The 61053-nt window shown below is 39.3% G+C and overlaps 2 protein-coding genes across 2 annotated transcripts; one reads left to right on the plus strand and one right to left on the minus strand.

The window, feature by feature from the left end:
* Positions 1 to 9498: 9498 nt before the first annotated feature.
* LOC121769989 (ribosome quality control complex subunit 2-like) lies at positions 9499 to 11128 on the plus strand. Its single transcript, XM_042166775.1, has 3 exons — positions 9499 to 9671; positions 9752 to 10188; positions 10388 to 11128. Exons 1-3 carry the CDS (start codon positions 9614 to 9616, stop codon positions 10910 to 10912), a joined length of 1020 nt encoding a protein of 339 aa, XP_042022709.1. The 5' UTR covers positions 9499 to 9613; the 3' UTR covers positions 10913 to 11128.
* Positions 11129 to 13685: 2557 nt separating this feature from the next.
* Positions 13686 to 35315, minus strand: LOC121770940 (transformation/transcription domain-associated protein-like). Its single transcript, XM_042167716.1, has 35 exons — positions 34983 to 35315; positions 34119 to 34888; positions 33733 to 33858; positions 33570 to 33655; positions 32685 to 32793; positions 32399 to 32494; positions 32220 to 32282; positions 32074 to 32133; positions 31477 to 31545; positions 30578 to 30659; positions 30423 to 30475; positions 30244 to 30342; positions 28943 to 30175; positions 27584 to 28579; positions 27177 to 27512; positions 25904 to 26162; positions 25571 to 25793; positions 25104 to 25488; positions 24422 to 24571; positions 24098 to 24319; positions 22915 to 23136; positions 21851 to 22504; positions 20878 to 21138; positions 20440 to 20787; positions 19846 to 20258; positions 19339 to 19768; positions 17687 to 18985; positions 17227 to 17487; positions 16857 to 17147; positions 16318 to 16770; positions 15668 to 16099; positions 15142 to 15420; positions 14345 to 14896; positions 14054 to 14260; positions 13686 to 13968 (listed from the first exon to the last, which is right to left on the minus strand). Exons 1-35 carry the CDS (start codon positions 35038 to 35040, stop codon positions 13849 to 13851), a joined length of 11697 nt encoding a protein of 3898 aa, XP_042023650.1. The 5' UTR covers positions 35041 to 35315; the 3' UTR covers positions 13686 to 13848.
* Between the last annotated feature and the right edge of the window lie 25738 nt (positions 35316 to 61053).

Genomic DNA, 61053 nt, shown 5'->3' on the forward strand with positions numbered 1-61053 from the left:
TTTCGGATTTGGAAAGGCAGTGCAATATTACTTCTGTAGTGGCTGCTTGTAATATTCCAATATAATCTTGTATTAAATTGTGGATTCAATTTAATTAGTAAAAAGCTAATTGGGTGAGGCCATGTCCAAATTTTTCCTTAGATCCCCGACTGGGCCCAATATGTGACTTAATATAAATAGGAGAATAAATGAGACAGACAATAGACTTATTCTCATTAAAATTTTCGTCCCCTCCCTTTTGAGAGAGAGAGTTCGAAAATTGCTTCTTCCGTGAGTAGAGTTTTGTCTTTGTTATTCGAGTCCTAGTATTCTGGTGAGATTTGCCCACACAAATATCAATATACAGTCCGAGACATCAGACAAAAGATCTGAGGTTGAGTTCTGAAGATCTTCACGTGGAGAAGACGCAAGCCATCTTCGATTCTTTGGAGAATCAACAAGGTAAATTGGCTGACTTCGTAGTATGCATGTTTTAGGATTTATTTGTTCTAAAACATGATTTAAATTCAAGTTACGAGCATGATACATGTGATAATTGCGCGAATAGAATTTGTCTAAATAATCTGCTAAATAGATCAAACACATGTGATCGGATTTTATGCACGCTTCCGCTGCCAACCCCTTCATTGACAACTTAAAGATACATAATGCACTGCCTAAACCACATAATGTAAATATGTAATCTTGACTGAGTTGATTAACACATAATATACTGCATATAATGACAACTAGCAGCTACATAATGCACTACCTAAACCAAATAATGCACATACGTATCTTCCTATAACCACTTTTCCCACAACAATAAACGAACCGGGTACATAAGTCAAAATATGTAACAAATAATGCATCCAAGTACATCAATAATGTGGATTTTAGATTATCTAATGCGCACAAAACAGTCATGCAATTACCCTTCCAGCCATTACCCAGATATGAAGATGAATACACAATGGAAGCCTAATTGATGTCGAACAACTGAACCAATTATACACTCACTTCATACGCTCAATCAAATGACACAATTATACATGCAGTTATACCTGCAGCTTGTGTAGGTTGAGAGCGCGACGGACGACCTCGTTTAGTCATTGCGAATCTGTCATAACAAAAAGACATTAGATACCCGAATCCATCATTCTAAACCCAAAATTGATGTCTGCGCTTCGGATACAGAGAAAACCCTGACCGAACAAACTACTAATTTACGAATTTCAAAAATTGCAACGTAGTGGATGTTAAAATCTTTACTTTTCGTGTCTAAAAATTCATGAATTCGGATTCTAGTCTGCCTTTTTCACACATACCTTGTCGACTTGGTGAATACGACAGCACCGATGTTACCGGTTTGCGTTCGATGTTTGCACTGGTGGAGGGTGGGTGACGGGATCTAGGAAAGTGATGACAAATTTTTCGTCGGCTTCCGACGGAAAATAACTGCGGCGGCTAGGGTTTGTGTTTAATGGAAGAAGGGGAGTGGGAAAGGCGGAAGAGTGGAGAGGAAGTTAGAGAGTGTTGAATGAGAGAGAATGCGTCGATGGAAGGGTGGAATTCATCAGAATGCTTAAATTTCGTACCTTCCATAGTCTGGCGGTTCCAATTTTTGTGTTTTGACTAAATTACTCTTATAATGCACAAAATCAGCCTTATAATGCAACGCAGGTTATAAAAACAAACATCCATATGGACCGTTGATGAATCAGATTCAACGACCCATATTTAGAAGAATAAAGGATCTAAGGGATGAATAGGAGAATAATGCTCCCCTTATATAGACACGATTAGAATATAATATATGTAGTATTTATTTGCATGCTAAATACATTGAATTTTATAAATTCAATACTGACGAAACGTATAACTTATACAAATCTTTCTGCTTTTGAAGTCGATATGATCCATTCGTTCGTAGAACTATTTACTCGATCGCAGACATTTCTGGAATACCTCTAACAGAGGGACAAATAGTCAGTTCGAAGAACTTAATCTCAAACTCTTTCAGACGTGAATCTATCTGATTCACTCATTAATGGATTCACCCTCTGAAACAAGAACTTCTAGTCATAGAGGGATAATATCAACCCCTTGACATCCATCCAATACATCTGTTATGACAATAATCAACCCCTATATACATAATGGCTATACAAAAAGATTATATTTTTATTAACCCTCATCTTATAGTTATAGTCAAAATGTTTTCTTTCTTTTTCACAATCTGATAAAAAAATCTCTGTATGATTGTTGACCTAAAATAAAGAGAGTATTATTCGTTAGTGATATAGTATCCATGTATACTTAGTTAAAAATTAATGTCGGGAGCCATTGTTTTTGCCGGTCATGCATAATATGTTGTGCAATTAATTTGAAGTTGAAATAAACTGTATCAATCCTTAACATTAGCCTTAGAATTAAAGTTAGGGCTCCTACTTGATGGGGGTACAGTGCGTGCGCCACAGACAATAAAAGACTAAATTAAATGCATAACTTTTTTGTGTATGAGATTACGTTCACATGTAAATATTGTACAACACATCACTTCTTATTTCTTTGCAGCAAAAAAAAGGAGATTCCATCGCCTTGGCGACTCCCACACTCTGATTCGACATCATGTGAGGGGGTTCAATCAGAGTACGCAGTAGCCCGTTAAACGGAGGCCTTATTTATTTATATATTATTAGAAATTGAAAATTATTACTTCCTCTGTTCCTTGTAATAGAGGTGCTTCTTTTCGGCTCAAAGTTTAAAAATAGTTGTTAAGTGGATAGAGAATAAAGTAAGATAGATGAAAAGAGACCAAAATAGAAAAATGATTACTTTTTGCTAAAAATAGAAACGACTCAATTACTTAAAACTTTCCAAAATAATAAAATGACTCTATTAACATGGAACGTGGAGAGTAAAAGATTGTATTATAGTAATGAATTCGAGCCCATTTGTTTATCATAGATATTAACCATTCTATTATGTTAACTTTTTGTGTATGAGATTACGTCCACATGTAAATATTGTACAACACATCACTTCTTATTTCTTTGCAGCAAAAAAAGGAGATCTCCTTAGCGGCTCCCACACTCTGGCCCGATATCATGAGATGGAGTTCAATCAGAGTACGCAGTAGCCCGTTAATGGGATGTCTTACTTCCTTATATATTATTTCAAAATGAAAAATATTACTCCCTCCGTTCATTGTAATAGAGGTGCTTCTTTCCGGCACAAAGATTAAAAACAATGTGTTAAGTGGATAGTGAATGAAGTAAGATAGACGAAGAGATAATAAAATAGAAAAATTATTACTTTTTGCTAAAAATAGAAACGACTCAATTATTTAAAACTTCCCAAAATAGTAAAATGACTCTATTGACATGGAACACGGGAGTAAAAGATTGTATATAGTAATGAATTCGAGCCCAATTTTTTTTTCTTTTTTTTATCATAGATATTAACCATTCTATTATGTTAACTAAGGTTCGAGTTCTCTGTGGCGCGGCCCTGAATCGGGAAGAAGTGCTTAATGAGTGTCAAACATGTGTAATTGTTTAGGTTTTAATTTTAATTTTATTTTTAATTCTTAAACAAGCTCGATTAGGAGTGACGTGGAAAAATATCACGATATAGTGGATATGATTCTAGACGGTATTAAATATGTAGCATAATAATTTCTCTATATAACTTTTTACTCTCTTAACGGACAGTTATAGAAGTAATGAGGGGGACCACCAAAAAATTATTGTCCGAGTGAATTATTGTACAAAAACCTCAATTATTACTAAAAAAATATAGTAGTAAAATTATCGTCTAGAAATTCTATACTCGTCATTTAGAATATAAAGCTCATAAGTCATACCATAATAAATTCATATGTCTACCTTGTTTTTACTTGATATATAGTGTGTGTCATTGATAGACTAGTTTTTATCACTCTTTCGAAATTTTTTTGTATGCTTTATTGAAAAAAAAATCAACACTTATAGTATCTATTTTGTAAGAAATGGAGGCTTGGGTTTGATGAGTATGCAAAGAGGGCAAAACATGGAAAAAAGGAAAATTAGCAAAAAAATGGCATAAGTTGGAAGAATGGTGATAAAGTAACCTTTGGAGTTCAAGCCGCCAAGTTTGGGGGATTGTTATTTTAGTAGTAGGTATTTTGTGCATTTTTTCTTCTAAATGTTTGATAAGGCTCATTTCATATGTTTGATAAGGCTCATTTCTTGTAAATTCAGTGAACTAATAAGTGTTTGTAAGTTCAGGTGCGTGTAAAATCTGTCGGACCCATGAAGTGCATACAAATTACCCGAGGCTGAGAAAAATGAGGGAAATGAAGTGAAAAACGCCAGCAATCTACCATACCGAAGAAATGACAAAGACACTGGCAGAAAGCAAAAGTGGGGCATGGAGCAAATAAAAAAAAGATCAAAGGCATAAAGGACAAATCATGAAGGAGTGCCCTAGGGATTCGAAGCCTCAACTATATAAAGGGACAACTCATTTGAAGAAGAAAATTCTATCACCTTCCACTTTTCACCATCAAGTTTAGTCTCCTTAGTTTCATTTCTAGTTAGCTCACTTCACACGCACTTGGCACCGATGGGAAATTCTGGGCAGGCTTGGAGGTAGTTAGTTTATGTGGTGTAACACCGTCCTCACGGGGGCGAATCTCTCGCCGTGAACTTCTTTGCCGGAAGCTCGGCGACTGCTTTTGTGTTTGAACCTTATTTCCGTGGTTATGGCAGTTTCCATTTTCTATTTTACTTTAGTTTCTGATGTTTGATGTGGGTTTACTGATTTTTGATGCTTTTCGCAATTGACTGTTGAATTGGAGTTGAGATTGGTTGAATCTGAGTTGGTTAGTTGTGGAATTGTTTGAATCGGAGTGGATGGATATGGATCTGGGTGTTGTTGAGTTTGGATCGGTTGGATCTGGAGTGGATTGTGTTTTGGAGAGATGAATCTGATACGTACTTGTTGGATCTGCATGGCTATGTCTGTTGCTTTCGATTTACTCGACCTGGTAGCTTAGATCTGATAGTTTTATGCTTAATCGTAATGTCTGAAATCTGATCCATGTTTACTCTGCTTTTGATGCTCTGTTTTGTTCATGTTCATGTTTATTTGCTGAAGAAGATGAAGATCATTGGTAGTTAGACCCGGATCCGTTGTTTGTTTGCTTTTGCAGCTTTCTTTATCGTAGTAGCTAAATCGGGAATCTTCACCACTGCTTTCTCATGCTCTTTTGTCTAACCATTTTAGGAAGCCTTTTTACTTGACCAAGTAGTTTAATGAACCCTCTTAGTTAATTTTAAGTTATTGAATCATGAATGCGTTTGTGTGTCTCTGTTCTTAGGTCTAGTACTTGATGCTTTTAATTCTCTTGACCTAGTAGTTTAAAATTCTCGACCCACTTGTTGCGTGACAGCAACCAACCCTCCCAAAACCCTCCAAATGCGTGCTAACACATCTGTCCTCGTGGGATCGATCCTTTACTTCCCTATACTAGCCAATAGTGTAGTGGGTTGAGGTTTTGAAGCGGGAAAAGTGTGTGTCCAACGACCGAATTCTAAAGGTTCCACGATCTCCTAAACCCTGTGATCTAGCGAATCCTCTGGACCCTGTAGGATTGTGATACATCAATTACCACACTCCTTTTCTTCGCGACTTCAATGTTCAAGCATTTACTTCGGTTGTTGTTAAATTTTCAAAAACTTTTGTTGTTAAGCATAACTTTCGTGTTCTTGCTTGTCTTGTTCATTTAGTTTCTTACTTCACTTTATTTCAAGCTTGTTCAATGATCTTGAGTTAATTTGCAGCTTTAATTTAAGTTTGTGTTTCCATGACAAATAGGTATTTTGTTTGTTGATTTTGTGTTAGTGTCTTGGATGACTTGTACATATAATTCCTAGAACGCTCATTTCTTTACGGAAAAATAAATATAAATTTAAATTCCTAGTACATATATATACACGAGGTAGTGATAAGATGCAAACTCATATATTATACAAACTCCAAACTTTTTAACACAATGTCAACACAGTGTCAACACGATGTTAACCGTTGACACTGTGTTGATATTTTCTGTTGCTATTATTTTGTAATCTATTGACATTTTTTAACGGTCCAGATCATAATTTGAAGTTTGTACAATATTTAGAGTTTGCATTTGATTACATTCCTATATACATATGCCCATATGAACAAATCATCTAGAATTACTCTTAAATATGGTAGTAGTATTAATTGAGAGAGTATAGTAAAGATTATTTGGGAGAGGAGATGATAGATCAAGTGCTCCATTATTAACTACGATAAGTCATATTATTGCCAATTTAAGCTCAAATCTCACAATAAACATAAAAAAATGTGTATTTAAAAATGATACTCCTATTTGACTGTTCAAAAGTGGTATTCTTAGTTATGCAAATTATTGCACAACAAAGAGACAAGGACGTAAGGTCCTAAATAAATAGTAATTTGTTCAGGGAATCTAGATATGACACTGGGAATAATTCGAATATCAATGTTTTTCTTGTTGTTAGTGGCATAACCTAACCCGATTATGTGCGAATTTTTAGTTAATATCCTAAAATTATTTAATAACAAGTAGTACAATTTAGGAATTTAACCCAAGTTATGGGATATTACAGTTGGTGTATAAATTGCATTCCATAAGTTTTAGTTAAGGGTGAGTAAAAAAACCGGAAACCGAATATCCGAACCGAACCAAACCGAAATTTTAAAATTCGGTTCGGTTTTTTCGGTTTTTCGGTTCGGTTTTAAAAATAAAAAAAATTCGGTTTTTCTGTTCGGTTCGGTTCGGGCGAAGAAAAAACCAAAAAACCGAAAAACCGAATTATATATATATTCTATTAATTTAATATATTATATTATATATAATATATATATTCTTTTAATATATTCTACTATATAATATATATTATATGTATTATTAATTTTATATTATATATAAATATTCTATTAGTATATATAAAATAAAATAAAATACACATATATAAATATATATTTATATTATATTTATTTTTTTCAGGTTTTTCGGTTTTTTTTTTCAGGTTTTTCGGTTTTGTTCGGGTTTTTCAGTTTTTTAAGTTCGGTTTTCGGTTTTTTCGGTTTTTCGGGTTCGGTTCGATTTGGATTTTGAACTAAATTCGGTTTTTTGTTTTGGTTCGGTTTTGGTAAAAAACCGAACCGAAACCCGAATGCACACCCCTAGTTTTAGTCCCTCCGTTCCGCGGTAATAGAGTCATTTCTTTTCAACAAGGAGATTAAAAACAGATGTATAGTGCATAATAAAGTAGGAGAGGGAGAAAAGTAGAGAGAATAAAGTAAAAGTTAGAAAATATGTTATTTTTGTTAAGAGAAAAAATGACTCTACTATCATGACACAGAGGGAGTACCCTATTTCTTCCTTAAAACTTTCACATTTGTCATTTTAATATGTCCTTCTAGATATTATTCAATTTTTGTACATTATCTCATCACTAATACTCACTACAATAAATATGAGAATCAAATTTTACTCATCCACACATTTATCTAATTGTTTTAAAATTCGTCTCAAAAAATTAGGAGGATAATTCAAGGGATGAATGGAACAGATAGGTAGTTCTAATAATTGATAGTATTTCTCCCTCTCCTAAAATGCAGCTTCCAAAATTATCGAATTTTGGCAAATTTGATTGACCATAAAAGCCCACTGGACAGCTCGCACAAGTTTTCACATGATATTACAACAAAAAGGAAAACTGAAGTAGAGTTTAAGCCCAACATGAAGTTAATTTCCATCTAAGACAATGATTTTATTACTCATAAGAAAAATAAGTGAGAAAACAATAAATGTTGATCAATATGATATATTTTAATCATTTCTTATGTGTGTTCTAGGAACTTATAACAAGCTCCACCAAAAAATAAATAAATTTAGGAAAAATAACAAATAGCTATGCAAATAAAAAAGCACACACCATCACTAAAGTTATCTTTTCATATTACTGAATAACTGTTGACGTTGACTTGGCTACTTTTTTACTCCCTCCCTCCACTCCTCCACGAAATAGGAGTTATTTTTTTTATTTTGGTCCGTCCACATATAGTAGTCCCGGTTCATAATTACTATAAATGGTAAATAGGCTCCACATTCCACTTACTCAATCCACACACATTTCATTTAAAGCTAATATATACAAGTGAGACTCATATTCCACTAACTTTCTTCTACTCACTTTTCTTAACATTTCTTAAAACCAATGCCGGAATGAAATTTGACTCCTATTCGCGGAAGGAGAGAGTAATTAATAGGACTCTTTTTGATATTCTCTTTCACAATATAAACAAATTATTTCCAAAAGTAAGTACTAGCATCAATTTTTGTGGAAAAGTATTTGTTCATCAACCCATTAGAATGTTACTCCTATATCTGTATATCTCACCACTGTGATTGTCAATCCAAATATTAGAGGACTTTAGCTAGATACTGCAACCGATAATCAAATAAGAAATCCATTTCCCATCTTCACGCGAAAGTATAGTATTCTTTTCTGCAATGTCTATCTAAAAATATTTAGTGCTGACCTCATCATTTTAAATTGTAAATTTAAAATGAAATTTAAGCACATGCTTCATCCATCTCATTTAAGATGGACATCATGAGTGAGACAAACTAAAAAAGAAATGTGGATATCTTAAAAGAGACAAACTAAAAAAGAAATGTGGATATCTTAAAAGAGACGGATGAAGTATTAATGACTTCATCCATCTCATTTAAGATGGACATCATGAGTGAGACAAACTAAAAAAGAAATATGGATATCTTAAAAGAGACAAACTAAAAAAGAAATGTGGATATCTTAAAAGAGACGGATGAAGTATTAATAACTTCATCCATCTCATTTAAGATGGACATCATGAGTGAGACAAACTAAAAAAGAAATGTGGATATCTTAAAAGAGACGAATGAAGTATTAATGGCTTCATCCATCTCATTTAAAATGGACATCATGAGTGAGACAAACTAAAAAAGAAATGTGGATATCTTAAAAGAGACGGATGAAGTATTATCTTATAGTAATCATTTAGTCCATTATTAAAGTCTTAGTAGAGAAAAATGCAGGATTAAACACTAAATTTGTGAAGTAGGAAAGAGAAAAAAAAGTCGTTTGAATATTGTTGTGGAGAATGAAGGGTATCTCTTGGGGAAACCTACCAAAAAATTGAAGATGACTATATTTTTTTGGGTGAATCAAAATGGAAAATCATAAATTGATTGTAGATGATAGAAGTATCAATAAAAATATAAGCTCATATATATAAGCTCATATATATATATATATATATATATATATATATCAATATATTTGTATTAGCAAAATCATGATTGATTTGCTGAAAGCCCAGTGGGCCAACCCCAATAGCCTTTCAAATGACAACGGCTAGTTTTCGCCGCACTCTTAACGGTAAAATTTTCGGTTCCTTTAATTTCCTAATATTATTCGTAATCTCTTTATAAAACATCTCAGTCCCCACCTCACAAATCAACCGCCGGCAATCGCAAATTCTCCACTTTCCGGCGACCAAAATCAACAAATTCCGATCTCTTTCTTCAATGGAAACCCCATCATCCACTAGAAGAGTCACGAGATCGCAAACCCTGGCTTCATCGAGTACGTTTCAATTCCATTTCAAAACCCTAGAAATTCATCCCCAATTTTCTAATCTGAATCGCTTTTTTTCTCAATCGCAGGGAAAATTGAGGAATCGTCGATGCAGAAAAAGCAGCAGCAGCAGCAGCAAGATCGGTCTGCTTTAATTGATATAACCAACGATTCCCCCATTGTTGGGCTTGCAATGGGAAGTCTGAAAACCCCCTCTTCCGCATTCTCGAAGAAGAGAGTCTGCAGTCAAGGGCAGTTCATCCGAACCCCGGGCTCGGGTGAAGCCCTCTTGAGAGGCCAGGTGAAGACTCTTCTTCAGAAGGTTGAGGAGGAGGCAGAGCTCTCCAAGATCACCCTCGATAAACGCCCTTTTTTCAATCTTCAGGGGCTGATCAGCTCCCCGGTCGATCTTGTTGCACCGACCCCTGCAAACACACCTCAAATTCTCAATTATCAAATAGGGGATTGTGGTAGTGATGGTTTCCCTTCTGTCAATACTATTGCTGAGACATTTTTCATCCCACAGGTTGTTTGTTTGTTTGTTTTTTCATTGCCTCTTTTCTTGATTATGAAATTATTGGTTTTTATATTGGTTTTGTTGTATTGCTTGTGAGAGAAGATGATGAATGGTGTGATTGATAAGGTGTTTGTTTGTTTGTTTGTTTTCTTAATCATGGAATTATTGGTTTTGATATTGGTTTTGTTGTATTTATTTGTGAGAGAAGATGATGAATGGTGTGGTTGAGGAGGGGAAGCGAGACAGCATTGAGACGGAGGAGAGCGTGATCACGAGATCGTTGTTTCTTGATTTCTCAGAGAAGTCTGATTCATCTGATTGCTCATCTGTGGTGATTTACCAAGGAGTGTGCTTTGGGGGGAGGGAGAAAAAGGTCTCAACCGATAACGACGATGATGATGATGCCTCGATATGGTCTATTCAGGTGAATGCAAGCAGCACTAGAGATGAAGATGACGAAGAAGTAGAAGAAGACGAAGAAGAAGAAGAAGAAGAAGAAGAAGAAGAAGAAGAAGAAGAAGAAGAAGTTGTGCAAGGCTGCATCAAAGAGGAAGAGGAAGAGTACTGCTTAGTGGTGCATGATGATTGGATGATCGGTGATGTTTGTGAAGGAATGAGCAAGATTAGCGTTGGGCCGAAGTTCGAAGGGAAGCACATCCGGTTCATCTACAACAGTGATGGAGAGATTGAAGGAGAGGAAGAGGAAGTGTGTGAAACGTTTCCAAAGGAATAATGGGATTTGGGGAGTGTGTTTTCTTGGTTTCTCTGTTATGGATGTCTCTCTTTTGACACCATCTTTGGCTTTTTGGGGTTCTGTTATTCATTATTCACGTAATTTGTGATGAAATTTCTAGTTTGTGTTAATTGATGATGGTTTTGTTGTTATTTGAATCGGAATTCTGCAGTGCCTCAAATTTGATAGTTTAGTAATGAAATGTCTAAATCGTTACTTTTCTCTCTTTATTTCAAGATGGAATTAGACAACTTTTTTTCTCGGGCATACAAAAAATAACAAGAAAAAGTGTATTTTTCAAGTACTTTTAGGGGGTGTTCGGTTTGCAAGATTGTATACCGTGATTAAATTAGTAGTGTGTTTGGTTCATGCGAATTAGTCCCCCAACTCAATCCCTAAATGGATAATCATGGGATAATTAGTCATAGCTATCCCCCTATAACTAAAATAATCACACAACTCAATCCTGGATTATATCTTAGTATTATTTTATCTAGAAACCGAACGCCACTTTAGAGGAGGGGTGATAATATCATTCATAATATCATCAATAAGATAAAAAATTTACCGTTTAATAATAAAGAGTAGTGATAAATGTACATAATTTTGTACGTACATAATCAAACTTTTTTTAACATTTTATATTGAAAATTGACTTATAAACATTAATTGATTTAAAATGAATTTCATACTAATCATTTTGCAATATTTTGAAAGAAAATTAAAATTTTAAATTAAATATTTATATATTTAAGAAAAAAATAGTTTTTTTATTAAATATTGTATAATTAATTCAAATCGAGCTCGAAATCATGTTACGATTTGATTTAAATTTTTTAATAAATTCAATTTAATTTAAATTTTAAAGATATTATTTACATGTACAATTTATGTACATTTATCTTTTCTCAATAATAAATGAACGATTATTTTCCGAATTTTTTTTTCTCGATGACCTAAAAATATGGAAAATGTAATATTCCTGAGCCACAATCGATGTTGATTTCACATTGTTGATTCTTGAATATATCTCTCTGATTTTGTTTAGTGTTTTATAGTCTCTGATATGCTTTATTGGTGTGACTTTTTTTTAGAGTTTCTTATATTTTATGTGTTCGAGTCTTGTTGAATTTTTCTACTGTTTTTTTTCGCCCTGATTTGAAAGTGTTATATGCGTTGGAATAATTAATTTTTATAAATTATTTTTATTTTAGTCCGTCTCTTAAAATTAAAAATATTCTAAATTTTTTTTTGAACCATATGTTATTACACACATCAATTTATTTACAACTTATACAAGTAATCATCCTTTGTCTCTTTCTCTTTCTTACTCTTAGTTATATCTATTTTTTTCCCACTCTCTCTTTTTTTACAATTAAGTGATGCACTTAACGGTAAAATAAATTAAAATGCCACTTCCTCTGACCCATTAAAATTGAAACATTTTTCTCTTTAAATGGTCCCACTAAAAATGAAACATTTCCTAAAGTGAAAATAACACTATCTATACTCTTTCTCTTACTTTATTTTCTTTCTACTTACTCACAAACTAATACTCCCTCTGTCCCTGCAAATTTTTCATTATTTCCATTTTCGTCCATCCCTAAAATTTGCCACCTTTCACTTTTATAATTTTTGGTAATGGACCTCATATTTTATTAACCCATTGTCACTCGCATGTTATTATAAAACTAATAATAAAAGTATGACTCAAATGTCACTTACTTTATCAACTCACTTTCTGTTACATTTCTTAAAATCCATGCCGGGTCAAATGGTGACAAATTATTAGGAACGTGCAGAGTATTATATAAAATCTCATGCCTAAAAATAAATGTTTCATATTTATTTAACGGACAACATAAGTATTTCACTTTGGCTAATGGTTAGCACATACTATATACTATGCACTCTCTCTGTTTCATGTTAATTGAGGTATTTCTTTTTGGTACGGAGTTTAAGAATAGTGTGTTAAGTGGATAGTGAATAAAGTAAGAGAGATAATTATTTTTGTTAAAAATAGAAATGATTCAATTAACTTAGACTTATAAACATAGTAAAATGACTATATTAATATAAAACGGAGGGATTACTAGTTATTGCATATTCTTTGTTCACACGATTCCCAACACGTGGTTTGCACCAACTGTAAGTGGTTTTTTTACTCAGGATGCAACGCAATATGATAGTGCAACTCTAATAGGTAGAAAACTATTACATTTTTGGTGAAATAGATATGATGACCGCTATGCAGATTCTCTTTATGTATTAAATTTAGAGAAGGGGTCGTGTGAGCTTTAAATGTATTATTAAACACCAGTTTCAATAGTATTCACTCCATAGATTTCAAATGCATTCACATCCTTGCCCAACAAGAATATGATAGTTAATTTTGAGTTGTGTGGAAAGTAATTACGGCATTGCACATCTTATCAAATCTAGGTACTCCACTATCTTTTTTACCAAACAAAAGAAAAATATCACTCTGGATTTATCACGACTGCTCTGCACGTTTTTTGCCTTTTCCTTCTCCACAAACCATAAGGGCACTCACAAATGTTTTAAATTTTATGATATAATGAGAAAAATGAGTTAGAAAAAATTAGTAATATATTAGTTTTATAATAAAATGTGAATGAGAAATAAGATAATGGAATATGGGTTCACTACCAAAAATAGTAAAAAATAAAATGTGACAAATTTTATAGAACAACCAAGTTAAAGGCCGGAGGTAGCATAATATACCCAACAAATTGATTCTATAAGATCAATATTTCGACAGGACAAAAACCAAATCAGAATTAACATTAATTTAGAATAGTTACAGCCTAATATTCTTTCTGATCAGAAGTTGATATAGCTATTACAGAATGCACACTATCCACGAGATCAACAGATATACATACATAGTTTTAACCGAGCAGAGATCTATACATTTAGAACCAAGGGTGCCATGTTGGATCCATCATGCAAAGGTTTCTGGGTGTGAGAGCAGCCTCAACCAACTCTGCTATGCTTCGCTGCACTGACTGTGGTGGATCGACACCGTTTTCCTCCTATTCATAGTCACAACCACAAATTCTAATTCATGCACCCAATAAATGAAGTACTACTAGTGTTATAGGGCGTGGAAAGCCATACCTCTTCAGAGACGTATTGTGGGGCTATGCTGTTGATCCGGCCTATGACATGCTCCACATTTGTAGCGACTTTCTGCTTGAGGTCCACATTGTTTAAGCTGCCGCCTCCAACAGGAGCCATTGGCATGCCAGGTGGTCTTCTCCAAGACCAAGATATCAGTTCATCACGGAAGAACATTGCCAAATGATGCCAAAGGTGCTGGCTTTGCTGCAGGGTAGAATTTCGAGACATTCCTGTTACCAAGAGTTCAATAATAGGCTGAATATAGTTTGTTCACAAGTAGAAACTTACTTTAGGAGAAACAACAGCCTGTGCAGCTGCGCACATTGCAGAGACAATAAGGCCTTCCACACCAAAGTGAGAGAAGAATGCCTGCAGATTCCTTGTCAATCGGAAAGGCACAGGCTCATTGAACTCGATCATTCCATGTGCATCATATGCTGGATGAAAATCTGTCTGGAATATTTTTCCCGTGTTTTTCGCAAACAGAATCTTGTTTGGGGACCTTCCTCCAATTTGTAGCATGTAGGACATGAAGCTTGAGAGTGCTAATTGGACGGCAAATTGTTTCTTGAATGCCCAGGTATGATTTCCATTCAACAAAGTTTTATACATGTACTGAGAGAAAATGCTCTCGCTCACGATATTTTTGGTAATATCATTGTATGCTTGCAGACGAAGATCTACAACAGCTTCTGGCGATATTTGACCACATATGGCTTGGTTCAGTTGCTCTTTAAAGTAAGTAATTGGCAAGTCTGATTCTCGGTCATTTCTAGCACAATGATTCTCGTATACCTCAAGGAAGGTGCTGTTCATAAGATCATCTTCAACCATACGCACCTGTATAAGAGTTGAGTCAGAATAAGTAAAAAAGTCAATTTAGTCAAATAGCAAAAAGAAAAAAATATAGCTATTGAAACTTTTCTAGTTGTACTCCAGAAAGACATATAAAGCCATATTCATATGCTAAAATACGTTAAGAGCTAGTGATTTTTAGAGAAAGCAGTAACATAATATCTTATCCATTTCTGAGATTTCTGATACAACACAATCAAATGTATATACATTAGGAGCAGCTTCATTACCTGTGACCAAACGGGAATAATAATTGGAGTGTGTATGCAGATGTGGCGACGCCTGGACTCCTTATGCTTATCAAACATCCGATTCATTAAGCGGAAGAGTTGCAAGATTCTCTCATCGCTTCTAGCATTTGGAGTCAAAGATGTCTGAACTATAAAATGGCGCTGAGAGCCATCAGAACCTATCAGAGTTAAACGGCGGAAACTGCTACCATGCCTTCTAACAATAGGAATGTCAGGACCCACCCTATCTAGCTTCACTGTATGATCAGGTGCGACTTCCTGAAATCAAGCCAGGACGACTCATTAATATTTGATGAAGCATTAATTAAGAAGCTTAAAGATTCTCGGGAATGGGATTCGAAACCTTAGTACAGGATTGGGAACAAGTACTGAGGTACCTTTTCGTTCCCAATCTGTATGCAATTCTAAACCTTAAAAAGTGTGACAAATAATATAAATACAGTATATGTACTCTCTTATTTATATTTTCCAGTGGAAAAGACAGCTGCACATTATTGTCACATACCTGATCAGCAAAATATTGCCCCGGAACTTCCACATCAACAACGTAGAAATCCCGCAATACCCTGCTTTCGTCTTCCAACTTCAAAACAGCAGGAAACCGATCTTCAACATTGCTCTGCAAAATATTTTTCCAGTGCTTCAATCTTTCAGTTAGATCTGCAAGGGTAGCTGGGAATGTTGCAGTACTATCTGGATCTAGGTCGCGCTCAAAGTCCTGCTTGTATTCTCTCACGAATTCAACATGCTTGTTCACGGCATCTGCAGAAAAGCAAGCTCTGCAAACACCAGATAGCTCTTTTTTGAGAGATTGTGGAACTTCTGCAGTCGTGGCAGTTGGATATTTGTAACAGCGATGGAGCAAGGCATTAACTACAGCCAGAAGTCGCTCCTCAGGTAGAGTAACAAACCTAGACCCAATTTCAGTAAGTAGAATCTGCAAAGAAAATGAGCCACCATAATGTCAAAAACCATTTTACTAGAAGTGACGGAATCAACCAAGAAACATCAAATTGCAACATAAAATCACCAAATAGAAAATTAACACGTGCAATCCCTATCCTAGCATTACTATGAACTTGTAGAGAAACAGATTATGGATTACCAAAGAGATGAGAGAAATGGATACCAACTCAAGAAAAATCTCAAAAGTACCTCAAGTTCACTAGCAAGATTGTTGTGCTTGCTCCTAAGGGTCTCCATTATGTCTTTTGCAGCATCAAAAGCACTAGCAGCAGATGCAACCAATCCCATGGCACCATTTCGCCTCAATGCATTCTGTCCTTCATTGTTGGATGTGCTTTGATGCAGTGATTGGTCATTCCCAGAAGCCATGACACCTTCCGCAGTAGCTGACCTTTCACCCTCTTGCCCCTGAGAGCTATTTCCATCATGTGACCCAATACTTCCAGCAGGTTGGTTTTCAGAGACTATTGCACTTCCACCCTGAACTCTTGCACTTCCATCAGCCAATCCAATTGACCCTGTTGTACCAACACCAGAGACACTTTGCTGCATTCTTTGAGCCATTGCAATTCTACCATATTCAGATTTATTAGCAACATCTCGGCGTTCAAGCAAGTATGTGCGAAGCCAGTAATACAAAGCCTGCATGTGCAAAGGCAAAGGTATTCATACTAAAATCAACCATTAAAAATGATTTATGAGTCATGACCTGTATTATTGATATCTACCTGAGGATATATAGTTGCAACTTTAAGTAAAACAAGTTTGCAATGAGGAGCTTCACTTCTCTGAAGGGACAATAGTAATTGCGGAATCCAAGAAAGCCAAACCCAATGAGGTATCTGATCCAGGAACTTATCAAATGCTCTCCCCACAGGCTCATTAGGAGTATCAAAGCTGAGAAGATATAAAACACGGGCAAGGTGGCTTCTTGAATTTGGAATGCCGAATTTAATGGCCTGAAGAAAGCAGCTCACAGCATACTCCAGCCAGACCTCTTCGTGTGTTTCCCTGTAAGCCTGGAAATAAGAGCAAACTGCAAAGTTAGCACTTATTATCAGAAGCAGACATACTTCTTACCAAGTTTGACTCTCGTACCATATCACAATAATTTCCCCAACTAATCCACCCTTTAGGCAAGTTCTTGAAGAGGGAGATAGCGTTGGAATATGCAAGGTTGGCACCTTCACAGTCACTAAGCTTCAACAAAAAATCGCCTTTAAGGCGAAAAATCTCAGCCTTGTTCTTGACAGGAAAATATTCCAGATTAGTACTATTAATCAAATTAAGACCACTGGTTAGCTCTCCCTTCATTTCCAAGTATGCTTTAGCTTGTTCTCTAATTTTCACAAAAGCTTCCTGCATACAAAAGAACAAGAAATTCAGTACATAGTTAGAAAAATGGCACCAAATATGTTCCAAGTTCTAACTGCATTTTCTGCTACCCCCCCCCCCCCCAATACCCCCACATGGTAAAAATTGAAATATTTCAAAAGGAAGTTTCAGAGCGGGGTCAATAGTAGCACAGGCCTGGAAACTGAAATATGAAACTCTGTACCTGAACTTCCATCGTGGAGTGACCATACATTTTCTCTAGTATAGAAACACAAACGTCATATAAGCCATGCTTGCGAGAAATGTGAGCAAGCTTATTGACATTCCAAGCCTTGTCCCGGAAACCAAGATGATGCAGTTGTGAATTTGTATTGCCAAAATCTTTAAATGCTTCTATAACTGCATTGTACATCTCATTTCTCCATTGAAGCAAATCATACCAAACAGACATATTGTCCCATTCATTCGGGGTCCTCAATCTCCATGTCTCCAGAATATCCTTGAGATCTGCATATAAGCTACCATGAACACCACCAACAGAATTGCCAGAAAGTTTGTTGCCATTTGCAATATCTACTATAATTCTGGTTGATTCCTGGACTTCAACTAGTTGCTGAAACTGCTGTAAAAGAGGTATCCTAGCATGAACAGACATTTCAGGCAATTGCCACCATTGTTCCAAAGCTAGATCAACTCCTTTCCCCAATATGTTTTCTGCTTCTGGTACCCCATTGGTATTCTTCTCATGAAGCGTGAAATATGCCTGGATGATACGAAGTTTTGGAGTTTCTTCTAATTGTGCCTTAGGAATAATTTGTTCTTTTAAATAAACCCAATCTGGCTGTTTCCACAGACTATCAAGCAGTATCTCATAATTCTCAACAAGTTTTCCAAACTCAGAAAGAGCATCCCATTGACTAAGTTGAGTAGCACACTGTAGCCACTGCTCTTCCCAAAGGCACATCTCAGCTTTTGGTACAGTATTGTTGTATGTGCCTTGAGTTGCCTTCACCATAGCCTGATAGAAAAGACTTTGTGCCCTTTGCCAATAGCCATGCTGAACAAGTGATAGCCCAGCCCTAGTTTCTGCAGTGATTGAACGCTTCATCCACAAACCACATCTCATATCCTCCTCATTAAGTAGACGGTAAAGCTCAGCCAAAGATTCAGAACATTTTGTGTCATTCAAGAACAGCATTACGTGGCTTTCGAGCAGTCCCAGCGCAATATGCCATGCATTGTATGTCTTTCCTATGTACTTAATTAGTTCGCTGGGCATACGTGGTTGAGGGTGACTTAATTGAAGTCCTTCTAAAAGAGCTTGCACGACATTTGGTCGATGTGATTGCTGCTTTTTGTGATAATCTTTTGATAAGAGAGCTATCATAGGCTTAGCTAGTGCCACCTGCTCTTCCTTATGCAAGGTTACCCAAACAATGGGAAACACCAAAACCCACAAATGATATGCAACATTTGCATCTGTATGGGCCAGATCTCTAAGTGGGATGATAAGATCTGCCACCTATAGCAAAAATAACATTTAGTCACTTAGCTTCTGAAGGAAAGAAACCATGAAGACGTACATAAATGCCTAGAAGGACAGAAGTTTACACGGACATAGGAAAGAACAGTTAATAGCACATTAATGCCAAAATTTTTGGCAAGAGAATTCGAGTGGAAGTCTTGAGCCATAAAAACATAATAAGTTGAAATTGAATACTATGGAAGCCTGATGGTAAATGCAACCAGGGCGACTAAACATCACTACTATTATGTATCTTTACCTAATTCATGTTTCAGGCCATTGGTTTCTTTTGTGGCTTATATTTAAAAAATAAGCCAATATACAAATTAAATAAACATCAAAAACACTACCTTAAGTTTGCTCATTTCATTAAGGAAATTAGCATGCTTCATGACAAGGGCATCAAGTGTTAAAGGAGCTTCTTCTGAGCCTTCAGGAATATCAATAGCCATTGGCTGCACACCAGTACCATCAGGAACTGCACCTGACACTGAAACAGGTCGGATCTTTGCAGAGTTTGGGGGCAGTGTTATAGGTTTGTCCTCAACTAATATAGCCAAAAGGAGATCAAGACCCTGTTTCAGCCAGAAGACATCACTCAAAGCCTCCCAATCCTGATATTGAATGATGTACTGAAGCCTTGTAAACAATGTTTTCCCAAGGGATTCATGGTAAAGACCAAAAAATTTCATGCGCACTTCAGGATCTTTTGCTCGTAAGCCAAGTAGATACTGCCGCTCTACTTTCTGGAACACTTCTTGACGCATCGAAAGAGGATATCTGCAAGGCAACAACAATAACATATCACACTTATATTGAGGTGCATAACTGAATATCGATACAAGAAATATAATTACTTATTTGAGTCAGCACAAAGCCCATATAGAAGGTCAAGGTACTTCTGATCCCATTCTTCGGCAGTGCTAGGAGATAAGTTCTGCTTATCGACCTGTGAAAGCTTCTGGAGGAAAGAAACAACTTCCTTGGGGGTAAGAAAAGTACTAGATGCTACAGGATTTCCAGGTTTACCAAAATCATCTTTGATCCAACCCTTTATTAAATCTAGAATGCAGATAAGCACAGAAGGATCGGTGCCCTTCTCAGACAGTAGGGAGTTCAGAATCTGAGTTACAGATCTCTTACAATCAGGTACAACCATAACTCTTTCAGTAATAAGTTTCAACACAGATTTTAAGTTTGCAATAACCACCCCGACATCAGCACCTTGACGAGAGGAAGTGACTGCAGAATCTGAGTCTGTTCTTTGACCCTGCACAGTTAAACGAAGTCTAGGGGTAAGAAGCACAGTATGGAGTAAAATTTTTTATCAAAGAATGCAACAAGAAACTCTTGGAACACGAAAAAGATAGCCATCAGTTGTTTCTTCACTCTTAAAGAAACTATGCAAGCAAAGTTAACCTAATGTGAGGTAATTGGATGAAGAAACGTACTTGTCTGCTATAAGTGGTACTAGACAATCCCATATCACGTGCCAGACGCTGAAGGACACGGACCAAATTGATAGGGTCAACAAGGTTTTTATGCACCTCTGCCAAGGATTTAATTACATAAAGCACAAAGCTAATCATGCTAGCAGAATTATCTTCTCCTGATGTTTGAGGAGCAGCAACCATAGCAAGATGCTTTTGAACGAGCTCTTCAACTTTTTGATACAACATCTTCACATCTTGTGGCGTATTTAATGCTTCAGGAGGAAATGCAGCAGAGACCATCTTTAGGAGGGAGCACAAAGAATTTCCAGCATCAAGCATCTTGAACTTGAAACATGGCTCTAGAATCTGCCCAAAGTTACAAATATAAAATATTCATATAGAACCATCAGCCAGTTACAAAGATATGCAACAAATCAGATCTAGAACAGAACATACTTGGGAAATCTGGTTGATATTATTTCTCACAAACAAATGTGGTTGTTTTTCAAGAACCTTGTTCATCACATCTAGACCCTGGGATAGGGCAGTAGATGGGTCTTTTGATTGAGAAGACGGAGTACTGCTGAGAAGCTTCTCCAAATAATTGAATTTGACATTAGCATTTGGCCACACTTCCAAAGCTTGAGACAGAAGCTCCAAAGCTTGCTTGTACATAAGACTTGCTTCCTTATCTTTAGGTTCTATCACTAGGGCTACCTATATAAACAAACCAAAAGAATGACAATTATCTTTGGCAGAATAACCAGTGGAAACAGCAAGCCAGACAAAAATCAGATTGTTCAGCATACAAGGCAGATGAACACGCGGAAGTAACTCATCAAACATAATTGTGATGATAAATCAAAACAGAATACAGGAAAAATAGTGTAGGATGCCTAATGCACTACTCACTTAAGGACTCTTGCATCCTTAAAATCACAATTCACCTTTTAGCTCAAAAGGCATATTTAAGCTGTCAAAGACTAGAAAGGTACAAAATGTTTCCCGAGGAAAAGAAAATAACTGTTTTCCAGTTACGTCTTAGTAGACATATTTACCAATAGGAGGTATATTCAGATAAGACCACGTCTTGAAATAAACAGAAAGCATATCTAAAATTACATGCAACTCTTATAAAAACAGCAATGTATGCAGAAAACGCGGACAGACTGGATGATTAAGTGAAGGACATACTGTATAGAAAGCAAAACTGGCCTTGCAATATGAGAAATAAGCAAGATCTTGCACCTAAATAGTGAGGTGATTTAAAAATATTTTGCACCATGAGAAAGAGAAACCCATTAATGAACAGAATGTAAACTCTATAAGTGGATTTAGAAGCTTTATTACACACATGATTACAAAAGTATGCAGTCGCGATATGTGTATATGCATGTGTGTTGCATATCAAATGTGGCATGAAACATACCCTTATAAGAAAATTGATGATCATCTCTTCCATTGCTGCATTAGGCTTGAATTCCTCATCAGGCTGTCCAGCAGATCCAGGCGTTTCTATGTTCGGAATTGATGAGGCGCCTCCAGGTGACATAACACATAGAGATTGCAGACCAGGCTCAACCTTTATTCTCTTACTTGAATCATCAGAAAATGTAGAGCCATCAACAGAAAGCTTAGAATCTCCTACAGCAGAGGTAACATTCAGTACATCATTACTCTGGCTGGTGCCATCATTATTAGCTCCTTTCCTCAAATCACTCTGTCTTTGTTTCTCCCAGTTAACAACTAATCCAGCAAGTTCGATAGCTAGGCGCCTATTTTCAGCAGTGGTATTGTATGGAAGCCCAAGGCGACTAAGCGAATTTACCATCTGCGGGACAAACTGGGCCCTACAGCTGTAGAAAAGATCTGAATGGCGGACAATGAGCTGGAATATGTGAATAAGGTTGGGAATTGAGTGACCTTCCTCCACTAAGATTTTTTTTGTATAGCGTATCCATATAGGCATACGTGAGTCACCAAGCGGCAATCTTCGTGGAAGAGCAGGCATTAGAATATCAAGAGCTTGTTTCACCAACATTTTATTCTCTTGTTGGCATGTCCTTAGAAGTGCAACAAAGACCTGCAGTTTCAGATAGAAAATCGAATCTGGAAAAGAATGAAGTGAAATATAAACATCGCAAAGTTAGACCGTACATAATAAATACAAAAGATTGGCCAGATATCTTATGGGCTTCATATCACTTGACATATAATTGTGAGAAAACCTATATTTTGCAGCATAATCACTCCTTTACACCTTTTATTTTATTATACAAGCTATACCAAGCAAACACACTGTCATGAGGAAATCAGTACCACTTAAAGAATATCAAGTTTTAGATCCACCCTAATACTTCTCGTAACTATTTTCATAAACTAAAACAGGTAAATATGTCAATAAAATCTAGGATAGTTTGTAAGTTCCCACGATAAGCATAATTATATATACCAGAATAGATCCAAAGTAATTCATATAACTTGTACAAGAACCTGCAAGATAATTTTCTCTGGAGCTTGATATGCCTCCAGAAAGTGGCAAACATTGACAAATGCCCACTGCTTACTAGCACTATCTTCACGCTTGAGATGGTTCCAGCCAAATTTTATAAGTTCCTTTCGGTGATGAACAAGATCGTTCTGGAGATACTTGAGAAGAAGGGTAGCAAGCTGCAGAAGCTCAATCCTGAGCGGCTCATCATAGTTCGCAGATATCTGGATATATAAAGATGAGATCATACACACAACCAAGAAAATAAACCATCAAATTATCTGAATACTGTGTTATGGACATACTGCTATGACATGGCATTTTGCACAGAAATAATAGCAATCATAATTAGATCAAAACATCATCACCTGACATATAAGAATATAATTACAGTACCTAAAACCAACAAGATAAACTTAAAGAAAAAAAAAGTTCTTAGATCTCAGTATTCCTACTCCATATCTTCCATAACCTATCCACTCAGACCTCACTACACACCATCTCCTCTATCCCCCCTCCCCCCCCACCCCCCCGACAAATGCTTCCTATTAGCGCCATTACAGAAATCAGAACACCACTTGCTATGTTCTGTCATTTCCCAGTACCATCAACATACTCACACAACCCGCAGTCAATGCTGCTCAATCCCCTTATAGCATATTAGCATCTCATGTCCCTCAACCTAATCAGAAGCCATCAAACATGAACACCAAAGTATTGCCTAGCCAGTACAAGGAGAAAGGTAACCAGTTATGCAGAAGTACATGGTCGTAACTGGTAAGTGTTATTACAGGTGAAGAGCTGTTGATGGGTGCAGCAGTGAAGGGGAGTAGAAGCAGGGTGCTCTAATTATTTTTTCTAATTACCTAGTGACCTTTAGTAACTCTTTTGGGTTAATAGATTCATCCTACGGATCATGAAAATAGTGAAATTACATCATTATCCAATCTTAAAAGGATAGGTAGTGACATCCAATACGATTTTTACCTAATGTCAAAAAGAGAGTTAATGGGATCCAATATATTAGCATACTGAAATGTTGAACACTTCTCTGAAATTCCATTTATTCGAAAAATCAACATTCACCAATACAAAAGAGCCCAATGCATGAACACAGAGACAGCGACAATAAAACAGGTTCAATATGGAGAACCATAACCCCTCTAAAACACAAGCCAAGTGTACCTCTTCAGGGGGATCAAGCAGCTTATCCACAATTGTCTTGATTGTAGCAGCATCGATGACTTCCCAGGTTTGGCCATTCTGAAAAGCATGAGCTAACATAGGAAGAATAAGCATTTGCATTACAATTACCATATGATCGTGGCTTAATTGTTTTATCTGAAAAAGATCCAGAAAATGGAGCAGCAGAGTCTTCTTCAAGTTGGGTGGATAGCCTTCCGCCACCTATATTAGGGAATGAAATGATCATACAGGCACCCATGAAAGAAAATTAACAGGAAGATACTAGTTGTTCCATGGGAAGCTTGAGATGTAACATTCATGTACCTCAATGATGTAGAACTCCTTTAAGAAAGTAAAGTCTATGCGTGTGCGATACAGGAAGATGGCAAGAATATCAAACAATACATTAACTTCCATTCTGTCATGACGCAAGTAGTTCAAAAAACATTTGACAAGCCATTTGCTTTCTTTTACCTGCATGTTTTATTTTTTTGAACAGTTAGCAAGCTAGCAAATGGAGACATGCAGATCCAAACAGTGGGATAAATAAATTGCATTATTCTCAACCTAAATAAATTGCACTATTTATCACCAACTCCAACACAAACTAAATTCTAATACTCCGCTGTATTTTTCACGGAAATGATGAACAGAAATATGCTTATTATGTGATAGATATCATTCATGTAGTTAGTCAGTTGTTTTTCCAACTTCAATTATACAAGCTGGTAAAGATGGACTGTCAAAAAAAATCCACCAGGGGCACTGTTTTATTACCACAAAACCCGTACTCCCCAGCTTATTGGTGATCTAACATATTACTTGCTTAATCAACTTTGTTTCCACTGGAAATAATATTATCATTTACGGATTTACCAACCAGTCACAAGATGGAAAATCAAAGCAAATAACAGGAACATATCAATTATAGAACCAAACATGCTTCTTAAGAATATATGTACATATATAAGTTCCACATTATACAAATATTAACTATTTCACTTACTTGCAACAAGTTCAATTCCTGCTCATTCTGTAAACGAGATATTCTGGCAGGGGACTTCCACAACTGAACCAATGTATCAAATACAACACGGTTGCTTTGCAACCAGACAGGCATCAATTTAACAAGAGTCTTAACTAGGGCAAGACCTTGAAAATATGCATCTGATGTTGCCATGGAATTGTTTACTACATGAACAGAATCTTCAGATTCAGGTATTACAGGACTTTCATCACCCCTGACAGAACCAGAAGCATTTGATGATCCTTTAGCTGCCTCACTCTTTATTGCAAATTCAGGAAATGCACTGGTTATTATTTTATCAGGAGACTTTGCAAGTTCTTCTCTCAACGGCTGGCCAGCATCTGATCGTATTATATACATGAACCTGCATATTTGGAAAAACCCAATCAAGACAAGGGATAACAACTTGCAAACCTAGCATGGGATGGACTTCCGTTTTTAATTACCTCCTGAAATACTTGGGCTGTGATAGTCTAGTAAGAAAATAATCAACAGCAGTGGTGGGGTAACGATTTAGAAATTTAGTCAGAGGTAAGCGATACGGACTGTTGATCTCACTATAAAATTGCCCAGGAGGAAGGGCAGCCTCCAAATCAATAGTTAACGTTACAAGATCATCGAGGAACTTTCCAGCCGCAGAAGGAAGCAAGTGAAAAAGCTCAATGATTGCTGCAAGATGTTCGAATGGATTAAACAGAGATCATTATTATATGCTGCAATTTGGTATATGATCTATTATGTGGCTAGAATAAGGATCATGAAGCCTAGGAAGCACCCACCAGCAGCTATTTTAGGTTCCTCGCCAGCCTTCCAAGCCTTCTGAGTCAGTGCAAGTTTTTCAGGTTCCAGCCATTTCTTTAGATGCTCCAACAACTTACCACCTAAGGTAACATTGAACCAGTTGGATAGGAGTTCAAGCAGCCGGGCAAGACCTTGCAGAAGAGGCATGCTGAGGTTCTTGGTGTGTGCCAAATTAACTAGTATTGGCCTCAAGCTGCTTTGCAAGAGTTCTTTTGGCATCCTCTGCTGTAGAATAACCTATGAAGTGGTACACCAATATAAATATATTATGAAAGTAGCTGGAAAATCTTATATGGCCATTCATACTAAGTAAATAAGCACTTGCAATCCTACTATTGATTTAACGTGGAAGGCAATCTCTAGATCGTTTGTACACAAACATCTATCAGAAATTAAATCCTACAGGAGGTGAAGGCCGGCTAATAAATAAGTTGGTGGAACAATGAGTTCAAGTATCAAATTAACATTCCTAAATAATCTCATCGGAATAAACGCTTCTATCTATAGAAAGATCCGAATCACAAAAAAAAAGAAAATATTAAGCCATCACAAGATTTACACTGGATAAAGGCATATCCTCCCCAGCAGAGATAAAGGCACAGTGATATTTGCATCAAGTGTATAACAGAAAGCAGAAGCTAAGTTTGAATACCTAATGGAGGAGTCAAAGGAATGCCATAAGGTACAGATGATCAAAGCTAATAAAGCTTCAGACAGAATTATAGAAGCAAAAAAAGGGTAAGCATGGATCTGGACTCTAGATCACTGAACAAGATAACCAATTGTTTAACTAAATCAAGGAAGTATTCTGGGTACACACATGTCTAGGGACCGAATATAACTTGGGTTGTCATTCTTCAAGGTACATTATTCCTAGTGGAATACCCTATTTATGAGCTATAAGTTCAAATGTACTAAATATATAATCACACTTTTAACCCAAAATTGTTCTTTCCTATCTCCTTGAGTTCATTAATGAGGAAATGAACATTCTGCATTCTACAAGCACGAACACATAGAGAACTGAAAGCCTGATTCAACCAACAGTGTGTGCAACTGACAAACAAAGTATCATGACAACTGTAATCTTTTAAGTTTGGATGCACTGATGAAGTAGGAGGAGTTAACCAAGCAAATCATCAATTAGACACGATAAAATACTAATGATACAGTGTATGTATCTTAAGTAACAACTTTTTGGCTGAAATTGAGAGTAGCGTTGTAATCATTGAAAAGCTACCTGAAACATACCTGACGCAGACCTTCCTTTGCAACAGCTACAATTTCAGGACTCCTGCTTGTCAACGATTTGAAGAACATAGAAATTACTTTTGCTCGCAAATCTGAGTGATTTTGAGTTTTAAAGTCTGCCCATGCCATGGCAGTACATAAGAGTTCAATGCAAGCAGTTCGAAGCTTATTCAAAGACGTAGCCATTTTTGGATTCATATATTTCACAACCCACACAGATTCATCGGATTCTGCTATTTGCAAAGCTTCTTGCAGAAAATTAATGAGCTCTGGTGTTAACTTCAGAAGCGGAGGCCTCAAAGCCAGGCAAAAATTCAGTGCAGTCACGGTGCCAACCTGTAATAATGCATAAATCAAATAAAACTGTACACATGTGAAACTACTCTTCAATGAGAATCCAACTTTACCTGTTGTTCCACAGTTTTAGACCGCAGTGGCCGCAAAATAAGAGGCTGTAGCAAAGGCTGGTGTAAAGGTTCAAGTAACTCAGAGACCTCACTCCCTGTCCTACTTGCCAAAAGTGCCAAAGAAGACTGCACGATCCTTCTCACATTAATAGAGGAGTTGGCATTAAATAATTCTGAAGCCAAATACTCAACAACACCCTGGAAACTTTGTCTGCGAGCTTCACTGTTGGCCTCATCAACGTTATTCACCACACGCAGAACTTGCGTAAGCACCTGACTAGTCTCTTCTTGTTCTTTAGTAGCATATGTAGGAAGTCTTTTAAGAGCATAGACTAACCCACGAACAATTCGCACTTGAAAAATACATAGAATTTCAACTGTAACCTTTCCAATCAAAGCACCAAGCCCCATAACTCCCCCCATTCGTGCTTGCCAGGTACTCCCGTAACAACAGTGTAGAAGGCGTGGCAAAAGTTGCTCAAAACAAGGGACACGAATGCTTGGAGGAGGTGAATATACAGGGCTCATTGAGGGGCTGGATACAATCATAGGAGTGCTGGGACCCCCTCTAGACGTTAGCACATCAGAATGTTTAGAGTTAGCAAGAAACAGAAGTGTCTCAGCAAACATATTCAAGGAATTCAAAGCGGCTTTTGCATGCTGTCTATTTTCATCTGCCAGAACCTCTACCAAAGCATCTAAAAATATCGAAGGATCCAGCTCTTTCAGAGAAGCGTTATTTCTCGACTTTGAACTCACACTGGAGCTGGAAGAAACCATGGGACCGCCAATTGATGTAGAAGGAACTGAACTCTGAGAAACAGGAACCTCGACATGGAATATTATAGCAAAATGACGACATATGTGGCTGACAAATTCATCCTTAGGTTCCTGTAGATCAGGTTCCACACTTGCAGCAATTATTGTCATCAAGAGAATCTTGAAAACTGATTTCTCAGCCATAAGTTGGGTCTTCGTCTTGACACCTAGATCAGCCTACATGAATTAAAAAATTCAAGTTCAACTGTTAAAATATCATTCCAAAGGAGTTTTACACTATCGCCCCTCCCCACGTGAAGAACTTACTCCTACGTAGAAATTGCTTTGGCATTGTACCCAAGCAAGTAAACGTACGAAAAAGAAGAAGAAAGTCAGGAGATACACAAGTACAAAACAGCCTTTTAAGGAGAACATACTTCAGCTGGCATTAGTTTTAGAGAACCCAAAAGAAGAATAAAGCAACAAAATACTTAATATACAAACCAAATTGATAAACAAACATCCTGGTTGTTTGAAATAAAATAAGCAGGAGAAAAAATAATGAAGAGTATGCAAGTGCAGATTATATGAATAGCCAACCTTTATATCAGATGTATCAGATCTTCTCCAGGATGGATCAACAGAAGAACTTATAAAAGATGACAACAGCCTAAATGTTGACCCATCATCATTGAAAAGTCCAGGCAAATTAAGCTGAGAAGATAAGCATACACGAAGAAATTTTAGTGCTTGCTTCCAATAGAAGCTATCAACAGAACTCCCCTTCTGCATGACAGCTCCTACAGCAAGATTGATACAGCGATCCAGTGGCACCAAAAAAGGGGTGGAAGGCTCAAAAGTGAGGATAAATCGAAGCCCGTGCTCTGGATTTTCTTTGGATTCCAGTGCTAGAGGCTCTTTAAGGAAGCGTCTGTTTCGACCACCTAACTTACCAAGAAGTTGCAATGACTTTGCACCCCAAGGATAGGGTGGAGGTCTTAAATGAGACCACAATGCCAAAATAACCTCAGACATGACATTTGCCATGCTTGGTTCCAGAAAGTCTGGATTCAAGCTATCAATCCAAAACTCGAGTGTTCTCAAACCAAGGTTGATAAGTTCATCACTTCCCTTCAGACACATAACAAGAGGTTTCATAAGACGGGGTAGGTGAGGTAACAGTGAGCTCAAACGTGATGGCAATGTCAGAGAAAGCTCTAATAGAAGTTCTCGCATATCTTCGCCAGTAGGTCCCTCAAGCATAGCTAACAACATATTTAAGCATGGTTGTAACATAGGAATCAAGTCCCGAAGCAGAAGTTCAAATTTTCCTCCAGCAAGCGCACGAAACATTGTGCGAAGGAGCTGCAAATATGCAATTGGTCTCTCAACCTCAGTCGCGTTTTTCATGCAAGTTTCCAGGATCACAGGCACATGTGGTTGAAGAATACGCTCACAATCCGATGGAGCCTTTGCAACTGCACCGAATAAATACCGGAAGAGATGCAAAACAAGCTTTGCGGCAGGAGAATCAGGATGCTTAAGGACATCAAGTTTGCTATTCACGAGAAAATTCACTAAAACATCTGCAAAAGGGCGAAATACTTTTGCTGCTTGCAGAAGAGTAGAGAAAATGTGGACCAGCTGGCTGTTAGAAATCATGCACTCAAAAAGCTCGGGTATGCATAAAGAGAACATGTCCATTAAATCCCTAGGTTCCATGATGGCCAATATATTGGAAAAGAGGTGGACCATATCTCTCTCTTCATCTTTCTCCTTAAACAATGCTAAGCAATGCACACCACTCTTCAGAACACCTGATGCTTTACAGACCTGTAAAGTTCAAAGTGATAAGATAATAGCACCATACAAAGACATGAAGCTACTATGAAAAATTGTACCTCTTCTTCTCGCATTCCCTTAAAAGGCTGTGGTACAGAAGAACCTGATGATGTTGATGGAAGCACTTGCTGAGGGGCACCATGCGTGGAAGGTGAAACCTGCATAAATAGGACACTCATGGCAATTAGGCATGAGGATAAAGCCATACATGTTAAACTATCTTCAATTTTGTAAGAACCTGTGATCTTGGTATGTGTGCATGGGTTATGCTCCAGATTATCGTCTTCATTCCTGAAATTGTGGCACTGACATTAGAACAATTCAACGTATACTTGTAAGATGTAAACAAAAGAGTAATTATTAAAATTTGGATATTGGAAGAATGGACATTACCCATAACTAAAGTCTTTATCAGATGCTTACAGTCATTGACCTCTTTAGAATGCTCTACAGACATCGGCAAATTAAGGACTGCCTGCTACATCAAAGCCCATAATCAGGAAAGGGGGGAAACCCTGGGAAATTCACATTATCAGGTGCTATGCAATTTTTAGATTAAAGTGATATAGGACTACAGTAGGTATTGATCTAAAGCTATCCAAAACTGGTAATTTTCCATCTAGCTTGATAAGTTGAAAATGTCCAAAGATAAGCAGGCAGAAAACCCTCCAAGAATACCAGTCAGAGGCTCTGAGCATCTTACACCATAATTTTGTCAAAATAATCATTATAAAATTAAATAAATTAGAAAAACGAAAGAAACAGAAGGGAACAGTCAATCATGAAAACTAAAACTAGAATGCCAAATCATAATGAAATATCCATGAGCACATATCAACCATATTTTAAAATTTTCACAGGAAGAGCAAGCATCAATGATATGCCAGCCTACACTTTAGACGAGGGATTCCAAACAAGAAACTAACCAAAGAGCAGTTCAACACATCCTAAAAGTTAGATAATAAGTGCTTTTGAACACTTGAGTGGACACCTTCAACCAACTCTTGTTTTAGTCCTCTCCCAAACCTTAACAACAAAATCCTCGAGAGTTTCACTTCCTTTTAACTATAGGGAGAAACATCGATTCCCCAACACAAATCCCTATACTGCTGAAGGTTCTGAGTTTTTCTGAGTACAACGGTTTTAATCATGTAAGAAGAATATAGTATCCCTACAACTAGAATTAAGAGACTCTCAATGACTTGTATCTAAAGCAAAAGAAGTGAAAAGGAGAAAAAAGAACCACAAAAACAAGAAGCTGCATCAAGAAACTGTGATGTGAGTCAAATGACCTGTACTGGTACTTCAAGTTTTGATCTCAATGTTGACCGATTTTTTCCCTCCTCTCCCTGCTCTAGTAGCTGTCAGACAAACAATCATATAGGACCAAAGCCATAATTAGTCAATTTATATAAGAGACTAATTGACCAAAGCAGCTTTACAAATCTGGAAAATAGCATCTTCAAGGAAAAAAGAATCTAATGTGGGATCTCTGACAAGGAAACACAAGACCACAAAGGAGTGATAGTGGCATTGTCTCTGCACACGTATATATTTCAGTTTAACAGATCATATTCTACTCAGCAGCATGAGGATCACTCCCCAAACTTTTAGTCTAGAACCTAACTAAGTAACCTATCTTTATATTATTTGAAGTAAGAAGCATTATTTATTAACGCCAATATGCAATGATTATATCTGTGCCCCATAAACCGTAAAACTAGTAAATATTTATAGAAAAAAATATTGTTGATGAAATAGTATGCAGTATGCTGATACATTAAAGTGAATATACTATATGTTAAGTATGGGAAAAGCCAAAGTACCTGAGGTATAGTAAGCTTGAAGGTGTTAAAATAAAATAAGCACACAATGTAAAGCCAAAGTACCTGAGGTATAGTCCGCTTGAAGGTGTTAAACTTCCCAACAAAAGCATCCAATATTCGACCCTGCAGTATAAAGGAACATATGAATATGAATCCTTAAGTAAGAGAGAAGGTTCTTTTCAGAAGAAAAACCACTAAGGGAGGCATACCAATAAAACGCGTGCCTCATCCATTGATGCCTGATCATTACCTTTCTCAAATATAGGTTCCACCTTTAAGGTAAAAAAAACAGCATTAGGATCTCAAGTTATACACAAATTAAAAATATATCTGTTTATGAAGTAATGCATTTTCAAGAGCTTTAAATGAAATTACTCTGAGAACATACCAGATTCAACATCAAGCGAGCACAGGTAGTATGAATGCTCAAGGTCAATGAGGCATCATGCATGTTGCTTGAGAATAGGTAAATAATCCGCGATAACTGCAAACCAATTTATACAGATTAATAAAACTAAGCAGCATAAAAATTGAACTATTCGAGAAAATATTCAACATACAAGGCTCAATAATATTATAAAAAGAGGTCAAATTTTTAATAGAAAATAAGGGAGAAGGGCATGAGCCAGAAATCTATGGATATTTCCTATAGAATACAACAAAATCTGACTCACCTGGGACAATGAAAGATCTCCCCTGACATGATGAACAATCTCTGCCAGAAGACTATAGGCCAAAGGCCGCAATGTTTCAAAGCATGCTCGGCCCGTTCCAACGAGCACCCTGGGACAGTCCAAATATAACTTTCAACAGGACCAAAAGACATAATGTTTGACTCTGAACTTTGTATGCACATGTTAAATGGATTGGAACTGAATACCATAATTTTCTCCATAAATGCAAACATGCGACTACTGTCACATTTGCCAATTAAAGCTATAACTGTTATATTTTGACAAAGCATGTTTCGCTTGCCCTTATGCATATTGCATACTTTTTAGGTTGGTGTGAGGATCCAAGAGTATACATAATAATCACTCTAGTGGAAATTGTACAAAGCACGTAATTCTGTGAAGCCCCACCAGGGAATGATAACGGAAACACATGTAACAATGCCTATCAGTGTAAAGAGAGAAGGGAGTGATAAATAAGACAACATGCTCTTTATACCCAATACTTTCTATTTCTAAAAGCCAAATTTACTGTCAATCATAAACCATTTAACAGAATCATGCAACAAAGGAGTTTAGTTGGACTCAGTCTTTAAAGTTGATAACTCCCGCAGTGAAAAATGACCACGAAGTCAAGGAAAAATGATGACAATGAGGATGCAATTTACATGAAGATAATATCACAATAACATAAGTAAGATAACATATATGGTGGAACCATATAAGTTCAATAGTAATACTTTTTACCACTTTCTTACAGCCACATAAGATCATCCATCATATTCAGACTCAGTGAATGACCTTGAAACCATGAGCATATAGTAGGGAATAGTTCTCATTTCTAAATCAATAAATTGTTTCCATAACCTATTTCATACATAAGCATACCTCTCATCTAAAAGTGTATCAATTAAAGGAAATAAACCCCTTTTGAAGTCCGTCCCAAGAACATGTTTCAGAGCTACCAACAGTTCCTGTAGTGAACAACTTCACACGTCACTGTTCAGGAGATTAAACAAACAAAAACAGACAAATTGTAAGAGCAGCCAACCTTCCGAATTGAAACTGAGTCGGAGCATGTGACAAGCAGATTTACAATGCTTTTACATATGCTTTCTTCATGTTGTTTAATATAGTCAGCAAAGCTCTTCAGCAGGTAAGTCAAGAAAGATACAGTCTGCACATTAAGAGTGAGAAAATGGCTAAGATGTAGGGTAAAGTCTTGCTGATAATGCATTACTATTATTTGTCTATCTGGGAAAGAGGGGCATAAAGAATTATAAAAGTGGGATTGATGATAAGCAAATAATTAGTTTACCACAATCTTGAAAAGCGTTATCATATGAACTAAAAATGATTGATCATCAGGGTGGGATAGACAATCTCATGCTTCGTGCTAACACCAAGGGAAAAATCTATGCACATCTTAAATTTTACCTTAACTTGTGCACCCTTCAGCTCGATAAAATGAGTCTTCACATGAGGTGGTACCTTCTCTGGGCCAGGGACTGATATTGCTGCCACCATCAGTGGCAACAAATGCGGGATATTAGTCTGAACAAGTCGGCCATACAGCTGAAATAGAAACATAACAACCAATGGACTCTCTGTGACAACCTTAAACGACCTTGTGCTGGGATTAAGCTGCCCTGAAACCCCAACATAACCACCTGAAGGACCCACTTGATCAGTAACTTCCAGAGCCTTCACATCATCACCACTAAGAGAAGACCCCATGGAGCCAGAGGTCGATGGCAGAGGTGGTGGTGGGACCATCATGGCTCCATTCTCAAAGAAGTAACTAACCGTAGCCCTAAAATTCTGGTAAATTTTGCACACAAAATCCAGGAATGGCTGTACTTCAGTCTCCAAACTCGGCCTAAAGTTTCTAAGCAAATCAAAAATAATCCTGATGCAAATTAAACCATTCTCCTCATTGTCCGTTGTGAGCACATGCATAGCTACTTTGAGAAGCTCCTGAACAAAGGGCCTCAGAACCTCACTGTGGGGCAGGCGGTTAAGAATCTCAATTATAATGTTGCGAAGTTTGTGCTCCTGGTTGTCGACAAACTGGGGTTTGGTAGTTTGATGTAGAATTGTCGAAAACGCACGGAAATAGCACTTCAAAAAGTTCAAATACTCCCCTGTATGGCAAATTTCCAAACTATCCCGTACCTCCATCGCCATTTGCAGCCTTGTCTGAATTGCTGAGCCATTGAAACACAAACAGAATGAATGCACGAGTTTTACACGTAAACGATAAATTGAACAGAACAAATTAGCAAAAAAAAATGTGCTTACGGAGGTCAGGTTCGATCAGGTGCCGCGAGTGCTGCTCGAAATTCTGAACGGGACTCATAATTGAAAATTTTACCCTAATCAAATAGGAGACTTCACGCCAGCAATCAAATTCTAGGGTTTTATGAGCAGTTGTTAGCGAAATGAAACTCGAAGAGCGCTAACGTCGCAGATGGGGGAAGGATACGTACATGTGATGGTGGTAGGGTTGGGATTGAGGAGCCTTTTCACAGAAATTGTCAATTTAGGTGGGTTAATTTAGAAACCTAGGGTTTTAATTTGGGGAAGAAGAAGGGTTCTTCAGTTAGTGATCAAAGGGAAGTCGGTGTGTCCCATCCATCGCATAATACGCATTAGCATTTTAGAACGTTTCCATATATTTATAGCGCTCAACCTTAGGAATTTTACGAATTTCTTTAAAATTACTGTAATTTTTATTATGAGCATATTTTTTATGGGTTAATAGCATCTAATGTCTCAAAATTGAATTTTACCACGAATTATGAAGTTGTAGATAATTTCTAAATTTGCTTAGAGCATCTCCAGTGGGCGGACATCTACTAGGACATCCACTAGGACATCCCAAAAACACCTCCTGCCACGTCACTAGGACTTCCCATCCCACTGCCACGTCACTAGGACATCCCCTGCACAATCCGCCCTTCCCATCGCCCTTCCCACTAGGACATCCCGCAATTAAAAAAAATCATACATTTACAAATAAAACAATTAACATTTACGGAAATAAAATTTGACCGAGAATACGAACGGGAAAAATTAACAACTTCATCGGAAAAAACATACATGATTCGAAAAAAAAAAATTTAAAAACGGGACGTCCGACCGGACGTCCGACTGGACGCCACAATGGCGGACGTCCACCCGCCCGTCGCGCCGATGTCCGAGGACACCCGATGTCCTCACGGGACGTCCGTATCCGACCTTAAACGCCACAATGGCGGACGTCCCGGTCGCCCGTCGCGACGTCCGACCGGATGTCCGACCGGACGTCCGCCATTGGAGATGCTCTTAGGAGTATAATTTGTACACTGTTAACGGATTCCATCTCAATATAAATTATGGGGCAATGAAGTGATGATTATGTCATAATGTCTAATTTTTATATTAGGACACTAATTTAAATTCTACTATCATTTTGAAAAATAAAATATAAATTAAAAAAATTAGGAACCACATTTTTTTCTACCATTATCTTTTTTTCGGAAGAAGAGGGCTCGAAAATATAAATTAAAAAAAAAAGTAGGCTCGAATTATAAAGTTGTAAAAAATTAGGATTGTAAATATTGAAGTTTGAATGGTAATACTCCCTCCGTCCCGTGCTACTCGCACGTTTGCTTTTCGGCTCGTCACAAAGTCCTTACACTATTTATAATTTAAGTTAGAATTAATGCATTTAATTAATATGTTAGTTTAAGTTAAGAGCTCTTTTATTAAGTTATGTCTCATTACACCTAAAATTCTTTTTTAATTACACAAAAAAATCAATTCCAAATTTACGGCCTAAAATGAAAAGTGCGAGTAGCATGGGACGGAGGGAGTATAATTTTGTAGATTACTCATTCTAAGGGGGTATCAGAGGCTAATTGAGAAGGACGCTCTATTTAAGTGCAGAGATAATGTAGCTCCCGTCATGGTGAATGTGACAACACTCAATGTCACATTTCACCTTGGAAGGCGGACACATCTCATATTATCGTTGCCTCGAAGAATTCTTGTATGATATGTGTGGCATCAAGAGCATGAATCATTAAATAATAAGCCCATCTTTTTATAGTATGTTTGACTCTTGAAATGATTATGTCATGTCTGTTGTATGTTCTAACTTGAAATGATTTTCTTTCATGCTAAGATGACTAAGCTTTCATTTGTTGGTAACTAGTATTTACCGCCGTGCGATGCACGACCCAAACATTTTTAAAAAACGAACAAACAGAAGAGAGAATCAAAAACCAAACTTGACAGCAAAAGGGTTAAAAAGAGAAAAGAAAAGTAAACAGTATTACATTAAGAGTAAAAACTCAACTATTATAAAAGTAAGTGTGATTTTATCAAACAAAGATCATTTTATATATATTTGATAATTTTATCCACACTTAATGTGTTGGATATAAAACCCACCTGAATGCTTCCCAAAAAGTACTAGTACTTCTCTACACAAGCTCGGCTTCTAAAGCTAACTCCTTGAACACAGCCTTCTTCAAAAATAGGTATTGATTCAACTAGTGTTATAAATATTCATAAAGTATGATATGCAATGATCCTATAATGGATATGCATCTTAAGTTCGAGGTTTATATTACAAAGAAATCTGTTCGATCGAACCTGGCGTCTCTCTAATTAAATTAGAGGTTTAATAACTTAGATAATATCGAGAATTACCTATTTTCAACAATTAATTTTTTTTATCTTTAAACTTATACTTAAATTAAATCCAAGGATATAAAGTAAAAAAAGCTCAAACATTTCCATTCACTAATATTCTAAAGAATCTGCCCAAACAATTAAAAGGAAGAACCCACTTATTCATCAATACATTGGCCCAAAGATGAGCGTGGAACCCTAATCGAGTTTAAAAACAGATTTCTATATTGAGAAAGAGGCGCCGCCTCTTTCTTCCCCAACATTCTCACACCTCTCTTTCTCTCTCGTCACCTCTCTCGATCGGTAATGGCGTCGCCGGCCTCTCTCTCTCTCTCTCTCCGCCAAACAGGGATTGCTATAATATTTGAGCATTCTAAGATTTTTTATATGAACAGCTATGAATAAATTTGATGCTCGAAGATTTTACCTTGAAGAAATGAGAAAAAAAGTAGGGTGGAGAGACTTGACTCCTCTTCTTCAAGCACTCATTTGAGAATCCACGCTTTGAAATAATTTGATGGTGGTTTATGGTGGATCAAAAGATTTGAGAGTAGAGATGGAGTGGTATTTATAGAGGAAATGGGTGCATGGAAATACTTGGGTAATTCCCTAATTCATGGAAGCAAACTATTACACAAGATATAATGACTTTTTGCTAAAAGGGATAAATTGACAAATCAATCATTCTCATTACCATATTTAGTAAGAATGTTATGTAACACTCTGTACCCGGTGTCTGCAGGCCAAATAGGTAGTGTCACAAAAGAGGCGCTATCAAGTATGACAATTTAAAATTTTCTTTTTTATGAACCGTTCAAAACCAAATATTTAAATCATTAATTAATCATTACAATTACAGCAGAAGTAAGTTAGTATAATATTTATAGCTAACATGTCACAACTAACAATCCGAAAGATCTTTCACTATTAGAGTTCACTGACCCGCCAAGCATGCAGTGTTGAGATAGACATGAAGAAACATCGATTGGTACTCTCCAATGCCGACTAACCTGTAGCACACTGAACATATAGCCAAAATTCTCTTCAAGCAATAATCATATAACTTAAAATTCTTATTTACCAATTATAACCACGCCTATCATATTATTATCATCTTATTAATTTCTAACATAAATTGGGCAGCATCTCTCCATTACCAAAACATGCCCAGAAATCAACAATAAGCAATATCAATTCCAGAACATATTTGAAACTGTTTGGTCAGGAACTGTGTGTGCTTTTGTGCTTGGTCAAGCTTCTCAAACCTAGAGAATCCGCTAGATCACAAGGTCTAGGAATTCAGAGGATCCTGGAAGTCTCGGTCGCCGGACACACAAATTCCGCGTTCAAAACCCTCAACCCTCTATACTATGAATTAGTACAGGGAAGTAGGGATCGATCCAACGAAGACAGATGCGTAAGAATGCATTTAAAAGACTCTGGAAAGGGGGTTGGCTGCTGCCACGCAATTTTGGGGTTGAGAAAATTATAACTAGGCTGGGGAATGAAAATTGGCTGACACTAGACCTAGGAAACAGAGAATATCATGCAAGCATGGAACATCATCTTAACTTCAATATCTCAACAAACTTCCTCGACCTAGCAAACCGCTACCTAATCTAGCTAAACAGGAATCAAACATGCAGTGGGGACCATTTTCCGAAAATAGTAAAGTACGGATGAAAAGCTGCAAATAACTAACTATGAATTTAACCAACAACGTTCTGCATCTCGTCACCTGATTCAAGCTCGAACATGGAGAAAACAGAGTAATAACCCAGATTCAAACATAACATAATAATTCGGACGTCGGAAACTGGCGATTAATCGGAAACCGAACAGATCTACTTCTACTAGACGAAGTAAACAGAAACACAGAAACGAGTCATCAAATTCATGCAAAATCAACCAACTCTGTTCAGATCCATACGTCGAACGCTTAATCCACTCCGGATCCAAGCAATCCGAACCCAACTACGATAAAAAACAACTCCATGAACTCAGATTTACCAAATCCACTCCGATCAACAACAATCCAACCACGATTCAATTCCAATTCACTAGAACAAGTGCGAAAAGCATCCATTCAAGTAAACAACTCCAAACTCAGAATCAAACATCATCAAAACTCAAAATCAACATCATCATGACAGAAAATAGAAATTCCATAGATAGATAAGCAAGGTTCAATAAATAACCAAAGCCGAGCTTCGAACAACGAAGACTTGGTAGAATTCTGAACAGAAAAATGAAATGAAACCGGATAAATTGTTTCTTCGCCCTACACGAGGACGGTGGTACCAACTGAAAATGAACCTAACCCCTATAGATTCCCGATCAACCCAAGTGTGTGTGTAGAAGTGTGAAAGTGAGCTCAGAGCTAAAAATATATCTCCTCCTAAAATTCTCTCCTCATGTATGTTGCGTGATCTCTCTCTTTTATAGACGTGGAGGCGATCTTCTAGAAGCTTTCTCTTGAATTCTCCGTTCTGCCCTCCAGCTAATGATCTCCTTCGTCTAGCAATTTTTCTTCATTCTGCTCACTTTCTTGCCAATTTCGTTCGCCAGGTGATTATCTTCCTTCCTTCCTGGACATGGCGATTTCTTCTACACACCTGGCTTAAAAGGTGTGTTAAACCCCGCAAATTGTTGAATTTAACCCCATAACCGATGCATGAAATTAGCCTTATCAAAACTGCTCACACTTAAACCATACTTGTCCTCAAGTATAAAGACAAGAAAAAGAAATAAGGCGAATTTCAATGCATGGTTATCCTATGACTGACCCTACAGACACATAATTGACACAAACTCCTAGACCTAGACACATTAACTGACTCGACCAAAAAGAAAATAAACACTTTAAGAAAATATCCAAAGAAAAATGCATGAACTAGCTTCAACTTTTAGGCAGCCGTCCCCACAAGCTTAAGGTCTATCCGATCGTCTACAATCTCCAAATCCTCCCCTTCCCTTATTCTACCTAATCGGTCTGTCAGTTCGTCAAGATAACCTATTAACTTCCCAATTGTTGGATTCACTCGATCACTCATTCCTCACCAGGGATGTTAGGATCGATTCACTCTTAAGTCATTGCCACACCACTGATGCTTCGGGTTATGAGAGTTTCTTCTTTCTACAGCTTCTTTTCCCTTCATTCCCGGGTCAGGTTACTATTGCTTCATGCCCTTAGATTTTTTTCCCCTGGACTTCGTCCAGCTTATACCTCCAATTTTTTTTTTCTCTCTGGACTTCGTCCAGCTTATACCTTCTTTTTTGGACTTCGTCCAACTTATACCTCCAAAACCCTTTTCCCACTATTTTCTTCTTCTGACTCTTCTCCCTAAACATCCAGTGGCGACCCTCTTTTGTACATATTAGCTCAAAGTATTTAGGCTTATAACTCACTTATATAGTGGGGTTTCACAACTAGGTCAGCTAAGGCATCCTCTATCATTCTCACTTCATCCAAACCGATTTTAGCTTATTAAAGAAAGAGGCCTCAAAGTTGACATGTATCCTATCTTCAATTACTCTCACTAAGGGAATCTTGCCTTATTATATTCACCAGCTCATGCGACAACACACAAAACCTAGACCTAATGACTCCTATTCACGCTAGACACAGACAACACTAACTCCCTCCCCCTCCCACTTCACTCATGCTTGTCCCCAAGCCATCCCAGTGAAGGGGGGAAACAGGGCAGTAGAAGAGAACAAAACATAAACAGAAAACACAGCACACAAAACACCAGACATGTGTAAGCAAAACAAACTTCTCACACTTAGACCGAGCAACGGGCAAGTGGGAGAAATTATAACAGAACAGAAACCAAAACATGCCCAAAAAAATATAAAATTCTCACACTTAGACCAAAGATTGGGCTAAGTGGGAGAAAACACATACACATATATACATAACGAGGCATGCTTGAGCAGCGAACACAAAACCACAAACTCAGATCAACAAACATACAAACAGATAATGAACGAAAAGACAACGAAAAAAAAACTAAAAAGTAAAATTTACTTCGTCACTGGGGGTATAAATTCTGAGTCTGGCCCCGCGGGAGCCAGACTGGGGTGGTACGTTGGGACGGTTCACTCTAACCTTCTTCCTAGCCGGTGACGCCGGCTCCGCTTCCTCAATCTCAGGTTGCTTTGACACGGGCTTCCTCACAGTCAGGGGCTTGGATGCAAATGGGGTTAACAAAGGCTTAGACGCTGGTGGGGGTTGCTGAAGAGATGAGCTTCCTTGACCTGACTGTGTGGACACGCTGCTGGGTCCAAGAGGCAACTTCTTCTGGGTCTGGGAGAACTTTTTCTCTAGCCAATCGGCCATTCTCATCATTATCTTCACATCGTCCACCATGCGATCACTCTGCACGGACAACTTTCCCACCAGGTCGGTTATACTCCCTCTGAGGGCCTTAATCTCTTCTCGGACTCCGCCGAGCTCCTTACGCATCTCGCCCATTTCTTTCTTCAACTTCTCATAGTCCACGCTGTCCACTGCCTCTATTCCATCCGGCTCCGACTTGACCAGGGTCTCCATCCTACCTACATCGTAGAAGCATACGTCCTTCTCGTGCATGTATAGGAGCCCCTTGTTGAAAAAGTACACAATGCTGAATGATTCCGGGGGTTCACACATGATCACCTCTGGTGCGGACTTAGCTATCTTCATGACTATATTGCGCTGGAGGTATGCACCGAGGAGATGGCAGGTGTACATGTGGCGAGAAGGGTTGGCGGTCATCTGATGGCAAGCTTGGGCTAACCAGTAGCCCAAGTGCACCTTAACACCCTTCGCCATGCACCAGGTGAAGTAGAGGTCTGCGGTGGTCAAGGCGGAGTTAGTTGTCCCCATCAGATTATAACTGATAAACGTCTGTGCGAAGCGGAGGATGCGGTTCTCGATGTGGAAACCTTTGGAATAGCTGGTTTTGAACGTCCCACCTTGGGATGGGTAACGAACTCCCATGCTAACTGTGCTTTGAAACCAGGGGTGTACTTGGGGGCTTCGACCATGCGCTCATTCCAGATTCCATCAGCGTCCTCAGCCCGGGTGAATAAACCCATCCTCAGGGACCACTCCCTTATGCTCATCTCATACTCCTCGTTGAAAAGCCTGAAGGTGATGGAGTCAGCGTCGAGGTCAGTAGTGAGTTTGAGCCGAAAGGTTGAGAAGAATTCTCAGGCTAACGTTGTGGGCACCTCAGCCGTGCTATGGTTCAGTAGCCATTCGAACCCAATAGCACTGATATATGTGCGGAATTCCTCGTCCGAATCAATTTCCCTCAGCTCCTCTGGATCATACTGCTTTCCAGACTTGGCCAGCTTTCCAATGCTGCTACGCTCCTTATAAGTAGTTGCCCTTTTCGGGTCATCGAACTTTCCCATAGCTTCCAGCAGCCCCTTGGTCACCCAGACCTCCGTTCGCTCGTAGTTGAGCTCTTCCTCTTGCACTTCTGTCTCTTCGTCCTCAGACTCGCTGTCAGGGTTAGGACCGACTTGTTCCTTGGCGTAAGGAACCTTGGTTAGTGCGGGGAGTGGAGCCTCAACGTACGTGACTGATGCAATCCTATTTGACTTCTTGGGCTGGGGAGTGGCCGCATACTTCCCTTTTCGCTTTCGTTCCGCGGCCAAGCGGCGTTCTTCCGTTTCATCCACCTCCCCGTCAGACCCAGGAGTCTCCTCCCCCTGCTCGCCCTCTGCCCCTGGGGCAAGGAACTCCTTCTCTGTAAGCTGGGAGAGGTCATCTATCTCGTCCCGCAAGCACCGTCTGGTCCTTTGCCTAGAATCTCGCTGGTCTACCGGCGAGTCCTCCTCTGCTGGATTGTCTACCAGATCCACAACTACTTTCAGCCCTCCTTCCTCGGGCTCCTGAACCTCTGCATGAACGGGGGCTTCCTCCCCCACAGACATTTTCAGAGTTTCCCCCACCTCTTCCGAATTCGGGGTTCCCCCCTCGATATAGACAGGGGTTTCCCCCTCAGCAACCACTTTTCCAGAAACAGGGGTGTTCTCCTCCGAACTCCCTTCAGAATTAGGGATTTCCCCATCAACAGCCTTCTCTGTCCTCTGTTCATCCACCGCCATGCGCTCAAGCCCCTCCGCCAGACCACCACCATCCTCCTGTCCACCGCCCTCCACTACTTCTCGCTCCGACGTACTTGTGTTTGGCTCGGTCTCTGCATAAGAGACTGAGGTTTGGGCCGTCGAATCCTCTGGAAACGTCGGCGGCGGTGGTACTGCGGTTTTCCTTTTCACTCATCGCTGAGAAAAGGGCGAAAGCCTTCATTGCCTTCTCCTTACTTCCGAACTTCCGCGTCAAATCATCCATGAGCGCCACCGCTTCGGAATCTGTGGCGGTGGTGGAATTCCCTGTCTTCGTGGTGTGAACGAGTGCCTTCTTCATGATCTGTTTCTGCAAAAGTTACAAGAACTTGGGAGAATTTTTTTTCTTGATTAGGGTTAGCGGAATGTGGGTATTGTGAGAGAAAAAAGAAATTGGGGGAGAGAATAGAGTAGAGAGGGTTTTCGGTGTGTGTTAAATTGGAAAATAAAAGAAAATGGAAGAAAATATTAGGCATTTTAGATAAGGGAGATGAACGGTTGCAGGAGTGATGTAAGCAACCGTATGCCTCCCCATAAAGGTTAAATATGAATTTCGAAAATATCCCAACTTCCCCCCCAAAATTCTGGTCCGAAAATCCCATGTAAATGTCATTTCCCGCAATACCACACTTAGGAAAACTTTCAAAGATGAAACGCCAGACTCCCAGGTCAAGGATTCAATATGAGACAAAACAATTTTCCTAAGAAGTCTGGTGTTTCGAAAATAAATTTTTTTTAAAGCAATTAAACTATTTACACTTTCATTTGAGTATTCTCGAGATCCCCTGGCTCAGTGTATAGATTAAAAATGCATTCCTATTTACCTGACCCAGGAATTCACTGAGAATACTTACTCACTGGACCGATTAGACGAAGAGAGGAAACTGCAACTTCAGGAGCTGGAAGAGTTAAGGCTTGAGTCGTATGAGTCCGCAATGTGGTACAAGGAGAAGACAAAGCTCTGGCATGACAAAAACCTCCGGGTCAAGGAACTACAAGTGGGTTAGAAGGTTCTCCTTTTTCAGTCTAGGCTCAAGCTGGTGCCTGGGAAGCTGAAGTCAAAGTGGGTTGGGTCATACACTATTGTTGGCCTTCGAGCGAATGGAGCTGTGGAAATCCAGGGAAGTGCCTCGAACTCTGTCCCTTTCCTTGTTAATGATTATCGAGTGAAAGTCTTTAGGGATAATTCGGAGTTATGTGTAGTGGAGGAAGTGCCACTACTCGCACTCTCTGTTATCGTCTAATCGGTCTAGAGAGTAAGTATTCTCGGTGAATTCCTGGGTCTGGTAAATAGGAATGCATTTTTAATCTATACACTAAGCCAGGGGATCTCGAGAATACTCAAGTGAAAGTATAAATAGTTTAATTGCTTTTTCCACAAAACTTAAAAAAAAATTCCAAACAAAGAAAAAAACTAATCTTCCAAAAATATTTTCGAGACACCAGACTTCTTAGGAAAATTGTTTTGTCTCATATTGAATCCTTGACCTTAGAGTCTGGCGTTTCATTTTTATTTTTTTTCTTAAGTGTGGTATTGCGGAAGATAGCATTTACATGGGGAGGGGAGAGATTTTTTTTTCGGACCAGATAATTTGGTAGGGAAGTTGTGAAATTTTCGAAATTCAAATTTACACTTTATGGGGAGGTGTATGGTTGCTTACATCACTCCTGCAACCGTCCATTTTCCTTATCTAAAATACCAATACTTCCTCCTTTTTCTTTTATTTTCCAATATCTAAAAAACCGAATTCTCTCTCTACTCTATTTTCTCCCCCAATTCTTTTCTCTCGCAATACCCACATTCCATCTAACCCCAATCGAAAAATTCTCCCAAGTTCTTGTGAATCTTGCAGAGACAGATCATGGAGAAGGCACCCGCTCACACCACGTAGGTAGGGAATCCCACCACCGCCGCAGGTTCCAACGCGGCGGGCTCATAGACGATCTGATACGAAGGTTCGGAAGTAAGGAGGAGGCACTGAAAGTTTTTGCCCTCTTCTCAGCGATGAGTGAGAGGGAAACACCTACCGCAACAATGACCGCAACATCACCACCGCCGACGATTCCAGAGGATTCGACGGCCCAACCCACAATCTTGCAAGCAGGAACCGAGCCGAGCACAAGAGCGCTGGAGAGAGGAGCAGCGGAGGGCGGTGAACAGGAGGATGAGGATTGTCTGGCCGTGGAACTTGTGCGCATGGCAGTGGATGAACAGATGACAGCGAAGGATGTTGAGGGGAAAACCCTGTTTCTGAAGAAGTGTTTGTTGAGGGAGAAACCCCCGTCTACATTGAGGGGGGAACCCCGAGTTTGGAAAAGGCCCCAGTTGATGTTGAGGTTTAGGAACCCGAAGAAGGAGGGCAAAAGGGAGTTGTGGATCTGGTAGAAGATCCAGAGGACGAGGACTCGCCGGTGGACCAGCGAGAGGCCAGGCGCAGAGCCAGAACGTGCTTGCGGGACGAGATATATGATCTCGCCCAGCCTACAGAGACAGAGTTCCTTGCCCCAAAGGCAGAGGGCGAGCAGGAGGAGACTCCTGGGTCTGACGGATAGGAGGATGAAAAGGAGGAACTCCGTTTGGCCGCGGAACGAAAGTGCAAAGGGAAGCATGCGGCCACTCCCCTGCCCAAGCAGTCCAAGAAGATTGCATCCGTCAAGAACGATGAGGCTCCACTCCCCGCTCCAGCCAAGGTTCCTTACGCCAAGGAGCAAGTCGGCCCTAGCCCGGCCAGCGAGTCTGAGGAGGAAGAGGTAGAAGAGCGAGAGGAAGAGCTCAATTACGAGCAAACGGAGGTATGGGTGACCAAGGGACTGCTAGAAGCTATGGGAAAATTTGATGATCCGAAGAGGGCAGCGACTTACAAGGAGCGGAGCGGTTTTGGAAAGCTGGTGAAGTCTGGGCAGTATGATCCATAGGAGCTGAGGGAAATTGATTCGGACGAGGAATTCCGCCAATATATCGGTGCTATTGGGTTTGACTGGCTACTGAACCATAGCACAGCTGAGGTGCCTACAGCGTTAGCCCGGGAATTCTTCTCAACCTTCCGGCTCAAAACCACCACTGACCTTGACGCGACTCCATCACCTTCAGGCTTTTCACCGAAGAATATGAGATGAGCATAAGGGAGTGGTCCCTAAGGATAGGTTTATTCACCCGGATTCACTAAGCTAAACTGATCAACTCATTTTGATTTATGAACGTGTATAATGGTTTCCTGAAATAGCCAAACAACATAAAAGTAACCAGTGTCAGAAATTTGTAAAGTGTACAATAAAATAAAACTTTACTAACAAACTCATCTTCTTCGACAAACCAAATCAAGGAATAGAGTAAAGCAATCTGCAGACACTTTCATCAGAACAAACTTGGCTAGAAGGCACGAACTTATAAATCTAATGCATAACTCCAAATTAAGCAGAGAACAACTATTGTGAAGACGTAAACAAATTGACCTACTCATACTCATGCAAATAATAAAATGAAACTTCAGATCTACGACTACCGAAACGAATCAAACACGATCGCATCTTCGATCAACGCAAGCATACTCAGATCTACACTACCATGTTGCCAATTAGCAGATCTAAACGTCCTAATGCATCCCATCCATGATTACTTCATAACCGAACAAAAGTCATAGATAGCATAGCAGATTCAACGGAGTTAACTTGAACAGAACATTGAAGCTAAGATGCACATCATGAATCAGAAATCAAACATAGACCATAGATCTCATGCACGGTAAACAACTTCCACAAAACATTGGTCGTTAAACTGAAATCACTGAGTCAACACATCCAAAGTCTGAAACGTCAAGCATAAACTAAAAGTAAACAATACTAAGAGTAGAAATTGTTTCATCACTTCTTCTCGAAGCGGAATAACAGAACCAAAAGATAGAAATCGTAAAACCAACACCAACACACTGCTAACTAAACTAAACTAAGAACCAAGTGTGCATGTGAGACAGAAGTTAAGTCTGTGAAGTAGGATGAGCTCCCATTTCAACCCTAGAAGAGAGCTGAATTCTAAGATGTATCTTGTGTACCCCTCTGTCCGTCCTCTCCTACTTGCGTTGGGCTTTCTATATATAGAGAGGCGTAGGGCTCAAATCCCTATGGTACCGTCCTCTCGAAAAGTCACTTCTGCCTTTGGCTTTTGGAGTTTATGGATTACGTTCAATCTTCCATGTGGGAAAGGCTCCTGCTGGCTCCACTAAATTCCGACTTGATCAACTCAGCGCAACAGCTTCTACTTCATGTCTCTTGTTCTGTCTTTCCACCCAATTGATCCGTTCATTCTCTGGTTATGGCGGAATTCACACCCACCTGGCTCACATTCACACGTTAGATTACAGAATTGAGTGCAGTTTTGTCACAAAAAGTAAGCATGAAACGAGCCTTATCAAAAGCTTAAAAAAGTACTGAAATCCCCCTACAGCCATACCAGGGTTATGTTTCTATGGACCCAATTTTAAGTGTTACGAACGAAAATTGGGAGAAATTGGTGAAGAATCGAGTTTGGAAGGGAAGAATCGAGTGGGAGACGCTAGGGTTCGAGTTGGGAGTGTACAGAAATTGAGGGGAAGGGGTTTTATAAAATGCGTACCTGACCAACTCAGACCGAGTCGCTTCTGGAAATTATACGACTCGGTCGAGTCAAACATTTTGCCTCCGATTTTTTTCCTCCATGCCACTCAAAGCGAGTAACACCTGGAATGGAGTCGACTCAGTCGAGTCGAACGTGCATGACTAGATCTGTTTTCTTCAATCCACTAGGACCGAGTATAATCCAAATGATATGTCACTCGACTGAGTCAAATCTCATGTACTCTAAAAAAATTCCTCTCCTGACCACTCGAACCAAGTGTCGGTATCACAAAAATGCACTTGGTCGACCTGAACCTCCTGCCATTCGAATTTGCAAGTTTCAGCTTTTCTCTCTTCCTTCTTCGTACATATATTTAACCAAAGTAATACCCAACTCCAAGAACTTGTTAGTTTCCAAAAATTAAAAAGCAAAAATTAAAAACTAACAAAATCAAAAGAAACCACAAAACTAAAGCAACTACAATATGTTACCACATAGGAGTTCTCACACAAGTTATAACAACAATTACCATATGTTTCAATTCCTATTTATTTCTCTCTCAATCTCCTGTCATATTTTTTTGCTTATTCGAAAAGGAAGAATATTATTGGTGTCAATTACGACAACTCATTGTTGCTTTTCTGACAATGCTGACACTAGTTAGAGTTGTAAATACCATATATATAATTTCCTATTTATATCTTATTGAAAAAGGAAGAGTATTACCAGTTGCAATTATGATAACTCATTGTTGTTTTTCTAACAATGCTGATACTAGTTATATCGACAATTACCGTATGTATCATTTCCAATTTATATATCTCGTAGTTCCCTATTATAAAGTTTTTTTTTGCTTATTCGAAAAGTAGAGTATTACCGGTTGTAATTATGGCAATTTATTGTTGCTTTTTTTACAATACAAATACTAGTTATAACAACAGTTACCATATGTATCATTTCCTATTTATATGTCTCGCAATCTCCTATTTACTGGTTGCAAACAGTGCACTGAAATGTTCGCAATACTTGCCATTCTCTCAATGTAAAATTTTTGGCTTCTCGTTCACTTGCATCTAGCTACATCGTATGACCTTATTTTACACATAGTGCACACATCATTGCACAACTAGCGTACACATCGAGCAACACATTGCAAAAATACAGTTTTGCACTTTTGCATGTCCTGCACTTTATCCAGTGTGTTTTCTAGCTGTATAACTTTTTTCCCAAATAACCTAGACAACTGCTTAATGAAGAATGCGTCATTTCAATTTTAGTTATTTAATCCTAAAATTTTTATCACGGAATTTACAAGTTTAATCATATAATTTTAAGATTTTAATTATGTATATTTTTAGTTAAAACGTGACCTTAGAATTTTAATATAATTTTATTTTAATTATATAATTTAACTACATAGCACAACTAGAAATTAAGTGAAATATGAATGATAAAATTACGAAATTGAAAAAATGAATTTAACAGTGGTGATCCATTATCGGTGGTGGATTTATAGAGTTTTTTTTTTGTTTAAAAGTTGATGCTCAGTCCATTTATCAGATTTATTAGATGTAAATTGCTTAAATTATTGCCAATACTTTACTTTTTAGACCCAACGAAGGAAATAGTAGTACTAATTAAATTGGTGAGTGAATGGGAAATATACTACTAAAAAGTACATATTTTTATTGCTTTAGTTAATTTTGAAAAAATAAATTCAGTGTGAGTATATTATCACTTTACGCCTCTGTTTCCGATAAATTTCGAAATTTGGGTCTTAATATGCTGATCTTTCAAAATTTGGGATTAATTACGCTGATCTTTCGAAATATGGGTCAGAGGCATGCGAATTTTTCGGAATAAAGATTTTTCACCTCTTTATATTTATTCTCTTCATTTTTCTTATTATTTCTCTTCCAATAATTATAAATTGTCTAAACTACCCTTTAACCCAATTTCTCAAAAATTTCATTCTACTCCCTCCAAATGTCCTAAAAATCAATATGCTCTCTCATATTCTCACACCACAAATTATTTCGCTTTTGAATTTATGAAAAATGCTTCACGATTAGGAATTCGGTGATTATTAAATTTGATACTTTAATTATATTTAGCCTCCTCCAAATGCCCTAAAAATCAATATGCTCTCTCATATTCTCACACCACAAATTATTTTCGCTTTTGAATTTATGAAAAATGCTTCACGACAGAGATTATTAAATTTGATACTTTAATTATATTTAACCTCATTTTCGCATTTTTGCTTATGATTGTTTCTCCCACTTTAACCTCATTTAGTTAATCTATAAAAAAATATATGTGGAGGGTGGAGGTGGAGACGGTGAAGAGGCGGCGGCGAAGTGGAGGTGGAGGTGGAGGTGGAGACGGAGGTGCGTAAATGTGAGAATTTGAGAGAAAAGATTGAGTTTTTAGAAAGGAGCGCAAATCAATATGCTCTACTCCCACCACATCGTCGGAGACGCTAGCTCGATCGTGAGGTTCATCAAAGCGTGGAACGCCGTTGCTAAATTCGGGAGCGACGATGAATTACCGTCTTCATCCGATTCGCTTCCGGATTGCTGAATCACCTCTGGAATCACGTCTGGAATCAATTGAAGAGTTTCAAAATTGAGTCGCGGCCGTTAGAATTCCCCTTAAACAAAGTCTGATCGACGTTTATTCTGCGACATCCAAAAACTTAGGGATTTCGTTCAGGCGAAGAAACGGCACGTGACGCACTTATCGTCGTTCACGATTACGACCGCCTACGTCTGGAGTGGCTTAGCCAGATCCGCAGCGAAATCTGGCGAGCAAGTCGCCGCCGATGAGCCGGAGTACTTCGCCTTCGCGGTGGACGGGCGATCGCGTACGGATCTTCCAGTCCCAGCCGCCTACTTCGGCAACTGCGTGGGCATGGGCTTGGTGAATCGACGCACGCGGAGCTGAGAGGAGGCGCTGGATTCCTGGCTGCCGTCGAGTTAATCGGAGACGAGATTGCAAACAAAATGAACAAAAAGGAAGCGGAGGTGGCGAAGGGTGGAGGCAGAGACAGTGAAGAGGCGCCGGGAAGAGGTGGCGGCAAAGTGGAGGGTGGAGGTGGAGGTGGAGGTGGCGGCGAAGGCGCGTAAATGTGAGAATTTGAGAGAGAAGATTGAGTTTTTAGAATGGAGCGCAAATCATTTAAAGGGAGTAGAATGAAATTTTTGAAAAATTGGATTAAAGGGTAGTTTAGATAATTTATAATTATTGGAAGTAAATTAATAAGAAAAATGAAGAGAATAAATATGAAAAGGTGAAAAAACTTATTCCGACAAATTCGCATGCCTCGGACCCATATTTCAAAATGTCAGCATAATTAATCTCTCTTCGAAAGGTCAGAGTATTAAGACCCAATTCTAAAATTTCTCGCTGTTTACAGATCATTCCTACACACAGAACAGAGATAGAAGAAAGACAACCATTTCTCTTGAATACGGGAAAGGAATCGGCAAAGAAAATTTAATGCAGATGGCTTCGAAAGATTCTAGGGTAAAATTTCCCAATTCTGCCAATATAAGTATTGAAAACTGTCGCCGCTGCTCATTTCGAAATCGTCAAAACCATAGCGCCGGCAAGTTCAGATTTCAGAAGAAGCAAGTAAAATTTCCGGTGTTGGATATCAGAATACTAGACAGAAATTGCGGTTGAAGCATCCCTAGGTAATTCTGTGGCGTCTCCGTCGGCAGAGAATGTTAAATCAACCGGAAAGTCGGAAGCTGGTAGCCAAGTTAGTAATTCTGGTGACGGGGTTTATTGCCATTAGTAAGTCCTATTCATACCAAAAACTCCTGATTCATTTTTTTTTTATTTATAGCATTTCATTTAAGCTGGGATGGATCAGATCATTGAGCTGCAGAAGGTTAACTTCACCCTAAAATTCATAAAGCTGTGGAAATGAATGTGCCTAAACTGGTTTTCGTTTCTTTTTCTCACATGTAAACTCAATGCTGCAGTGTCGTCAAAAAACCAGGGATCCCGCAGCAGCATGCAAGAATCTTACGAAGAAGAAACCCTGTTTAGTAAAGATGTGTCGAAGATGCCTATGGAACAGGTTATAAACGCTTTCTGTTTACTAGGATTAGCTCTTGATTTAAGTACTCTGAGTGGCAAGTGAATGAAGAGGTGGATGATGTTGGAATCGTTCTTGGTCATATGATTTTTGACTAATAATAAATATTACAAGACATTTAATTTTGTGAAATTAAATGCAATAACGTCGATCTACGTTCCGAGTAGATGACCGTAGTATATTCATTTTCTCAAATCCGATTCCCAGTGAGTGAGAAATAATATATTAAAGTTGGTCACAATAAAGCTAGAAATGAGCTATGTGAAAAGACTAAGGGATTAATTAACTAAGTGTTAATTATCCCACATCGGGGATAATAGACTTCTTTGATGAAGTATTTAATCAGATGAATTATTATGTGTAATAATTATCGTGGAATAAGACGGGTGACAGAGCCCACATGCGCGCACACGCGCGCGCCGCCGCCCGCCCGTGAGCCGCGCACAGTGACCCGTGCCCCGTGCCCCGTGCCTCGTGCACCGAGTGCCGGGTGCCTTGTGCCTTGTGCCTTGGCAATTGGTCTTTGGGCTGTTCTTTGGAGCTGGTCGTTGAGCATGGTTCTAGCCCTGCTTGTTCTTTTTAGACCACCCCAACGCTTTCCCCGACGGGCCTCGTCCACGTCATGGTCCCGCTGGACCCCGACGCATGACGGGAGACAAAAGGTTCCCACTGGACCCCGACGCATGACGGGAGACAAAAGGTCCCCGCTGGACCCCGACTCACAACGGGAGTCAAAAGGTCCCCGCTGGACCCCGACGCATAACGGGAGACAAAAGGTCCCCGATGGACCCCGACGGTCCATGGTGTATCCCATCGTGTAGCATGTCTAGGTGCGTCGTGTCTCTTCAGCTCCCACTGGCTAGTGCACTAGTCAATAACCCCTGGAGGTTACGGTCAAGCCATCATGGCACACATAATGGTTGTTGACTCCATCAATGCCTTGCAGGTGGACTTGGCCTATAAATAGGCATGCATCCATTGCATTCTAGACATAGAATACACAAGCATTCCTGCATACACGCTCTCTCCCTCTCTGCATATCTTCCCATCGAAGCTCTGCCCCCGCCTTACTCCCATTCGCCGGAGCTCTGTTGCTAGCGGTGCTGCTACTTCAGAGACGAAGCCGTTTTATCTTTGGGGACGACACGGCAAACTGAGAGCACTACCGGGGTGTATCTCGTCTTGCGGAAAGAGGACTCCTCGACTCGGCTTACCGCTTTCCACAGATATTTTCTCGTGTGATTGTTTTAGTTTTTCCGTGTAATTTTCCTTTGTTTATTTTCATTGTAATTTTCGCCCGACAAGACTTGTATCTCATTTCGAAAACAATCGCAAGACGAGATATTTTTTCCACTAAATGACTTTACACACACCAACTAAACTGAAATCAACACCTGTGCTTGGAGATGTCGACTGACCCGTCTACCGCCGCTGCCACCGTTCCATCCACCGTGTCCCCCGTCGCTCCCGTCAACACGTCATCGGACATAACGATGATTCCGACTCCTGGCTTCTCAACCTCTTCATCAACAGCCCCTTGGGTGTTTGACAACCCATTTGGGACGGTTTCTGGATTCACCTCGAGTGGGTTGGTCGGTTCCACTTTCAGTGGTTTCATTGGATCCTTCATTGGGTCAAGTGTCGGGGCCTTCGGGCACGGCACGGGTGCTGGACCCTCTGGGGTCGGCACGGGTGCTAGCTCCTTCTGGGTCGGCACGGGTGTTGGACCCTTCGGGGTCGGCACGGGTGCTGGATCCATTGGGGTCGGCACGGGTGCTGGATCCATCGGGGTCGGCACAGGAGCTGGATCCTTCGGGGTCGGCACAAATGCGAGGGCCTCCATGCTCCACGCAGCTGTGGGGGGTACTGTGCCCCAACCAATTGTTAGCTCCTACGGGGGCAACGAATTTGGTCCATTCCATGGGACAAGCTCGGCACCAATGGCACCAAGGATGATGCCACCCGCTGAGAAGCCATCGAAGTTCACTGGAACGGACTTTAAGAGATGGCAACAGAAAATGTTGTTCTACCTAACAACGTTGGGCGTCGTTAACTTCCTCAAGGAGAACGAGCCAACCCCGCCAAGGGAGGATGAGGCACGTGTCAAGATGTACGTCGAGTATGACGCTTGGCGCAAATGAGACTATCTTTGTAAAAACTTTATTTTAAGTGCTGTAGATGATAGTCTCTATAACGTGTATTGTACTATTCCCACATCAAAACAAGTGTGGGAAATGCTAGATAAGAAGTACCGTAGTGATGATGCGGGTACTAAGAAATTTGTAATAGCTAAGTACTTGGACTACAAAATGGTCGACTCCCGACCAATCATGGACCAAGTGCAAGAGTTCCAGCTCATCATCCACGACCTCGCCGTAGAGGGAATGGCCCTGCCTGAAGCTTTCACGGCGGGCACGATCATTGAAAAACTTCCACCCGGCTGGAAGGACTTCAAGAGCTACCTTTAGCACAAGCGAAAGGAGATGAATCTTGAAGACTTGATCGTGAAGTTGCGCATCGAGTCAGACGTGCGCAAACGCAATGGTTTGGCTAAGGGCCATGGCCCACCTGTTGCAAAGGCCAATCTGTTGGAGCGGGGCGGTCCCTCCAACAAACGCTCCCGTCCAATTGCAAAGGACAAGGGCAAGAAGAAGCAGCCTGCGAGGAAGGTTGAAGGAAACTGCTACAACTGTGGCAAACCTGATCACTTTTCCAAGGACTGCCGCAAGCCGAAGAAGAAGCCGGCTGGCTGCCCACGCGTTGTTGAAAAAGAATTCAAGGACTGGGATGAAAGTGACCTTGTTGCTGTGGTCACGGAAGAAGTCAACCTTGTTGATAACAAAGGTGGCTGGTATATCGACACTGAAGCTACTGCCCACGTTTGTGCCGATAAGAGCAAGTTTGCCTCCTACACCGCTGTTGAAGGGAGGAAGATCAATATGAGGAATCAAGCCTCGTCTCAAGTCCTCGGCATTGGAGACGTGATTCTCATGATGACGTCCGGCGTCACCATCACTTTGAAGGATGTGCTGCACATCCCAGACATCCGGAAGAACCTAGTGTCAGGATCAATACTAGTGAATAAGAGGTTTAAACTTGTATTTGAATCTGATAGGTTTTCTTTGTACAAGTTTGGGAAGTCACTCGGAAAAGGCTTTGTAACCGACAGACTTTTCAAGCTTAGTGTAGCTGTACGCCATCTCCCTAAGCCGTTGGCTAATAATAAGAATGCATCTACTTCTTCTTACTTTGCTGAGTGTTCTAACTTGTGGCACAATAGATTGAGACATGTAAATCAAAATGCCATTAAAAGATTAGTAAGTTTAGATTTACTAAAGGCAAATGAAGTAGAAACTCAAAACAAATGTGAAACTTGTCTTGAGGCAAAAATGACTAAGTTATCGTTTCATTCGGTTGAACGGAACACGAAACCCTTTGAATTAATTCACACGGACGTATGTGACTTAAAATTGGTGCAAACGAGAGGTGGTAAAAAATACTTTATTACATTCATAGATGATTGCACAAGATATTGTTATGTCTATCTTTTAAGAAGTAAAGATGAAGCAATAGAAGCGTTCAAAAATTATAAGAACGAAGTCGAGAATCAACTTGGATGTAAAATCAAAATGATTCGAAGTGATAGAGGAGGTGAATACGTAGCCCCGTTTGAAGAATTATGCAACGCAAGTGGTATAATTCACCAAACGACTGCACCATATTCACCACAATCTAATGGTGTTACAGAACGCAAGAATCGAACTCTCAAAGAGATGATGAATGCGTTACTGATCAGTTCGGGGATGCCCCAGAACATGTGGGGGGAAGCTGTTTTGACAGTCAACTACATCCTAAACAAAATCTCACTCAAAAGTAAGGACGTTACTCCTTATGAGTTGTGGAAGGGAAGGAAGCCATCCTACAAATACCTCAAAGTGTGGGGGTGTTTGGCTAAGGTGATGGTTCCTCCGCCCAAAGAAGTTACAATCGGTCCTAAAACGGTTGACTGCATCTTCATTGGGTATGCACTTAATAGTAGTGCATATCGATTTGTTGTCCACAAGTCTGAAATACCGACTGTGACCGTGGGAACAACAATCGAGTCAAGAAATGTTGTATTTCTTGAAAACATATTTCCTCGCAAAGACAAGGAAAATATTGTACCCAATTCTGAGACGAGAATTGAGGATGAAGCCACTAGTTCTAAATCAGCGGATGAAGAGCCAGAATCGCGCAAGCGAACAAGGCCTGATCCAAACGATGCGGTACCAAGACGTGGTAGCAGGGTCAGAACACCAAAGACATTTGGTCCTGACTACATTGTATTCATGTTGGATGAAGAACCAACATCGATAAAAGTAGCCTTTGCTGGCCCAGACGGGTTGCATTGGAAAGAAGTTGTTCAAAGCAAAATTGAGTCAATTTTGCTAAACCACACGTGGATGTTGGTTGATCTACCTGAAGGAGCTAAACCTTTAGGATGCAAATGGGTCCTTAAAAGAAAGTTTAAGGCCGATGGAACAGTGGACAAGTATAAAGCTCGACTGGTAGTCAAAGGCTTTAAACAAAAGGAAGGGTACGATTTCTTCGATACATACTCACCTGTAACGAGGATTACATCACCTGGTTAAATCCCTCTATGGATTGAAACAATCGCCATTGCAGTGGCACTTGAAATTTGATAACGTGATGTTATCAAATGGATTTAAAATCAAAGAATGTGACAAATGTGTCTACATTAAGAACACTGATAATGGATACGTTATAGTGTGTCTCTACGTTGATGATATGTTAATCATGGGTAGTAACACCCGAGTGATTAACGACACGAAATCCATGTTGAAGAAAAACTTCGACATGAAGGATATGGGTCTAGCCGATGTAATTCTTGGAATAAAAATTCTAAGAACATCTGAAGGAATCACCTTAACACAATCTCATTATGTTGTGAAAGTATTAAAGAGATTAATGCCTATGATGGCATCCCGGCTAAGACGCATATAGAGCTCAATGTTCACTTGAGCAAGAACAGGGGTGAGCCCGTTGCACAAGAAGATTATGCACGGGTCATTGGATGCATTACGTATCTTACTAATTGAACTCGACCTGACATTGCTTGTGCCGTGAACAAGTTGAGCCATTATACGAACAATCCAAGCAAAGAGCATTGGAAAGCTCTTGCAAGAGTTTTTGAGATATCTCAAGTATACTCAAAATCACGGGCTACACTTTTCGAGATACCCCCGGTACTTGAAGGGTACTGCGATGCAAATTGGATATCCGATAACAAAGACTCACTTTCAACAAGTGGATATGTCTTTACTATTGGGGGTGGTGCTGTCTCGTGGAAATCCACAAAACAGACATGTATAGCCCAATCCACCATAGAATCTGAATTCATAGCTTTAGATAAAGCCGCGGAAGAAGCCGAATGGATTAAAAACTTCCTTGAAGATATTCCATGTTGGTCAAAGCCCGTGCCTCCACTGTTAATTCACTGTGATAGCCAAGCCGCTATTGGGAGGGCAAACAGTGGCTTGTACAATGGTAAGTCTCGACACATTCGTCGACGACACAATACCGTGAGACATTTGATCACAACAGGGGTGATTACGATTGACTACGTGAAGTCATTGGATAATCTAGCGGATCCGCTAACCAAAGGGTTAAATCGTGATCAAATGAATAAATTACTAGATGGAATGGGTTTGAAATCCACAAACTAAAGAATTGTCATAGTGGTAACCCAACCATGATGACTGGAGATCCCAATAACTTGATTCAATGGGAAAACTAAGCTATGAGAGTTCGTGTGAAACACTCATCTATATCTATTCCCTAGAGAGCAATAGAGTGTTTGAAAAACTTGCCTAGTGGTAAGGTTAAGTCTATGACTTTTAATGATTCCTAAAGGATCTCGTTGAGATGAAGTTCTCAAGGAGACTAAGTATGTCAAGATACTTAACGAGGAATCACCTATGTAAGTGTGAAGTGGGGCCGCTTCAAACTATACACTTATGAATCCAAAGTGGTGTCCAAGGCCTGAAATGGACACAAAACGTGAGAACGAATGAGGTTGAGGTGTTTAAGTGTTAACATCATTCTCTAGGTGCACGCCGTGGAGGAATAGTTCAAAGCATCGCGCTACTAGTCCGCCTGTGTATCCGATGGTATTGACTATGGATGGTTCAAAGCAAAAAACTACCTATCCTTATGCTTACATACCTCTTGAGGGTTGAGCTTGTGTCTGCATACATATGCATTTGACAATTTCCACTCATGTGGGGGATTGTTGGAATCGTTCTTGGTCAAATGATTTTTGACTAATAATAAATATTACAAGACATTTAATTTTGTGAAATTAAATGCAATAACGTCGATCTACGTTCCGAGTAGATGACCGTAGTATATTCCTCAAATCCGATTCCCGGTGAGTGAGAAATAATATATTAAAGTTGGTCACAATAAAGCTAGAAATGAGCTATGTGAAAAGACTAAGGGATTAATTAACTAAGTGTTAATTATCCCACATCGGGGATGATAGACTTATTTGATTAAGTATTTAATTAGATGAATTATTATGTGTAATAATTATCGTGGAATAAGACGGGTGACAGAGCCCACACGCGTACACACGCTTGCGAGCCGCGAGCCGCGCACAGTGACCCGTGCCCTGTGCACCGGGTGCCTGGTGTCTGGTGCCTTGTGCCTTGGATCTTGACAATTGGTCTTTGGGTGGTCTTTGGGCTGTTCTTTGGAGCTGGTCGTTGAGCGTGGTTCGAGCCCCGCTTGTTCTTTTTAGACCACCCCAAACTCCACGATATCCCCGACGGGTCTGGTCCACATCATGGTCCCGCTGGACCCCGACGCATGACGGGAGACAAAAGGTCCCCGCTGGACCCCGACTCACAACGGGAGTCAAAAGGTCCCCGCTGGACCCCGACGCATAACGGGAGACAAAAGGTCCCCGATGGACCCCGACGGTCCATGGTGTATCCCGTCGTGTAGCATGTCCAGGTGCGTCGTGTCTCTTCAGCTCCCACTGGCTAGTACACCAGTCAATAACCCCCGTCGGTTACGGTCAAGCTATCATGACACACATAATGGTTGTTGACTCCATCAATGCCCTGCAGGTGGACTTGGCCTATAAATAGGCATGCATCCATTGCATTCTAGACATAGAATACACAAGCATTCCTGCATACACGCTCTCTCCCTCTCTGCATATCTTCCCGTCGAAGCTCTGCCCCGCCTTACTCCCGTTCGCCGGAGCTCTGTTGCTAGCGGTGCTGCTACTTCAGAGACGAAGCCGTTTTATCTTTGGGGAAGACACGCCAAACTGAGAGCACTACCGGGGCGTATCTCGTCTTGCGGAAAGAGGACTCCTCGACTCGGCTTACCGCTTTCCACAGATATTTTCCCGTGTAATTGTTTCAGTTTTTCCGTGTAATTTTCCTTTGTTTATTTTCATTGTAATTTTCGCCCGGCAAGACTTGTATCTCATTTCGAAAACAGAGGAAGTAGCTAGTTTGGAGGAATGGAAGTGCCCGAAATGTAGTGGCGCTTGCAACTGTAGTGTGTGCTTGTGAGTTTTCTGACTTATTTATCCATGATCGTCTGGTGTTTTACTGTTTAACAACCGTGTCATTCAGGAAGAGAAGGGGCCTTCAACCCATGGATGCACTTACCAATGCAGCAAAAGCTTCTCTTCCGTCACCGAGATGCCAACTGCTGAGGGTTCAGATAATGGAAAGGTTGGTAATATGTAGTCACCTTAAAGATAACAGTTGCTGATTTTTGTGATCTGCCACATTATTTTTTTATCTAATGTTGTGCTGTTGAAAATTAACAGGATGTATTATCTGCTAGAAAGAAAGGTAAGGAAAGTTTGAATGCAGATGATAATACCTCTTCAAAGAGAATGAAACATTCGAAATTGGCTGAAACCAGGCAGACCATTGTGCTGCCATTGCGAACAGACTTGAGCACTGTAGCTGGCATTGACGTAACTGCAGAAGATGTTAGCAATGCTTTGGAGTTTCTAGAATTTTGTTATGTTTTTGGAGAGGCAAGTGAATCTATTCATATAGTACTAATTAATAGATACTGATGATTATTTGAAAGCAAACTGTTATCATGCATATGGATTTTCCTATTAAAAATGCGCTGCATCTCCAATTTTCAATGTTTTTAGAGCATCCACAACCGTGCTCTTGCCAGCGAGCACAGTTGTGGGCCCGGCACCATTATTCCTGCCTGCTCTCTGGCAAGAGCACAACACCCACAACTGTGCTCTTCCTCAAGGACGAGCACAATTTAATTTAAAATTCAATTAAACAAAAACATTTCCATAATAAGAAAATTCATTAAAAAACCGAAATAACATTACAAATTACAAATAAATTTAAAAAGACATAATTAAAATCCTAAAAATTAAAAATTACATAATTAAAATCCTAAAATTAAAAAAACCGCTACTCGTTACCGAATTTCGCCCACATGTGTTTGATTAGGTCTTCTTGTAGCTGAATGTGGGTTCGGGTATCGTGCATTGTGTGCCTTGTCTCGATCCTCTGGCCAACTGTCGTATGCGCACCTCGGCGTGGGGGAGACCTCGCGGTTGAGCTTTCGGCTTCATTCTCGTTGTAGAAGCTAGCCGCCCTTGGTCCTTCGTCGGCTATAATCATGTTGTGTAAGATAATACACGTGAACATGATGTCGGTGATATTATTCACGTACCACAGCCGAGTCGAGGCCTTCACAATGTTGAATCGGGCTTGATTTGAAGGACCCCGAAGGCTCTTTCGACGTCTTTCCGCACGGACTCTTGACGCTGCGCAAAAAGAACCCGTCTCGGGTCGTGCGGGTTGCTG

This window comes from Salvia splendens, chromosome 16, assembly GCF_004379255.2.
Source record: "Salvia splendens isolate huo1 chromosome 16, SspV2, whole genome shotgun sequence".
NCBI classification, from domain to species: Eukaryota; Viridiplantae; Streptophyta; class Magnoliopsida; order Lamiales; family Lamiaceae; genus Salvia; species Salvia splendens.

What these genes read in the sequence shown, in the direction of transcription:
- LOC121769989 (XM_042166775.1), top strand. Translation starts at nt 9,614, where the DNA reads ATGGAAACCCCATCATCCACTAGAAGAGTCACGAGATCGCAAACCCTG. An exon ending in GCAAACCCTGGCTTCATCGA is followed by an intron (nt 9,672 to 9,751) that starts GTACGTTTCAAT and finishes TCTCAATCGCAG; the next exon opens with GGAAAATTGAGGAATCGTCG. An exon ending in AGACATTTTTCATCCCACAG is followed by an intron (nt 10,189 to 10,387) that starts GTTGTTTGTTTG and finishes TTGTGAGAGAAG; the next exon opens with ATGATGAATGGTGTGGTTGA.
- LOC121770940 (XM_042167716.1), bottom strand. Translation starts at nt 35,040, where the DNA reads ATGAGTCCCGTTCAGAATTTCGAGCAGCACTCGCGGCACCTGATCGAA. An exon ending in CTCGCTTGATGTTGAATCTG is followed by an intron (nt 32,283 to 32,398) that starts GTATGTTCTCAG and finishes TTTACCTTAAAG; the next exon opens with GTGGAACCTATATTTGAGAA. An exon ending in CACACATACCAAGATCACAG is followed by an intron (nt 30,343 to 30,422) that starts GTTCTTACAAAA and finishes CTATTTATGCAG; the next exon opens with GTTTCACCTTCCACGCATGG.